Here is a 59773-nt window from a genome sequence, read left to right on the forward strand (position 1 = left end):
TTTATAAAATATTAATCTTAAAGATTAGATAGATAATAAAACTCTTATTAATAAATATCTAAATAGGATATTAGACTTAGAAGGCTAAATTAGAGTAAGAGGTATTTTAATACTTATAGTAATAATTACTAAAATAAGCTACTCTATTTTTTACTTTCTACCCTTATTATAACTTATACCTTTTTAGATTTAACGCCTTATACTTAAAATTAAAGTTAGTTTAATATAATCTATATAGTTCTTAAACTTTTAGAAAAATAACAAAGATAAAAACCTTAAAAAGTACTCTAAATATCTAATTATTAATATAAAGATATATTAAAACTTAACTATATTAATATTAGTCTATACTTTTAAACTTTAAGTTCTAATTAAAACTTAGTTTATAAATTATATTAATAATTACCTATTTAAGCTAGATAAAGCTAAATAGTACTAACTTAAAGTAGTTCTTAATATCTCTATATACTTTCTTACTATTATATATATTTTAAGTTAAGATTAAGCTATTAATATTATTTATATAATTACTTTTATAAAGATCTATAATAATTATTTAATAAAATACTTAGGAGCTATTAAAAAACTTAATAATATTAAGAATTCCTATTAAGTTTTAGCTCTTCTTAAAGTAGTATAAATAGTAATTATAAAACTAAAAAAGTATTAATTACTATAAAAGTAGTAGTAGTTTCTTTATATATCTTTACTATTCCTCTCTCTCTTATTAATATTAGATATATTAAATAATAATATATAATTTTATAGTATCTATAAANAAACTTATTTAGACCTATTAAAAGAAGCTACTAAAATAGAGTTTACTTAAATCTATATTTAAAACTACTATAAAGAAGTTTTATAGAACTTAAAAGCTAATTTAGATAATATTTATAGATCTATTTATAATCTAATTACTTTAATATTTTAAAGCTTTAAAAAATATATATATTATTATACCTTTTATATTATTATAATAACTAATTATAATAATCTTAATTATAATAATTTATTATAATAATTAATATTATAACTTTATAATACTTAGTATATTAATAAATATTTTTAGAAGTAAATAGAATCTTTATCTTAAAATAGATATAATATTATTTGTGATTTCTTAATAAAGTGTAAATATTATACTATTATTCTTTTTAGAAGTACTACTAAATCNATATAAAACTTATCCTCTAAGTAAATAATTTAAAACTTCTAGAAAAAGCTAGAAATAGATCTAAAATATTATAGTCTCTATAATATAGTTTATAATTATCTTTATATTATCTTAAGTTCTATCCCTCTTAAATAAGTATTTAACTTTAATTAATATATCTATTATTATATATACTTTAATATAAAATCTAAAATAATTTTCTATTAACTCCTTCTTACGATCTATAATAAGTATTAAGATTAGTTTTTATTCTCTTATTTAGAGCTTATTATTCTAAAGGATATTATACTTAATAAATTAGATAAAGACTAAAATATATTAATCTATTAAATATTTAAATATAGAGTTCTTAATATTAAGGATTTCTATACTATTATTTATAGACTTATTATTAAGTATACCTAAAATATTATTAATACTTTAAGTGATTATAATAATACTTAAGATTTAGTAGAATTAAAGTCTTTAGATTTAGAATTTATTAAACTATTTAACTAAATCTTAAACTTTATAGATAAGCTAAACTAAGCTTTTTAAATATTATTATTTAGTTTATAGGTATTATAATAAGGTTTATAAGCTTAAAGAAGCTCCCTATTATTATTACTAAGAAGTAGTTAGAAAATAAGAGGGTAGTTAAATAGCTAAAGGATTATAGAGGAAATAAATTATAGCGATTTCCTATTATTAGAAATTAGTAANATAATAATATAATTTATTTCTTATATAATTTTAATATTTTAATTTAAATTTTAATTTCTCTCTAACCCTCTCTTAATATATTATATTAATAATATAAACTATTATTTAAAACCTAAATTATAATCTCTACTCTACTTATATATTTAATACCTAAATAAAAAAGCTTTACTTATTACCTATACCTACTTAGTACTTACCTAGGTACCTCTCTATACCTATAGATTATATAGGTATATACCTATATAGATATCTATAGATAGTTTGAAGCCTAGTTAGAGATAAGTCCCTATTAATTCTATCTAGATAGCAAGGTAGATTCTCCTCTAAACCATTCAGCCTGTAGGAAACAGACTAATGAAACAGACTAATAACACAACCAACTTGCCCACAGATCACTAAGTTGATATCTCACAATCCATAACGTAGCCATGCACCCAAGACCCCAACCGTAGCAAATAAAACACCAAATCATTCGTAAACCCTGACAGTGCCGTACCAATATTCGCATATTTGATTCCAGACAAGAATCATAGGGAAAAGTTCCGATCACTTAAAAGAGGCAAGCTTCCTGCGCCCTCAGCTGACTTGTAGTTCCGGAGATGGCTTTCAGAAACAGGCCTCGCACCTTCTATACGTAGCCCTTCCGCCAGATGGAGGAGGAAGCGCCCAACGAAGCGCCCGATGTCCGGCAAAGTATGAGTACAAGCAAGTCTTGGATTCTCCCAGAATATTGGACGAGACATCGGTGTTGCTCGACAGGCTGATGGTCTTCATCAAGCGTGGGATTCTGCTTGGAGAGGGAGACTTGTCCTTGGTCGCGGCCTGCTCGGTGTGCATGACGTCGTTGCCGGCATAAAACGGTTGAGCGTTGTCCAACTCGCATTTCTCTAGGAAGAAGAGGGGGATCGAGGGTCTAGTGGCGGTGCTCTTTGCACCTTCGGTAGCACCAAGGAGCTCGGAGTACTCATGGTTGGGATCGGCGGCTGGCGACGGTGTATTGACGCACTTCGTGGCATGCCAAAGGCCAGAGTGAATAGATAAGTCGTCAAGGTCGGTTTCCATCTCCGTGATCCAGGTGCCATCTTCATTATTGCAGCACTGGACGCCGTTGTTCCACGAGGCAACTCTGCAGGTCTCACAGGTTGTCCAGAATTCATTGCTGGTGGCCCGTGGGTAGTTAGTCGTTGGGCACTTGACAGAAAGGGGTTTCGTACTGGAGAAAAGGTTAGATGCAGGGGAACGACTCACTTCTTCTCCATCTCAGGCTCGGCGTTAAGCTCCCCGCAGCTCTGGCCGCCACCGAAGCCGCTGTCCTGGCAAATGTCCTCGGCACTGGCGGGACTCATGATTAGTACACTAGCTCCAGGCAAATTGTTCTAGGGGACATACTCATTGCTCTGAGCATCGACGATATCCCAGTCCATGGCAGTGTCAGGTCGGTCGAAGAAGACAAAGTCATCTTCCTGCTCCGCGCCAACGCAAGAGTTGCGGCTGAGGTCGACGAGATGGAGAGAGTTGTTCGACATGACAGCGGTCGTGACTTGTGGGTCGAGAGAAGGTGGTAGATAGTGAAGTGGAATTGAGGGAATGAGAATAGAAAGTTGATCGAGAGTTGAACAGGTCGAGAAGATTGAGTAGTGGGATGGTGATTGAAAGAGAAGGAGCTGTCGACGGCACCTGCTGTTGAAAAGGTCTGCACTGTTTGGAGCGGAGAAAGCACTGTGAGGGTGGTCGCAAAGGTCGCCCCAAACACAGTGTTAGGCTCCCAACTCAGCCAAAGAGGGACCTCACAGCCGGATCCCCAGGTCCGCATGACTTGGCCGTCCATGGCCATCTTGGTCGATAACCAGAACAAGGTTTTATTTTGGGAGGGCGAATAGCGTTATGTCTGGAGGAAAGAGGCAACCTTTTGCAATCGACAAATGCGTGTCCTTCGAAAGGGTTGGTCTGGTTTCCTCGAGCAAGCTGAGCGTTGAGGATATGCCTTCCCGAAAGAATCCTGCAACCTTCATTTGCCTGCGAGCAACGTTATTCGCCCGCACATTTGGATTCAAGTATCCTCGGGATGCCAATTGGTCACCTTTGTTCCACAGGAAGCGTGCGACGTCAAGGGCAGAAGCAAGTGGTAGGCAGAGATCAAGTCTCTTTCACTCATATGTGCTGAGCGGAAACATGTGGTTTGCGATAACACATCAGTGCACTCTTTGATAGAAACAATCCATTGTGTCAACCCTGTCTTGGTATTTCGCTGGGTTGCCCACCATCCGAGGGACATACATAAGTTGCAGTTGATCATGATACCGTAAAGAACCCGAGAACACCCAGAGACTACTGCAGTCATCATCAGCATCGTCATACCATCGCAATTATTGAGATAGGTCTTCAAGTTTCTGATTCGTTCGCGCCCCATCCCAGCTCCCAGACTACCGTGTAGCAGGCCTACTTTACCCAGCGGAGCCATTGTTGAAACCAACCAGCCCCAGCCGTCAGAGCATCGTATAAAAAGAAAATCGCTAAACATACACTGTATCTCACCAAAAGCAACAAAAATGCCTAACAATGGCGTCCTCCGAAGATCATCCCGGATATTCTACCGTCAGTGCCTTCAACTAAACAACACTGCCGGCAGATTGGGCCCCCGAGACTTTCCCTTGGAGATCGCGATTCTCATCGTCCATGCCATGATTGATTTAGTCGAGGAAGCAGCGGTGCCAGTTAGATGGCCTGTAGAGTATGACATGAGAAACGTCAGAACCACCGGCCAAGCGCCGCTGAGCACTTTCAGCAATCTTGTTTTGCCTCAGTTGGGGGAGGTCAGACGGCGAATGTTGATGATCCACGGACCTCTCCTAGCCTGCAAACTTTTCAATAGGCTTGTTCAGAGACGATTTGGGCGCCTTTCATTCATTGGAAATTGGGGCCGAAACTCAGTCGCAGTGGTGCTTCCAACGGTCGACACTTTTAATCCGGGATGGTCTATATTTACCCCGGCACCTTTTCCATTGGTTAACCCATCGGTACCACTGATCCACCCAGGGGAACTACTCACAACTGTCCATCATCTCGAGATGGACGCCTCGTGCTTTTCAAGGACGCTTGCCCGCGGAACCACCAGCAACCAGCCCTTGTCTACATTTAGCAGTCTCCGAGATATTTCGTTGGTGGTGGACAGGTTCGACCTACCCCTACTACTCCAGAATGTGCAGCCAGCTCCTGACGGCACTTTTTCAATGACTGGCCCTGGCATACCGAAATTGAGCATGATTGAGGCGGATCTCGGTCACCGCTTTGTAGAGTACTGGCAGCCTTTTTCAAGCCGAGGAGTCCGTCTTTTTGTTCTCATGTCCAGGGAAAGTCACCCAACCTTTGAAGCTTTCGTCACACTGAGCGGGATTAGGCTGCGGCGTTTGTGATGGAGGCGAAACCTCTATGTTTTCGAAAGAGATCCTTTTCTGTAGTTTCTAGCGTTGCCATTTTGAGTTGAAATCTAATAGTCATGCTGCTGTGTGGATTGGAATCTGGTGTAAATAAATTCCTTGCAGAGAAAGTAGCGCCATCTAAGAAACCTCCTTCTTTTGGGAATCAATCCTGTCATCAGTTCTTCAAACTGAATTTCTTGCTGATTCTCTTTTCTCTGCCAAATTTTGAGTAAATTGGAGTTGCGACAAGTACCTGCCATTCTGCAAGACCTTCAGCCCAAAAATACTGGAGTCCTGGAGTCCTGGAGTCCTGGCCCTTCTTCTGGCAGCCGCGATCAACCCGTCGCAATTGCCTGACGTAGGTCGCTATCCAGCACCGAATGTCACCCCCAGAAAACCTTTGTCTCGACTCTTCTCGGACTCTAACGGCGGCCGCGGGGCTTAATCGAAACTTCCCACCTACCTCACCAGATCGCGTCCTCTGCCAACGCAACCGGCTTCCTTGCTCTCTTTCCATTTGCCTTACGGTTTTCCAGATTCCACCTTTCGCTTCTCGGTTTGCAGCACTTCGTGAGCTTGGGAGCAACTAAAGCAACTTCTTCGACGGACTCGGTAAGCTACCTTGACTCGGCCTTCTTCGCTCTCTACTCATTTTTGGAACGGACTGTCTGGTCGTCAGGCCAATCCAACCCTTCAACATGCAGATGCCCGGAGAAAGAAAGTCGAGATACCGCCGCGCCTACCTCGAGGAGGCTTGGGGATCATTTGACGCAATGTTCCCCAGCAAGTACCGACCAGGATCTTCCAAGAGAAGATTCGACACCATCCACCGCCGGTGGATTCACTGCTTCTACCAAATCACGAAACATGCCGAGGACAACGGCATCCCGCTGACGACACTGTGGGCCGCAGGAGGTTGGCTTTTCGAGGCCGTCACGGGGAGAGAGCCCGCAAGGCTCACCCACAGCATCTTGAGAAAAGTCAATCGCAGCCTTGGAATCGCCGACGAGTACAGCAACGCTCGCAGACAATCGGATTCATCCCGCGTCGATGCATTTGTCGACCTCCAAGACGGTTCGAGTCAAATCTCGGCCAGCGAAGTTGTTCACAGCACCAGCTTCGTCGCCGAAGAGAAGATCAAGTCGGAATCCGAGTCCGAGTCCGAATCCGGGTGCTACTCCGACTCAACCTATGACGAGAGGGCCCATCTTACTCTGAGAGTCACCAGATCCAGCTCTCGCCCCAAGACTCCTCGCCCGTACAGCGACATGTCGCGACCTGTCACGTCCGCAACGAAGGTCAAGGCCGAATCAATCGATTCGCCGACCGCGGATATCAGAAATCTCATCCCACCATCACCCGTGCAGACCCTCCAGTCCATGAGCCGATTCATGAGCCCTTCGCCAGGCGGTTCCGACATCCAAATCGACACACCCCAGCACAGCTCGTCGAAGAGACGGTTTGATCAAGTCGAAGCCTCATCAGCGAACCAGTCGCCGGATTCGAGGTTGCCACGAAGGGCAAGACGGCGAAGGCTTACTACAGCTGGATCGGACCAGGAAAGTACTTCACCGACGCAGTGGGATCGAGCAAGCATGAGCGTCGAGAACACCTACGCCAGAGAAGCATTCAACGAGGCATTCGCTCGGTGGTCTACCTTTGCGACCACAGAAAAGAAGCAGAATACCGGAGACAAGATGAGAGACCTGGGAAATTGCGAGGAGGAACTTCGCCGTTTGGAACAGAAATTGGCACTTGCTCAGACAAGGCACGACAAGACTCACCAGCAGATTGAGGCCATCGACAAGCTCATAGCAGCTGCGGCCCCTGGCCAAGACGAAGGAGACGGGATCGGCATCGAAAGATCGAGTGGCGGCGCTTGGGCATCGCTGCTTGCTACGGCAGAGCGCACACGAGAGGTCTTGGAGGGAGAAGCACAGGAGCAGGTTGAGGCACTGTCTACCGCCGTTGAGGCTATGAGAGCAGATGTGGCACGTCTGACGGACGAAGCTGAGATGCAGCGGCTGGTGGGAGTGGTGGCAAGAGGGATGGAGGACCTCTCGGGCCTGGTTGAGAAGAGATACTGAGGTGCTCTTGAGACTCGGGATCGAAGTTGAAGATGGAATTGCTAGCTTGCGACAACTTGTACTCGGGCTATTTGGGCAATGAGTGAGAGCCCTTGGAGAGTCCCACGCCTGTTGGAGAATCGTACTGAGCGGATGTTGAACGGACAAGACTTCTAGATAGCTTCAAGACACGATTGTGTGCAGTCTCGGTTCGACAAAAATCCTTCAGATCAGAGATTGATGACTTGACAAGATGCCCGAGGAGATGCGCGAATGGCACTGGGCAGAGCGGTGAAGGAACCCGATACCTAATTACGTGCCGCCCTATCTGGAGTTCATGGTCGATGCATGGCAGAGCACTACCTTCCGTCACGATTCTATCTACGCAGAGGCCCTTTCTCTATTTGCTGGCGGTATCACAGGGGCACCGAGGCAGGAGCGAGGATGAGGGGACACCTGACGCATCCCTGCTCGTTGCACTGTTCGTGCTGTTTTCCAACTTCCGTTTCCCATCATGACTGATTACCACAGCACGCCACCACTCGGTCCTTGAATCGATGCTGAGTCTTTGTGTCGGTCGCAGAGGCAGATAGCTGTGCATGCATTCGTTTCCGGGTATTGCTCGCCTAATTGGAGATTTGTGTACACTGTACGAAAGCCACGTCTCGGTGGTCTGATGCCTCGCCTTCTTCTTCGTTCGAAACTGCCACACGACCATGGTCAGCTCTCAACCTCTCATGATGGTCTTTGGCCATGGTGCCTACTCGTGCGCCGACTAGATCCTGGCCTCCCATTCCGGACTCGACTGCCAACAGTGAGGACATAGTCTCGTCCCGACCTCGACGCCGCAAAAAGTCCTTACGAGTCGCAGGATCTGGTTCCGCTCCGCGTGTCTCTCGGTCATCTTCTCGTCCATTCCAGGGACGGTGTCGAGCACGAGGTGGATAAGCTTCTCGATCCAGTAGTCTGGGTGGCCCGGGGTGGGCGTGGTGTAGGGCTGTGTCTGGCGCGAGCGCAGGGTGCAGCTGGGACACGGCGGCTCGATGGAGACGGCAGCGGGGGCGGCGGCGGCATCTTTGGCGGAGCGCGCGGGGTGATGCGGGATGGTGAGCATGGGTGATGACGAGGACATCTAGGTCGTGCGCGGCGGTAATGCAGTCTGGCGGCTCGTGGTCATGCTGACGGGAGGACCTTTTTATGGTGAAAAGTAATTACCTGTCGCATGCGACGACGACGACGACGACGACGAGGAAAAGGAGGAAAGCTTGGCGGTGCCCGATAGCGACGGTGTTGTCTCCCCCAGAAGACGGATGCCGCATCCTCGAGCTCGGAAGAGAGTGAGAGAAGGGAAGAAAGGAGGAAGGGGGAAAATGGCAGAGCCCTCGATTCACGAGGAAGAGAAAAGGAAGGGGCAGAAAAAAAAAAGAAGGACGGTCGACGGGCAGAAGCGAATGAGACATTGCTAAACATGTAGCGATACGTTTTTGCGAATGACCATCCCGTCTGCATCGGGGGGGGCCTCGGCGAGCCAGTAACGAGCATCGGCGGAGGATTGGCGTGCAGGGGGTGGAGGGGATGGGGGACCTCATCCGCTCGCCTGGTGACCGATGTGCAGGATGACGGCCGATTCGAGGTCCGGGCCGGTCCCGCGGTCAACAGCCCTCCCTGTCATACCTATTTCCGCAGATGGAAATGGGATGACTGGGAAGAGATGGCTTGACGGCGTCGGGGGGAGCTTCAATCAAGGGACAAGGGGGGGGGGGGGGGAAANGGGGGGGGGGGGGGGGGGGGGGGAACTAAGGTAGAACTGGGTGCGGGGTCAGCAGCGAGATTGACTCCGCCGCGGGATGGAATGCAACGGAGGCAACGCATCCATGGATACCTATGTACATTTATCTACATACATCAGCTGTGGTTGCCTCCTCCAAAGTGCCCCGAGGCGTTATCTCTTGCGCCTTTCCTCCTCGCGGCGTGGCTTTTTCTTCGTGGTGGGTGGGTGGGTGGTGCTGGTGGTGATGGTGTGGTGGTGATGATGGTGGCTCAACTTGCTTTTGGAGGCCCGGGGGGAGGCCGTCGGAAAGCGTCGTTTCTTTTTGCTGCTCAGCTGTGCTTGGGGTGTTTCGGTAAGTAGATGAGTGTGCTGGGCCCTTTTCTCTGTGGCGTCCAATCACGGTTGCAGCGCATTTGTTGGGCAGGGAGTGAGACTTGTTGCAGTCATTCTGTTTGCTCCCAAACAGCAGAGGAACATCGCCGGCGACGACAGGAAGACGTTGCTGGAACATGCAACCTAACTAGTCGCTGGGGCTTCCCTCCCACAAGCGCCTGTCAGCGAACCGCTCATCGGGTGCTCCGGCCCATTTAGCGCTGTGCCCACTTGATGTCTCCCCCATGCATACTGAGCAGGCATTAGGGTATCATAAACCCCGTCTGGCGGTGACTGAGCCGCTGCCGCCCCCAAAGTACCCAACCTGCGTTACGGCAGAGAGGTGCGGAAGAGCGGGACAACATCCGAGACACCAAAGGCTGGGATCGCCGATGCTTTCTCAACCCTGACACCCATCAGCCAGCCACACGGTCCAAACGTTTCAATCTCAGGCCACAGATCCCCGTATGCGGTCGGCATACTGGCGTGGGCTTTCCATTCTCATGCTAATAAAGCCGGGACATCGGCGGCCGCCGATCACTTGCGGCTTTGCGGCCGGCCCCACTCTTCCGAGAAAAGCGACCGGCCATGCGGTGGGCCACCCGGCCGCTGACGCAATAGGGTCTGTTGCTTCCCCCGCCGTCACTCTTTCTACTCTGTTGAAGAAGACGGTCTAGGACCCGTGTTGGGGGATGCCTTTCTCAAAAAGCCTCGCCCCCTAGGGGTCTCGCTCGAAAACAGGGCAGATCCCTACCTCCAAACGGACGCAGGTTCGCATGCCCCGTCCTTTCTAAGATTAAGACCTAGATTATATGTCAACTGCAAAGGTCCTGGTGGTTTCGTTGGAATCCATTGATGCACGCAAGTGTTTCTCAGTGGCCTCAAGCCAGGCGCCAACGCGAAACGCGTCCCTTTGAGTAACCCAGACAAGGTATCTTCCTCAATAATGAAATGCTAGGCCACCGGATGAAGTCGTTTTTGATCACCACGCATAGATAAGATACATCACCCTTCCAATATCCGGCTGTTGTTCTTCAACCCCGTGATGTCCAGCACTTCCGAAGCTTTGCTTTAGGCTTCTCCTCGCCGTAATCACCGTCCACCCTTTCCCGCCAGAGCGAACACCTCAATCAGATTCCATGAGCATCTCCCACGGACCATTCCGCTGGCTCTTCGCAATCAGCCAATCGCTCTCGAGACGGGTCCCCACAATGCAAACGCCGTCCAGCACCGATGCCGAAAAGGCTGAATGCACCGAAAGAATCTTAAAGACGTGGAAGATCTCCAGCTTGGACGACGTCGTCGGCAGCTCTCTGTCGCCCTCGTTGTGGAGTTTGAGCTTGCTCAAAAGGTTGGACCTGCTTTGCACACACAGTCTCAGCCATACCGACGTCCGCGGTCTGCTCAGGAACGAGATCACGCACCGAGTCGGCAATACTCCGTCAAACGGTTTCCTGCACCGCCCATTCCTTTCCGCAATGGATGTCGACAATGTTCTAAAGACTCAGGTATGTCCCTTCTCAGATCCAAATATCAACCATGGTTTCTGGAGATTCGGCCTTGCTAATAGCTTTGCGGCTTAGGGCGGTCGAGACACTGACAGCTGCAAACCTGAGCGGAGGATGTTGCCAGCTCTCACCCCTACCTTGCCACCTGCTCGCACTCCGTCCCCCAAGGTACGTTATCATCCATCCAGATGGTGGCATCAGTACAGTGTACTCTGATGGGAACAACAGCTGACTAGTTGCCACCAGTCCCAGGCAGACACGAGCCCTTCTCCCGGCATCGCCGATCACCGCCCAGTCAGGTATCCTGCGCCGGTGACCCCGAAATCTGTGTCAACCGCATCGTTCCCCAGAGGCTCTGGCAGACTTGGTCTGAGCACTCCAGCATGCTCCCCTTCGAACGAAACGACAGCTGCAGACGGCTTCAAGCGCAAGAGAGACGCCATGATGGCATGTCTTCACGAGGAGTTGGAGAGCCAGAGAAAGCGCGTTCGTCTGGAGGTTGACATTGCGTCGGCCACTGTCAAGAAGACTCGCTTCGAGCAGCAGATGGCTGAGAGACACGAGCAGGAGGCCGCCCGCACCCTTGCTAGTTTGCCGGCCGAGTCCGAGAAGCTCACGGAGCTCGAGGGCTTTCGAGCTTTTCAGAACGACATCTTCAAGATTCGCAAAAAGTATGCTGCTCTCCTCGGCAACAGCAAGGGTGCCCCGTCAACGGTCATTGCCCCTGACGCACACAGACAAGTCGTGCAGGAGTCTTGCCGCACCATCTTCGAGCTCCTCAACCACCGCGTTGAGGCCGAGGCCGTGGCCATGGAGACAGAAGCTGCAAAGGCCAAGAAGGCACAGAGAGTGGCACAGGAGGAGATGGACCACCACAGAGTCGTTGTCAACGCCAAAAAAGCCGAGCTTGAGGCGGCCGAGAAAGCGTATGCTGATCTGCTTGCCGAGAACGAGGCTTTCGATGCGTTCAAAACTTCTTTGTGACGAGCTGCTTGGGTTGATGAGTGTTTTGCATTAGGGTGAGGATGAATAGTAGAACTGAGTGCGTAGATTGTCAATTATTGAGGATGTTGATTCTAGGCAATACGAGTGTGACCTTTGCTTCCATCCAACACCTTGAACGGTTCTGGGGCCAAGCGTGAATTCCCGTCGCTGGCCGTTTCATGCATGTCACTTGATTCATTCCAGAATGAGCATTCCGAAGACGTCTTTGCCGAAAACACACAGCCACAAGTCAAGCCACGGCCACCCAGCCAACTCCATACAACAAACCAGTCTTGAGTACTTGGCGACACCAATGTGTCTTCGGCTCCCATACCTTCGAGTGCTGGTGCAACGTCCATGAGTGCCGATGACCATGTGAGTGAGATCTTGCTGATCGAGATTGCGGGGAAATGCCTCGGCCAGGTGCAGTCACTCAGCCCCCCTTCTCTTGTAGGTGTGTACCACAACTGATGTCAAAAGGACATGCGCTTGTGTCACGGTAGACGCCACGGAGACAACATCAGTCGAAACTTGGGAATCTAGTTGCCAGCGTCATTCTGCGTGTCTGGAACCGTTTGGCGTGGTCAACCCTGCTAGTCTTGTTGTCGCTTCTGCTAGAGGAGAAAGGGGAATCAGCGCGATGGCAGGAAAAACAAATTCCGCGGCGCTCTACTCAAGTGGTGCAGGATGCCCATATAATCCCTGCTCTATCTCTCACATCCTAGCAGGCGGAGTGCGCCTGGCCGCCGTGGAGGAGCTTATCGCTGGTAACGAAAGCCGGCAGGCAACAAGGTGAGGGTCGCGGCACTCGTTGCAGCATGCATGGGCAGGAAATATCCTTGCTCTCCGGTCAAGGCAGACCGGAACGACACCAAGACCAAAATCAACCGTGGAAAACACGAAAAAGAAAAAAACCGTCCGTGGTTGGTTCCGGTGCAAAGGGGGCCTTTGGGATCAATCTTCCGAGGCCTTGGCGATGTGTGAGACCCACAGGACCCCACAAAGGAATTTGACAACGCATATATGACCCGTCACTTCGTCCTCTCCACTCAGACGATTGAGACGATCAAAAGTCGGTGTTTCCGAGAGACATCGGGAAGTAGAATAGACCGAGAGAACAGCTGTTCAGGGGGCTCGAATGTATCTGTGCCCGACTAAGCCTCACGATGTTGACCTCTTTGTCTTAATTTCGAGACTGCACCCCCTCCATATTCCCATTGCGTCTTTTCGCGTCATTTGACCCTTGTCTTAGACCCCACTATCCAGACATCACGGACAGCTCGTCGATACTGCAACTAGAGTCCAAGCTATCTATTGCTCATTTGCTGACCTCAGGAGACACTGGATGCTGACATGTCCGACCTCAATTAAGACTTCTTCACGCCCGGAGCCAGGGAAGAATCTGAATTAGGCATCGATGAAGCAGTGATCAAGCTCTAGCCGCCCGTTTGCAAAATCCAACTGAAGCATTTTTATTAAACCAAGTTCAAGGCTAGTCGCGGGTTCAGTACCCAGACCTTCGGGGACAGAAAATTGCGCAGATGGGGCGCCCCATTCCAACGGTTCCCTCCACTGCGACTCACACTTTGACACTCCAGAAATACCTGTGATTTCCATCATCTTTTTCGACCCCCTCACGTCAATCTCGCTGGGGTCTGGTGGCCGGAACACGAATCGGAGTGAGCCAAGCCCGGACGTGGGTGCCGATGCAAAGATCTATGTTCCAAAAGCAGCGCGTTGCATGCTGCGTGCCGCCTTCTACTGTTCCGTCACTGTTCCAACGGTTTCCTGCAGGGAGCATATGCAGATGGGCCTTTTGGGTTGAGTGATGATACCTGCAGCCGGGGTTTCCACCCCCGCGGCCCGGGCTGGCGTCATAACATCAACGCCGATTATGGGCACACCAAGAGAGGCCCATCCTGAATTCTGAATGGTCACAAACCCCTAGAGTTCAGCGCCGTGATTCGATAAATTATGGTTTCATTTCAATTTCGTGCATGGGTACTAAGTGTCTCTACGGACTGGCGTCAAGAGTGCTGGCTGTTGTTTAGATATGTGCTAGTGAGAAGAGATAACAACACTAGATCAGAACCTACATGATCCCTACCACTGTGATTGTGCTGTGAATTCCCATGTCATTTTTCTTCCGTACTGCGAACAACTCTCTTTGTGAATGCGATTTCGCATAACTCATCAAAAGTGCCTCCGCAAGATTACGGTTCAGATTACGACTGACGTTGGAGCGTTTCGTCAGAAAACTTCAACTGGCCTCTTTGTTATGAGCACTGATCCGCACTAAGTAGGATGGGCAAGAGGAAGTATCTGCATGCTCTCTCGGCCGGCAGCAGGCCTCAACAGCCAGTATCCGCAGCAATGGTTACCACCACACCCCCGCGTAATATCTATTGGGATATGACATATCACCTGCAGCAAGTGTCACTTTTGGCCGGAATCATGTCGTGTATCCGTACCTTATCAGCGCCACTTTCGACCAGGATCGGTCGAAGTAACGGATCCTTTTTCTCGTCTCACCAGCCGGGAGACGCTTTCTTTTGGCAAGACCTTCTACCATCGTCGGCATCCGTGACCAACTACTTCAGCTAAGAGACAACATAACATAACCTTGCAGGGTGGTCAGCGTTGGAGGTACCCTCTTTGGCTCGTCTGCATCCGAGTGGAGCACCTATCACAAGCCTCCAGTGACGGTGTCAACGTGTCGTGGCCCGCGGCGCATGAAATGGAATTTGTGAGCTAGCTGATGGACAGACGGCGCATTTGTCGTTGCATTTGCCTGCCGCCTCGTAATTAAAGTGGCATCTGCAATCAGGCGATAGACTTGCACAGGCACGGTTGCATGATGTCAGGTTCTGCTCATGTTCACGTGAGGTAACTAGAATAATGCTCACAATTGCAAAGAGTAGTCTACGAGGAACTCCGTTTTGTGGGCTTTCAGCTATACGGAAACTGTTGAAACGTGCCCAGGGAGTTTAATGCGGCACTTGACCAGCTTTCGATGAGTCACCTGTCTACGAATCACTCGAGCCATTAACACACCTGTGGGAGGGTTTGGAGTTATCTCATCGATTTGAACGTTCGTTGGATCCCAAGCTTCCAGGTCCATACCTCAATGTCGTGTGTCTATTTGGATGACAAGGGAGTTTCGGCGTTCGGAGCCCGCCCCGATGGTTGTGCTAGGCAAGGGTGGTACTCGCTGGGATGTGAAATGCAGCCCCCGCCAAACGTAGACCAAAATGCCCCTGGTTTGGACAACATGCGCTGGCGCTAGAGCCACTTGAACGGCTTGGATATCTCCTCCATCAGCATCTCATCGCGGCTTGGTCTCGCTCCACACCACCATGGCCCTCTGTTACGTACGTAGGAGAAGAACAAGCTCGCGTCCAAGTGACCGCCGCGATTTGCTTGGCAACTTGAAGACCCCAAGAAACGGCAAACATACGAGGTATGTCCGAACGACGAGGATTCCCTTCTCGGCGTTTTTATCCAAACCCTGGTAATAAACACTCATGCGTCTCCGGGCGGTCGAGACATGGTATGGATTACGGCAAAGGGACCCAAATGATATCGACACCAGTCATGTGATGACCCTCTGCCGCGGGGGATCTCTTCTCGTATAAAGTGAGATTGTTGCCTGCCCTCGAACGCAGTGCTTCTTCATCTGCCATCACCAACTTCAAAAACCAAGCCTTCCGCAAGGCTCATAATCCCGCATTGGTACTTCGTTATTAGACGAATATCTCCACGGATCTGATTTCACCAGGGCTTCTGAAGATTATTTTTCAATTCATCACGTACGTCGAACTTCAGCATGGCTCGTCACATCATCGAAGTAGCCCACCTGCACAGCAACGTCCCCTGCCACAGCGATTGTGGTGAATACTGTGTTGCCAAGGTTCTCCCAACGATGGCAAATCTAGCCAAGTTCAAGGACACCCCGCAGTGGGCGATCGCGGACCCCGCTCATCGAGCCTGCGAGCTCGGGCACGGTTGCTCTGTCGTTTCGGACGACAAGTTCTGCGTCCGTACAATTTGGCATGCCAAGCTGAACCACGCGTATGGGCGTTGCGGGCCGCACACCAACAGTCCCGGTCATGCTCTGTGCCGCGACTTCTCGGAGGCCGAACGTCAGCTGTATCCATCCTGTGCCGATTGTGGTGTACTTGTCGAGTTGAAAGATTTGATTCTCGTGCACCTCCGCCTTCTGGAAGAGGAAGATGACGACTTGTTCCTTGAAAAGCACGGTCTGGAGTCTGGAGACGACTTGCATTGCATTCGTTCTTCATTGATTGGATATTCCAAGACGTTTCGAGAAGAAGCTGTTGGAACATGCCGAGGACCTGCAGGCGGGACTGTCCGCGGTACAGGCGCCGGGAGGCTTTTCTTCTGGCGATTGCCAGCGTGTCTGGAAGGGCATTCACGCGGGTCCTCTTTGGAAGAGGCTTGGAAGCAAACTTCATGGGGTGCTTCAGGCACTCAGCTGTGCTAAGTAATCTTGACCTTGGGCAAGGACAACTAAGATGAATTTTTCCGTGGTTTGAAGTGGGGTCGGGAGTTAGCAAGGCAAGTAGCAGTATATTTTGCACGATAGTTACTGAATGATCATCCTGATGGTTCCAGAGAAAGAAGGTCTGGTCAGTAGTCGCTGTGAGTGCGGTGTCTTCGCACTAATTTCGAAGTGAATACTCCATCTACGCACTAGAAATAACACAAGGTGAAATGCTAAACATTATCAATTGCGTTGTGTGCCGACCACTCCAGCTAGACTACCCTGCGTGGTGGCCTGTCGCTTCTCTGATCTTTATCACGCCCTCAAGGACGGGAAAGTGTCATGTACAGGCGTTGTAGACCCAACCCCACAAAGTACTTCTCTTTCGACATGGCTGTAAAGTGATTGAACTGCTGCTGGGAACTCTGCTACAGTCTTAGCACAATTTCGTGTTGTAAAGGTGTTCACTTCTCGAAAGAGACATTGCTTGGAATTCAAGCGGTTGATTGATTATATAACTTCAAGACGGCGTCATGGCGGCAGCGTACGCCTTATCGAAGAGGTTGCATCGACTGTCAACGGTGCGCGGGTCTACCATGGCTACCCCATTCCCAACAACTCCACCCAGATTAGCCAAGTCCATCGCTCCGGGCATACCGGTGTGCGGTGTCCAAGTTTGAACACCTGGTCCGCTGGCAGGATTCTTCGCAAAGTTAGCCCATGCTGTCTGCATGAATTTGCTCAGCGCAGCTGCCTGATCGGGCGTCGCCGGGGGTGGAGGTAAGTTTCCAAATACGAAGCTGATCTCGGAGCCGTGCACCGGGCGTGATAGTATCCCTCCGGGAGTTGGAGGGAAGGAGGTGGAGTTGAACAGGTATCTCCAGGTTGGAACGCCTGCCTGCGCGGATATACGAGCCTCATGGCTAATGCTGCAAGTCCAATCCAGGTCCGTAGCTATCTGAGTTATGGCATCCTTTTCCGTTGCGAATGGAGTACCTGCTCCAACAGGGTATGCAGAGACAACCGCCTGTTGCAATGCTGTATCGCCAGGAAAGGTTGCTGCAACGAAGGCATTCACTGGCTGTGGGGGCCTCATCATGGTGAAGATGTCAGCCTCCTTCAGGTTCGTGCCAAGCATTAGTGGTATCTTAGGGACCCGACCGGCGGATCGTGTAGCGTCGGGCGAGTTAGGAACGTTTGTGTCACCGTCGGCAACCGGCGGGAAGTTGAAAGGTCCGTTTGAGATCACGGAGGCAACAGCATCCACAGGTGCTGCCTTGACACAAGCGAGGGCTTGGCCTCCATTGCAGTTCAGAGCCTTGGCCAGATTTTTGAAAGAGTTCCCTGGCATGCTCGCACCCGTATTAATACCCGCCATCAGCCCAACAATATCTCCACCAGCCTGTGGCGCTGTGACAAGGTACGAGGTTCCGGATTCCGTTATTGCTGCTCGGAAAGGAGGGTTCATGCCGCTGGTCAGAAGGAGCAGATCAACGGAGGCCCCACCGGCAGATTCACCAAAGATGGTGACTTTCTTGGGGTCGCCTCCGAATGCTTTGATGTTTCGTTGAACCCACTGAAGGGCAAGCTTCTGGTCCATGACAGTTTTCTTAGTTAGCAAATGCAGTCGAGGAGAGAAGAGAAGAAGACTCACGGCCAACGTTACGTGCCTGAGGAGGAATTCCTTCGACGCTTCCCGGAAACCCAAAGACTGTTTTTAGAGGAAAGTTATTAGATATACCAGTTGAGGAGGAGGGGCTCTCGGAAAAGAACTAACCACTTGTCCGGTAATTGGGAGTTACGACAATCACATCCTGGTTCTGGGCGAAGCTTGAGCCGTCAAACATGGGAGTATTGGCGCTACCGAATTGGAAGCCTCCGCCGTAATACCACACCATTACAGTTCTTCCTTCGGGAGGTGGGGGAGACGACGGGGCGAAGATATTCACGAACAAGCAATCTTCGCTTTGCGGACCCATATTGCCCATTTGGGCGGCAATGGGAGCTATTTGAGAGTTAATAAAGTGCCGTGACACCTTCCAACTGGGCACCTTACCTGGAATAGCTTGGATACAAGACGGGGCAAATTTGGTCGCGTCTTTCGCATCGCTGTGGGGCGTCATAGATGCAGGAGCTGGAGGTGCGAATCGTTCAGGAGGGGCAGCATACCGAACCCCTAGGAACTTGTTGACCCCGGCCATTGTAACTCCAGAGTAAGGGCCATCGTCCAGCATTACCTGAACCGGCTGCTGAGCAGCCGCGACAGAAAGACAGGACATGACGACAAACGCGGCCCGCGCGATGTCGGCCAAGGCAGCCGACTTTGGATGAAATGCCATGATTACCGTCCTCTGGCCGATGTTGTCGATGGTATGTTGAGGGTAAATCTTCCAACAAGATGTTGATGGTCCCTCCATAATATCATATACGAGTGCAAAGTCGACATGCGTCGGCAATCCCGAGATGCTTCAAACGATCGGTCCAATAAATGCTGTTGAATGACTTCTTGTTGTCCACCTTGGTGTGCCTCAAGTTAGGGATTTCCGGTTGTTTCCCGGCCTTGCCCAGGTGGACAAAACGTATTCACGATACCATAGGCGTTGCAGCAAGACTCATTTACGCAACAAATTCCTATGTTTGACTTTATGTCGCAAAACCTTCATTGGGATTGGTGGATGGAAACAGATCCGCGGGGTAGCGCCGGCGGGATAAACATTGACCACATGGCGATACTGGTGGACAAGTCCGAACGTCAACACTCAGCAGCGCGGTGTTTCGGCGCCCCGCAGTGATCTTTTTACACCTGAAATACAGCGAAAGGATAGGAGTAGTCCGTCCCAGTCGAATTCGTCTGAAGTCTTCCGTCTATGAAATGATTGAAAAGCATCATGTAAGCCACTACAGACTGCTCACCAAGCTTAAATTTAGGCTTTTCCGATGGAGTGGATGCGATTGTTTCCTGGGTAGACACACGGACTGTGTAAACACTCGCCACAATTACCCTGTTGGTAAACATGTCTTAGGTCTTGGATGATCGTTACTACCTAGTTCACTTCCACTCAAGCAAGTTTCTTTCTTTTTGCGAAGCGAAAGCGATTAAACATGCTCTCCCCAAGCTCTTGCGTACCCATCCGTTGCGACAACCAAAAGATTCACGTCATAGTGAATGATTCACAACTGGAGCCTATTCCGAATGAGCAATCGCATTCGGTTTCCCATCCTCCGATATCCACAATGGGTTCAAGGAAGTGAAACTGTGGTTGTGAGAGACCACAGTACTGTTGACCGGATTTCATATAATATTCTCGTTTCTTGCAGCATACCGACTGGTGTTATCCAGGCTTATGCTTCAGCACCATATTCTGAACACATGCAAATTCCTGCGACGCGTGCTTGTAGAGAGCATACTGAATAGTGAAGGAGGCGCTGACATACAATTCAAACCAGCTTTCTGTTGGCCCTCTGGCCAGCTTCCAGTCGTGAAGAGCATGGTAATAACCGTGTGAAATTGGCTGAGAAAGTCGGCATCGTCAATATCTGAAGTGTTTGCAAGCATCAGTCATTTATTTAGGCTCTAATTGTATTTGACGCGGACTTTAGACTGTGAACACCGACTCTGATGGCATCTGTGTTGGTGAAGAGTGGGCACGCGGCCTGTTGTATCGAGATGAAAGCTTTGTAGACCCCGAAGCACTAAATCCGCACTCCCACAAAATTTACTAGTATCACGAAGATGCTTATCTTCTGGGTTGAGCGTGTAATTTGTACAGCACATTATATGCCGTCCTGATCCAGCTGCCGACACGTTGGTTTTTAGTCTCAGTCAGATGTTGCCCAGCTGTCATGCACCCGACCACGGTTTTCGCAGTAGAAGGTAAGCGCTTCACAATTGATGCATGACAATAGCAAAGATTCGATGTTTATATCTTCAATATTTTAGTGTCGCTTTGTGATTAAGGTATTGTGGAACATATGTGCGCCAGCCCTGAGGGATCAACCACAGGCTGTCCTTACACATGTCCCAAGCCCATTGTCTTCCATTCCATCCTAGCTTTTGTATCTCTGCTTTGGTCTTGTGACTGCCGGGAACTTTCATTAGAACTTTGTGTTGAATTCGCCGGTGAGTTTCCGATGGAGACGCCCACAAGGGCTATCAGCAATTCCTCGGCCTCGTCAATCTAATTTTCCTGCCATGATAACCGCACGTCTTGCTCAAGTGGGAGAGAATCGGCTTCCTACAACAATCAGCAGCGGACCGCTGTTACATAAGTCCGAGGCTTCATCCGAGGCGACCGAAAAATGTGTTTCCGGACGATTTTGACTTTCGGTGTTAATGTTGCGGTGTTTGTCACTGACTAATCGTCGATGTAACGGCTGTAGGGATTATGGACCAAACGTAATCCCGCTTGACATCTGCCGCGGAAAGTCTAACGTTTATCGCGCGAGTCGTGAGAAGTGCCCTCACCTTATGTTAGTGGGGTAACGACGAGGTGGTAATCAAACTTAATTCGACCAATTTACGCGTCAATCATGATCTACCCCATTCGACTCCTAAACAAAAGACATAACCGTTGGGGTTGCACTACTTCCCTCATTCCAAGTTCCTTACTTCGTGGTTGGTAATAGTCAATGAGCGTCGCTGATCTCTTGGCTGTTTATTCCGTTCGTTTCTTACGCCCTAACGCTTAGGTATATAAGACGCCTCACGATCACGCAAGTGAACCCGACCTCTTGCACTTGATCGTTTTTGGGTAGTCAAGGAGTCATGAGGCTCTCCACGTGGTTGATCACGCTTCTGCCGGTTGTGGCCGCAGCACAAGATTTGAGCCGGCCAACGGTCGATCTTTCCTACGCCCGATACCAGGGCACATATAACTCAACTTTGAATCTCAACGTCTTCCGAGGGTAATTGCTACAGAAACCAAACAGCAACGCTTGATATCTAGACAGAATCTGACATGATGTAGCATTCGATATGCGGCTCCTCCAATAGGCGCCCTTCGATGGCAACTACCTCAGGCACCAGAAAGCAGCACCCAGTCCGGCAATAATAGTGAGATCACGCCTGCTGCGTCCGATCCGCCCCGTTGTCCATGGGCACGCCGTTCTCTGCAGTATCCCAAGACCGCATCCGAGGAAGACTCTTTGAAATCGTTCAATTTCACTGGTGACGAGGACTGTCTCTTTCTGAACGTCTTTGCCCCTGCCGACGCCAGGAACCTGCCTGTCCTCGTTTGGATCCACGGAGGCGGTTACAGCCTTGACTCGGCGGCTTCGTTTGACTTTTCGACTCAGATTGCCACCAACAACAACACCTACATCGCCGTCGTGATCCAATATCGACTCGGAGCATTTGGCTTTCTATCATCGGATGAGGTTGCGGCCAACGGTACTCCTAATGCCGGCTTGCATGACATGGTGTACGCGCTTCGTTGGGTCAAGAAAAATATCTGCAAGTTCGGCGGCGACCCAAGCAAAGTGACGGTAGCTGGACAATCCGCCGGGGCTGGAGCGATCCTAAATCTGGCTACGACGCATGAGGCAGATGGTCTCTTCAGAGGTGTGATCGCAAGCAGTCCATATATGGCAACTCAGCCGTAAGTATTTTTCTACAAGTTACCGGCGTGAGGCAACCTGTCTTAAGCAAGCATTGCAGTCAATTCGATGGCGCTCGGCCCACAAAGCAATACCGAAGTCTGGCTGAGCGTGTTGGGTGTACAACTTCGAAGGACTCCACTTCTATCTTTTCCTGCCTGCAAAACGTCGACTCAGTCACTCTTCAGAATGCGAGTGACTGGGTGAGTACACAGGGTCGCTACGGGCAGTGGGCATGGGGGCCAGTTATTGATGGGAAACTCGTAAAGGACATTCCTCCGAATCAACTCGCGAAGGCCAAGGCCCACGGCGTAAATCTGCTCACCAGCAATGTTGCGGACGAGGGTCCGTATTTTACCCCGCAGAACATTACATCCCAGGCAGGCTTTGTATCGTTCTTGCAGACGACCTATCCCAAGCTGGCGACAAGCAACATCTCAGATGTTCTTGCGACATACACTCAGAAACACGAAGAATTCCTTACAGTAAATTCGAAGGACGCGAACAACACTGACCCAGGTTTTCAAACCAATGGCCTCGATTCGCCTTTCGCCACAACCGTATCCAACTATGCCACGGGTTGGCAGCAAGTAGCTAACAACTTTTACGCGGAAGCCACCTTCATGTGCCCATCGCACTGGCTTGCAGACGCATACGCATCTAAGGCTGGAGGTCAGGCATGGCGATACCAGTTTAGCGTACCGCCTGCATATCATGGTCTAGACGTGGGCTCTGGAAGTACGACTGATGTGCTTCTCGCGGATGTGAACACACCTAACACATCTATCACAGCGCCCCTTCGACGCGGCTTGCAGGTCGCATGGGGTGATTTTATTGTCCACGGAACCCCAACACTACGCGGCGTTGACTCAAATATCACCACTTGGCCGCAATGGAAGAAGGATGGACGTGGGATTGCCCAGATGTTGAACACGAACACTACAGGGGGTGTGCCGATTGAAAAGCAGTCCTCCTTTGACGGCATGGTCACTTTACAGATTACCAGCCATACACCTGGCAGCGATAATGACCCACCAATGAAGACCATATTAGACATTGTGGATGGGGACAAATGGGAGGATGGACGGGGTGAACGATGCCGCTTGCTGGCTGCCTTGGCTCATTGGCTAGCTGAATAGGAGAGAAAGAAAGCGGGTTTACCACAAGTCATCATGTAACAAATCTTCTGGATATCACATGAGCAACCCCTGAACATGTGGCATAGGAACTGATACATATGCAATTATAGGATGGATAGTTCTATGAGTACTGATTGCTTTAAGGACCCCAAAGGCGTAGGCGGTAGAGCCATGGGCTCCAATGTCTTCATGTCAGAACCCGATAGCTCTTAGAGCAATTATCAAGCCTTAGCTCTCAGCTGACTCTTTCTATAGATCAACCCTGTAATATTTGATAGTACTGGCCAGTGTGAGGAGACTGCTTTCGATGATACATTTCACACAGCCCTCTTCGCATTTGCGCAGAAGCTACGCCGCCATGATGTAAACTTCTGATACTTTAAGATACCTTGGTAACCTAAGCCATGGCTTGAAAGAAATCCAAGGGTACCTCAGCAAGAACAGCGTCCAGTAGGCCATCGCGGCCGTCAGACCAGGCAACGTAAGCATACGCATCAGTGAGCGAGACAAAAGAAGCTCGATCGCCTGGCTGTCCATTTTGACCAACAGGCTGTGGCTGTGCCGTAACCTTGATTGGTGCGGCAAAGTTGCGTCCGCCGTCAAAAGATACCGTCGAGTAAACATCGAGGACACCCGACGAGTTAGTGCGCCACATCACGCCAAGTAGGCCATTTGGGCCGAAGTCGAACGCAAGACGTCAGCGTCAGGAGTTTGGATGACAGCCGGACCAGTGAAGTTTTGACCCGCGTTATCCGTGATATAAATCTCTAGCGTGAGGTCGCGGGGGACCATGAGCGCGAAACGACCCGTTGCAGTAGGGTCGGCGGACACCCATGGCGTCGGGTCACTGGGGAGACCAATGCCAGAGACAGCCAGCATCGGGCCGGTGCCATTCGCCACAAGATTCCCTCGGCTATCAGTCAAGGGAAACGTCGTCCACGTAACGCACTCATCACGGCTCACGTACATCTCTGGGTGGCCATTTGAGCCCTCCGCAGCCGAAGCCAGAATTCCATCGTGTACTGCAATCGATCTGCCGGGAAATCCACAGATGGGAGGTAGGTCAGGAATCTGATAGTCTAGGCAAACGTCGACGGGACCGGGGATTTGGTTGAAGGCGGCCCAGGTCTCGCCACCGTTAGAGCTGACAGACACAGCTGCTGGATACTCCCAAGACGACGCACCGTTTGCGTACACCTTTCCCGTAGCCACATCAACCCGCAGCTTTGTCGCACCTTGCATATAAAGCGGCGTCACAGATGGGACGCCCCACGTCTTGCCTCCATCGACAGACTTTGATAGTTGGGGATGGGCGGCCATGTTGTCTTCTAAGCCGGAGAGAACTTGATTGTTCAGGAGGTAGAACGTTCCATTGGCGTCGGCAAAGACCTGTGGTTCGCCGCACTTTGGAGCGGTCCCTAAGGGGTAATTCGCTGTGACGTTGTTCCAGGTGATTCCGCGGTCGAGCGTGTAGGTCAGGAAGCAGCTCCCCACAGGCTCAAGTTCGGGCAGAGGATGGAAGCGTGTCGAGACGAAAACAATATTGTCGGGGTTTGTGGGGTTGATGGCGACGACCGGTTGGCCCTCGCGGGAGGCGATGCTGCTCGTCATGTTCATCTCGCGGATCGAAGACGCTTGAGATTCGAGAAGTCGCAGGGCACTACTGCCAAACGCTTTGTTGGCACCAAGGTTCCCAAAAGCAAAGGTCTGTAAAGGCGCAGATAAACCGATCAAAGCACTGGCGAACAGCTGGAAGGCTCTAACGAAACGGTCGATTCGCCACCTTTGCAGCGTGCTAGGGCTAGGCTGATGATTGCCTTTGGGCATGGTTGTGTGAGCCATGACAATGCGTAGAAGGGGTGGAAACGATGGCGATCAAAGTTCTAGTTTATAATTCAAGGCTACTTAAGGATTGCAAGCAAGTATTGTAAGGGAGTCTTCAGAATACGGTTTAAGAAAGACTAAGTTACCTAGCAGGAGAGGGTATTTGTACTAGATGAGTACATTCCAGTTTTTGTGGGTGTGAATCTGCGTGGTGCTTGATATGGGTGTGTGCCTGCTACCTGACATCTTCACCCTCGCACTTCGCATTTCGCATCTCGCACTCCGCACTTCGCATTCCGAACCCCTGCATAGCCAAGAGCGACCTTGCCGTGTCCGCCTCCCATACAGTGTAGCATACATAGGCCCGCAGAAGCGATGCAACGCTGGTCAAGGAGTTCTTAAGAAATTACGAGGATGGTTCTCTAAGCTAACTCGAAGATAGGATAGTTCCTTGAGATGTCGTTAGCGTTATCTCCCAGGCCAGGCTCAGACTTGCGGGCCGAACGTCAGCACGGGGCCAGCCAGTTAATAAATTTACTCGCTCAAGAAGACCGGACTTGGCAACTGAGTAATGATCTCAAAGGACCCAGACATAGGTATGACAGATACCGGCCGCTTACACACAGCTGTTTTCAGCTATGTCAGAGCAAGATGCTTCGCGACCAACCATTCGAATCGAATGGAAAGGTTCTCATGTTTTGTAGCTTTGACGGAGTCAGAGCCAACGCAGTGTAGATAAAGACGAGCTGTGCGCCTTATCTTTGGTGTATATAGCCTTTGAAACCTCCCTTTCAGTCGACTACCAGCGCCGTCAGTCGGAGTGCATGCTGTTGTTCTTTGCGACACCGCACCTTCCCGGAATCTCCTGGAATGGTCTTCATGGATCAAGAGTCCGTAAGCGGAGAAAATGAATTCGGATACTTAATTCACTTTTGTGCAGTTGAAGATAATCTTCTCTGAGAGACGCGCAACACAGCATCCTGTCAGTATCAACCACAACAGACCTCACAATCATGGCTTGCCGAAGGTCAGCCCGTTTGTTCCATCGAGAAGGCTTGCGCCTAAATAACACACCAGGGAAAACGTCGCCAAAGTGTCTCCCACTCGAGGTCGTCCTTCTAATTGCCCAGACCATGGTAGATGATGCAGAAATTTCTGCTCAGCCATTGACGTGGAATGCGACTTATGATTCCCGGAACGACACACGCCCAAAGCTCAACCTCAACTTCCGTCAAAGGCGTCTTGCATCGCTACGCTTCAAGATGATTCGAGACGTATCCCAAACCAGTAAGCTTTTCAGACAGACTGTGCTGAAGGCCTTTTTACCAGACTTCGAAGTCTTTCACCGTGGCAAACCACTCGCTCTCGCTGTAGTGCTCCCAGGTGTTGATACATTTGACTCTTGCCACGTGGTTATCAGCCATCGACCAGGACCAGGAGTTGCCCATTTCGTTGCGCAATTAGCCTATCTACAGCCTGCATTCCATAACATCCACCTGAGAATGCGACCTCGAGCCTTCGTCTATGCTCTTGCTGGTGGACGCGACACCACATACCGCAATACAATGGCGGCAATTCCCGCGCTCAAAGAAATCATCTTTGACGAGGACTGCAGAGGGCCGAAATTACAGCGCCGCAACCGCACCAGTAACGCATTGAATCACCACATTCCAAGCAGCGCGAAGAGACTTCAGGCCATGGAGAAATCCCTGGGAATTCGGTTTCATGCACTTTGGCAGCCGTACTCGCATAGGGTGCGCATGTTCGTCAAGTTTTGCGATACATCGGAAAAACAGTTCGAGCTGGTTTCTACCTTGCGAGGCTTACGAATTCGAATAGTGTAGAGAGGTCGGAAGGAAAACAGAACACTGGGCTTTGCGTCGCGATAGAACCATCAACCGGCTAGGGGTCAGTTGCGAAATATGTTTCTGGTGCTTGCTGGCTGGGGAATGGTGGCCATTCTTTCAGGATAAGTTCATTTCGAAGGTATCGACTCAGCTTGCGGCGAGCTGGGATGATTGAGAATCATCTTCATTGGCTTTCTAGCATTGATTACACCACACACAAAATCCAACGTTTCTTTTCTTCGAGTACGAAAAGTGTGCTTTAACTGTCGGGAAGCCTCACAACTAAGCCAACCTCCCACTCCCCTGCACAATAATGTATTGAGCGTTCCATCTGAATTCTCGAACTGCCTCGAAAGTATCATTCGGTGAATATTTGGTTCGTACTGTACTCATTGATTATTCAGCGAAGAGTAATTCAGGCTCTTTACATCTCGGAACCTCATAGACTGAAGGGGTGTGTGACTGGCTCTCGACAACTATCCCTAATATTCTCAGCAGTGCAAGTGGCAGTACTGCCCGTGCAATGTCTAGAGACATTTACGCACGAATCTGCCCTTGTCAAGTTCCCATTTCGTATCATGATTGATGATGGTGGTATTTTGGGTCAGTATCCGCCGAAAAACCATTTTCTTGCTGATGTATGTCTCAGTCAAAGCTTCTGCATAGTAGTGTTGCTTGTCATTTAACCCGTTGAAGATGACCAGCTAGCATCGCACTGAGTGGCTCGCGACGGCAAAGATCAAGCCACCGTCAACGGGTACATGCAGATTCGACGGAAATCGAACCGCAAGCGAACGAACGAAAAGAGCCAGGGATTAATGCTGCGACCATTCCATTGCAAATCTACTCTGAGTGGTTCCTCGAATTCCTGATTCCATGGAAATGGGTCAACTACCTGATGGAACGGTTGCACTGTCGATCTATGGGACAAAATCGTCTGTCCTTTGGTCTCTTGAGTAGGGACTCAACCTAATCCATGACTTGAATGCCATTTACAGGGAACTTCGTCATTAAGCCTTCTTTCATTGTAACTGAATCCTTGGTTATCTGATTGTCGTGGCTTAGGCCCGTGTCAAACACTGTCTCATCTCGGACAATGAACACCAAGACATGTGGGCATACTCCGGCAAATGTCGAACTCACCGCTGTTCTGATGATGCGTATAACGATGGAGGATCAGTAATCCTCATGTTCTCCCTGAGGAAGCTCATAAACGCCCGTCTTTCTTCATTCGATCGCCCAATCCTCAAACCATCTCATCGGCTTCATCCTCACAAGCAATTCCCGTTGCCATGCCACAACGACCGTCGTCCCAGCAGAATCAAGTCACACAATCGCGCCTGCGAACCCACCAAACACTCTCCTTCCCGTTGTCACGCGCAAACAGACCGAACCGACGCGTCAGGGTAATTGAGCTCTCTACGGATAGTGAAGACGGATCAATCCGACCGGGGCCCAGGCCTAGCCAGACTACAACGGCCAATGCTCTCGTAACTACCACTTTCCAGGGCGGACCAATCCGCTTTACATCGCCTAAGATCCAGGAGCGATCAGCACTTAGATCACCCGCGGCCAGGATTTCTGGACTTACACCTCAAACACGCGTGGCACTCGGACGCTCGGGCCGATCTTCCCTTGGCCAGCGAGATTCTATTGGGCTCGCAAACATGCTGCCCGTACCTCGAGCTGGGCCCCTTGCCCATACGGTCTTGTCGTTCGTGGCATGTTATCAGCTATCGTTGTGGTTCATTACCGTGGTCGCCTACATATGTAGGCACAGAGCCGAGGAAGGCGGAGGAGAATTGTTTTCGTTCGTGGCTGGAATCATGGGTGAGGTGGTGGAGAACCCCACCGTGTTTGCGATAGGAATGCTCTGGGCCAAGGTGTTGCTGTGATACGATAGAGGAACCGGGGGAACAAGAGAAAGTTGCATGAAACAAACGACCGTGACCTCGACATAATGGACAGAAGCCTTTTGCCAATCTTTTCGTCTTCCCGCCCATGGTTCCGGATAAGCGACTGCGGCCGCCGACATGGGCCATGCCCGGCTCGCCGTCAAACAAGAGATTTGCGGGTAGTTGACGGCACCAAGACCTACCGGGCCGAGCGATCAAATTGGAAGTTCCACATCCGGGGCGGTTGCGACAGTGGCGCAGCCCCGCCTATCTGCCGGCCGGGTCCCTCTGAAGCTTCCGAAAGGTGCGAGGTGGTCAAAATGGCGAAGTATCACGTCCATGTGGCCATTTGAACGATACTGCGATGAACTGATCGGTCCACTAAACTCTCTGAATATGGACTAATGATCTTGTGAACGACCTGATCCATTGTTTTGACATTATGGGAACGGATGATCGGCGTGCTCACCTACCCCACGTTCGGAGCCCAATCCTTGCGACTGTATGATCGACAGGAAGCTTCAACACCCGAAAATGACGGAACGTGGAAATCTTGGCCGTGTTAGCCACCGGACTCGCCAGTGTCCGTATCACAAGTTTTTGCCATGTTATTTGGTGCAAATATAATAAAACTCTCCCAAACATGGTCTGGAACGTCGTGAGAAAGATTCGCATTCTCAAAGATCAAGCTTCACTAGACAAATTCTCGTCTCCAACTCTACATATTGAGTTTCCGTCTGCATCTTCTTCCACTCACCTGCCACGGTGCGAGTGGAAGTCAGTGAGACTTTCGGGTAGATTATTTTGCTGGCGTCTATCGCAATTGCCCGAGACATTTTTCCTTCCCTCTACCTTTTCTTCGACGTTTTGGAAGCGCCGCAATGTCATTCTGGCTTGATTCTCATCAATATTCAAAGATTGCACAAGAAGAGACACAGGGTCAACACGATGAACGACATTGGTACAAGCGAAATTGGAATCGTGCAAAGGTTCACGTCATTTACACTCTACTCCTTGTCTTCGTCGCCGTAGTCAGCAATAACGCCTCCCGGCTCAACAGCGACAGTGCGTTATACGGCGAAGAGCCCCTACGGGAAGAGATGCGTCGTGGGTCAATGAGATAATACTGAAAGCAGTAGCAAGATGTGGACATGTTGCAACTGACAACACGGCAGTGAAGACCGCCCCTCAAACATTCCTCCTTGATCTGACTTATGCGATGCCTCCATCGCCAAAGGTCGACAAGGCTTGGTCATCCCTCCTCCCCGAACGAGGCGGCTTCTTTACACACCCGAAGATTGCACCGAAAGAGAGCTGTCTGGCTGTATTTCATCAAATCCACTGCCTTGACATGCTTCGTCGGGCGCTCTACGAAACGCGTCCAGATATAATGGGCCAAGACAGAAACAAGTCGGACACAGCATCGTCGAGCCATGGGAGACGGGACAAGGCGACAGAAATCAATGGGGCGCATGACATGTATCACCTGGGGCACTGTTTTGATCTTTTGCGCCAGGCCATCATGTGCAAGCCGGTAGGTTTCTGTCATAGCCGTCGTCATAGACGACCCGTTTGTCTGAATGGGAAAATTCCAGCTAACACCTTTGGTAGGATTTGACGATTGAAATTGCGAACACCACACTCAATGGTGTCACCGGCTTTGGCACAGAGCATCAATGCATAAATTGGAAAGAGTTGATGAATTGGATGAAGGTGTTTGAGTGAGCAGCAATCTCAAGCACGGACAAATGGGTAGTCAAATGTCATTGCTGAATTGAGACTTGCGTTGAATATTGCTGCGAACCAAGGCACGGTAAACAAATGTTGATCGCACCATATTGGCAGGCACCGGTATGAATCGCACGGGGTGCAACGGTGGCAATATCATAATTCCGACAGCCTTTCGCAGAGCACCTTTCGAAAGAATACGCCTGATGATTTTCCAAAGAAGAGTGCGAGACTTGGGCCTGTACCTCAGTGTAGAGTTCAGAAGGAAACTGAGCAGGGGGACAACGTCGTGTCTAAGTGGCTTCGCTAACGACGGAGGAGACGAGGCATTTGAATCTGATCGGCCTCAAATTCTTCAAATAGTGAGATGAACGGGGTGCCCATCCGTGAGTGGCTGACACTGGTACATAGCAATGGAATAGTGTTTTGTTTATTGGCCAAACATCAGGAAATTGGTGCTACTGGGAGTTGATTCAACAAACCCCAAACCTTTTACTGGTTCAATCGCCTGAGCTTGGCTGCGGCAACTTTCTCAGTCAAGATCCATTGGTTAGACATTCTTCAAAGCAATCCACTAGTAACTCAGCAAAAGCTGAAAGCATGTTCCTCATCCCTTTACATCTTGTTGGTTTTTTTTCTTCGCAGCCAATCTCTTTGAGTCGGGCTGTGTTGAACCCCGCCTCCCTTCTCAACTCAAAGTCACTCATTGTTGGAGTTCAGAAGACCTTTTAATACCAACGAGTGAAGCCTCGACTGTGTTATTCCTTTGCATTTTATTGAGTGTCCTTCTCCGTCCTCGTAGTATCAATCTTTGGGCTCCAGCAACTCCAATGCCCTCACTGAAGCTTGAAAGTTTCCTCACTCCATCCGTACGTCCGATTCAACCGCCGTGCAAGGATAAGAAGTCTGTATCCCTCAATTTGCGACTGATGCGGGCGATGAATGGTCAAAGGTCTCTTGACTTTGAACTGCATGGGGGGCCGGAAGGTGTACACGGACCCGTACCGAGGGTAGACAGAGAAGCCAAGCTCTGCCATGGCAGTCTCGAACGATGTCCAAGTCGTCGATCTCCGTGCTTGGGATTTTGAGAACAGGTTGGTAAAGAAGTCAGCAGTCGACGCGCTGACTTGAATGGTCTCCGATGATGCGCTAGGCTGTGAATGCTCTGCGGGCACGGAATGTTGGGGGTTCAGCTCGTAAGTAGATGCTTGGGACGGACGCGTCTTCAGCTTTTCCCTCCAACGACTAATCATGGCCTCTTTGGGTTCAACGACGGTCGAATCAATAGAAGCTGCTGGCAGTGTGTTCTTCGCCTTGTCGATCTTCATTAGCTCATATCGACATTCGAGGTCAGCGAAGCACTCGTTGATGAGATCCTGGTAGAGAAAACCGATCTTTGTACCGGTGTTAGCCACTACGAACTCCTCAAGGGCTGCGAGAGCTCCCTCGGCCATCCCAGGTTCCAGGAGATTGTCAATGGGCACGGCGTAGTCACGCAGGTCGATTTCGGGTTTCAAAGATGACAGCTCTGCCTCCAACTCTCGCCATTTTCTGACGAACGTTCGTCCCTTCTTACTTGAACAGGATGGGAGGGTAACAGCAGATGTCAGGTCCTGAACGAGCCCAACGATGACGGCCAGGTCGAAGAGCGCGTCGGCTTGGCGTTCGTCCAGTCTTTCACGCTCTGGTGGATGGGCCGTGTACAGATCGCCTAGCTTTTTCATCCAACCCGTAACATTGGAGGGTGCAGTGCTAGGCTGGCAGAGACGAAGAAGATAGCTGAACAAGGGATCGCTTCTTGTTAGGTCTTCGGGCTTGCCCTTCATGGCGAGACGGGCGTTGCCTGCGTTGTCGTAGGCATTGGAGACGCGCTTGAATCGTCTGGGGCCAGCGCCGGTGGCGACATGACGCCGGAACAGAGCCTGCGTGCGTTCATACTCCAACTGACACACGTTTGCAAGATCCTGCAGGATGAGGGTGCGGTACATCTTGTCGCGGTCCGACATTTCGAGGGCTTCGATCAAGCGGGTGATGTAGGCCCAAATTGCCGCGGCTTGAACCTCGCCATGAACGGCTTCGAAAACGGCGCCGCTGATATGTTTGTCGGTGTGGACAGGAAGACTGCGGCCCTTTTCGTCGGGGACAAGACCTGTGCGGCTGAAGAAAGCCATGTTGGTGGAATAAGCGAGAACGACGGGCTCTGCCGACAACATCTCTACCCGTTCTAGGAGTGTCGCGCTCCGGTCGCGGGCGTCTGCGGCGATATCTGGTATTGCGACTTTGGTGGGTACATCTTGAACAGACAATTTGGAGAGGCTGCTGAGTGTTGCGTCGTTGCTGTTTTTCTTTGGTCGCTGGTTCTGGTTCCGGGTTCGGGAGCCAATCTCTAGAACGTCTTCAACCACGATATTTAGGCACTGCAGCATGTACAATTGCCTCTGCAAAATGAGTTCGCCGACTGACTGAGGGACGCAGACACCTGCTCGGAAGGCCGGTTCCAGGTCCGACAAACATTGATCGATATCGCGTAAAAGACGGAACGAGCGCCCGTATTGGGAAGTTTTGCTATCCATGAACGTAGTGAAGCAGTTCTCGAAAGAAGCGACGTGGCGCAGTCGTTTGGTTCTCATCATCATGAGAATATGGTCGTGATCGCCGTCGCTACCGTCCAAGCCTCGGAAGTATTGCTCCTCCAGTGAGAGAGTGGCACGGTGTTTGAGAAGGTCCAAGAGGAGGTCTGAGTCGGGTTCGGTAAGGTCGCGAATATTCCACTCTGGAATAAATTTGTACACGTTGCCAAGGCTCGTATCCAACGGGTGTCGCAAGATGTCACCGTTTGCTGCGCCGGCTTTCAAGCATCGTGTTCGCTGCGATTTGTCGAAAGAACGCCATGCTGTCTCGAGCTTGGCGGCGTGGGTTCTGTATTTGCGCGCCAGGTCGGCATGGAGTTCCTCGACGAAGCCAGGGTCAACAGCCTCCATTGTGCACTCGTCCACGAGCGGGAGTTCGTTGTCGATGGATTAGCGTCTCGTCGGTAGGTAGAACTCGGGAGATGTTGCTTGGTGAACACCTATGGTAGGGAGGAGAGATGAAAGTGTTGAGGAAGGCACCGACGGGCCCGCCGCCGCAGAGCCCCCCGCACGGTACCTACCGTACCTAGGTACCTACCTAGAACGTCACTGGATGCACACCGGAATTAACCCCACATTTCACATTGCAGCCACTCCCTGCAGCCAACGCAGATGTGAACAGTAAGTACGTTAGGAACCTTCCACGCTCGGCTGCTTGGGATACCTACCTCCGATTTTCATACATGGATAGAACCGACTCTGCAGGTCTCCAATCACTTATTTCACACCCGACAGAATATGTACACTTCTAGAGACACGGAACTCTGCGAAATGCGGAATCTTGCGGCTGGTAACAGCCTAAATTTCACAAAAGAATTCTTCACAAAATGCCATGCCTTCCTTTTTGGTACCCTCAGGTAGGCAGTAACACAAAATCTCCTCTACGGCAAGAAGGTGCCTTCCTCTTAGCAAGCCAGCACCTTTTTCGCCGGTCTTGAGACCAAGGTGCTCCTTCCCAGCTACTGCAACTTCTCCCACGCCGGTGTCATTTCTACCTACCTTATGTACCTCAGACAACTCCCATCGTCCATGAATTACCAAAACCTCTCTTCATTCTCACCGGGCAGTCTACGAAGTCTAGCCGAAGCTCGACCCAACAAGCTAGGATCCTCTGTCGAGCATGGCTAATCACGAGCCTCAGCCGCCGCGCGACACCATTTTTGTCGCTGCCGACCTCAAATGCGTGCTTCGCAAGCAGTCCCTCAGACTCTGGACGACATCGCCCAACAGCATCACGCTTGTTGTGACGCACCATGCCTCCGGTCACGTCGAGACAGTGCGCACGCTGGAGGACGCCGGTTATCATGCCATCGATTGGAATGTCTACAGGCAGATGCCCTCGCTTTTGGAAGCCCAAGCCGGCACTTGTGTGGTACTCTCTCCTTCAATTATACCCGATCCTTCTTTCCTTGACTTTGTTCGGGGCCGGCTGATCAACGCCATCATCGTCGAGAACTCAGAGCTCTCCTACCCGAAGTTTGACTGTCATCACGGTCAATCCGAGTACGGTCAATTCGGATTGATAGCCACCCTTGAGCATTACCTTGAGCGCCGCTGCCGACTGGCAAGGGTCCTCATAACACGTCTTCTGCCCCCATCAGCAGTCGACGACTTCCGCAGACAATACGATGCCGAACCCTACTACGACTGCATTCGCCTTCCGATGAATACCTCGAAGACGGTGTATAGCGCAGTGGGGAGCCAAAACGGTTTTCTGATGCGACAAGGCCTTTCCACCGCTCTCAATCACTTTCACGCGGCAATCGATGCTGCAGCCAAACCTTCCGCCGCAAGAGAAACTCAAAAGAGGCAGCTTGCTGTCGTTCTGACCGCAAGTCATTCTCAGGCCATCGTCTTGGCTGCTGAATACGGGTGTCATTATTTTGACTCGGCAGACCCTCCAGAAGAACGACGCTGCAGACTCCATGCATGGCGCACTTCCCAAAAGCAGACCATATTCGCTTCTTCACAACACATGACGGCACTTGACCTTCAAGACGTGTCGCTCATCATCAACTACGACAATCCCGAGTGCGCGATACCCTTGACACTGCAGGTTGAGCCTGACGGCCCAGCACGTATCATGAGTATCTACCTGTCAGACAGTGTGGGTAGAATGGCAATATCTCACCCGGCATTGTTCAATTTCTTTCGAGGCAGTTGCCGAAGCAAGGATTTGACCAAGTATCTGATTGGTATCGAAGTTCCAACGTGTCTCGAGCAATACGGACCTGCACTTTGCGACCTTTGCATGCAAAAGCACTGTCAAACTTTGAACATGACTGTCCGAAACCATTGGCCTCCCGAAAACATGGAAAACGGAGGGTCTTCAATCGCAGAATACCAAAAACTACAAGTAAGTACCAGTGCACCGTCCCTGGCACCTCAATCTTGTCGAAAGCGAGCAAGACCTGAATCTGGTATCGACGGCAACCACACACATTCAACTTTGAATAGTGTAACGCGGGAAGACGCCTTGGGTGTTTTTTACCACGCTTGTTTCCTATTCAATCCAGAGAAAACCCGACCAAGATGTCTGTACTGCTATACATCTTCGCGAACCGACCCCAACATTCCTCTCAGCAGCGCCGAGCACCCAAAGGCGGAATGCCCGCTTGCAAGAGGATCAGAGTCGGTCGAACGCCTACGTGATCTTCTCAAAGACAGGTTCTGCTTTCCGCCACGAGTGGGTTGTTATACCTGCTGGGCTCCGACAGGGCTGCCTTTCTGCTCACGCAATCTCAGCAACGGAGGGCGCATAGAACGTCTACAGGAGGGCCAAAAGCATGGATGCCAGGCTGGACGTCTTGTCACTTCTCTGGTAGCATATTTTATGCTCCATGAACCTGGGCTTTTTGACGATGCGGTACGGAGGCTGGGCGGTCCGCGTCATTGTCTACCCCGCGTTGAGAGTGGTGATGATGTTCCGGGGGTGTTTGAGGCATTTCTGTGGGGGAATGATTTTGGTTCGGCGGTTGATTCTCTTGTCGACTGGCTCGTAAAAGAGAGGACAATATGGAGCGAAAGTGAAGGACAAATTACCACGACGAATGTATTCGCGACACTAGCTGTGGCGCATAGCACCCTACAGAGAGCGCGTGAGATGTACATGTAGTTATTTAGACTGGCTTCCTTCGACAATAATTACTACTGTCTGCACCCACTTCAGGAACTGTTCTTTGGCCACGGTGAATCGGCTTCTTGGCCAGCACTCGCTCTTGACAGTGACTACTAGTTTCGATGGCACTGCACCTGTTATGCCAGTCAGATCTGAAAGACCCAGGAAAGCCTTCGTCTGGCTTTCAACGAGCATGGGCCAGGGAAATGGCTGCGACGAAACCCAAAGCAAGCTGCCCCAATGAAAGACACCAAGAATGAGGCCACAGTCGAGCGCAACGGCGTGAAGTCACGCAGGCAAGCCGTCATACGAGGAGGGTAGGTGCAATCTGGTGAGTGCACCAGAAGTCACTCATGTGATGAGAAAGAAATGATGGCGTTGGCAAGACGTGTCTGGGACGGACTTGCTCCTTCCTACAATACATTCTCCCGCCTCCAGGGGCACCTTCCTAGTGTCCTCGAACGTGACACCTCGAACGTGACAAGCGACCGTACCTCCCTCTAAACCTTGCCCACCCTCAAATGTTCTTCCCTTCCAACTTCTCCTCCTCCAGTCAGCTTCTGGTCACCATCTGCCACTCGAAACCGACCGTCTTTCCATCCTCGGACGCGCTCTTCTATTCGTTCGCATTCTCTCCGAAGCTCCCAATACTACAGCGAGCCTCCTACTTCACCTTCCAACGATCTTGCCTGGCCTGTCTAACCCTCCCAAACGTCTACCAAGATCGTCTGAATCACGCCTAGATCATGGCTCCCGCTCTGGATTACGCGCCGATTCCCGTAGGCAACACGGCCGTCAATGTATGCTCCACGCCCAAAGCTATCAAGTCCGAGATCAGTCAGTCTCCTCTATGATTCTCCATCCCCAACGACCCTCACTGACACCACACACCAGATGCTGAGCCCAACATCCCACTTATCCGCACAAGCATTGCATCTCCCGAAGACTCCAAGAGCAAAGTCCCCGCCGTCGACTCCGATGAACTGAAAGGTACTGCTCAGCCTGCGTACGAACCGGAGGAATACACTTGGGTCTCGATTGAGATAAGCTGCGACAATGGGCTTTCATTTGTCAAGGTCAAAGACATGGAGGACAGCCTTCGTCGAACCTTCCCAGACGCACGCATCAGATGCCACAAGAGCGTGTCTAAGATAATCCAAGATGAGACCAAGAAAAGACGTCTTACTTAGGCGGCGGCTTCGAATCGATCGGGCATGGTGCGGAGCGTTGCAATCCGAAAGACGGGTTAGCCGAGACATGTGTTCCAAGAGGGAGAAATGCTGGCGGAACTTTTGGGGGTGAGGGCATCTTGACGAGCCCATTTGCTCATTAACTTCAATGGCAGAAGACAAACATTTTGGGCGTATACTTGAATCTTCCGGCAGTGACGTTGAGGTGTCCCGGACAATCCATCAGCTCAAGCGTAGCACATTCAAACTGCAGGCAGCAAATTCAACGTAGATACATTCCGATTCCAACAGATTCACTAAAAAGGTTGCAGCCTCGCCCAGCTGCTGACTTTGAGTCGAAGTTGGCAATCGAGGTGTCGATAGTTAGGACTTGGCCACGACCGATTTTCGTCTGATTTGCACTTGGTGTTTAGATATAAAGCAGCTAATGTTGCAGGAATGATTCAGCTGGCGCAATTAATGTCATGCGATCAAGCTGCTAAGCTCAAGGAGCCCGTCGTCCGTGTTTTATTGTAAGACAAGGCTTTCGCGAACTCGGCCGTCTGCGTAGGAGACCTCGGCGTATGCGCCTCATGAGGAAAAGTAAGCACGTGATTTGTAACATACGACCATACCCACTGGAGAACTCGGGATCCCGTCCGCTCTCCCATAGATAAGCCAATGAGGGCTGGCGTAGTAGTCGGGTCGGTGACGACCGGCGAATGCCCGGTGTTGTATGTTCTTTTACCGATCTNGAGGGCTGGAGTAGTAGTCGGGTCGGTGACGACCGGCGAATGCCCGGTGTTGTATGTCTTCTGCCTTTTTGTCTCAACAATCGCGTGCAGCACGCCTTAACTCCTAAAGCGTTCGGTGAGCGGTCGCCAGCTCGAGTTTCAAACATCGTGTGATTTTCGTTAATGCTTTATTTAACACGCACGTGGGGTTTAAATCTAGGTATAAGTATCATAATGAATTTAGATCATTCGTAGGAGCGGTCCTGAACGATGATGTAATCAAGCGTTCAGCCGATCGATGTCTAATATGCCCGGAGTATATCCGAAGTTCCCGTCTGCCTGGCGCCATTTACGTCAATTGCATCTCCTTAGTTTGCAGCTTTACCACATTAGGGGCATTCCGCGAGCTTCTCCCCAGATGTAAGGCTCAATGGCCAGCAAGCACTCAGGTACGAGAGGGATCGAAATGCGAACCGTAGTTCTTGGCGGGGGGCGCTGGAAGCCACCGCCACCAAAGGTTGGTGAGTTGTCTCATCAAGTGCCAGCTCAGGATATCCGGGGCGCGAGTCGTTCGATGAAGCGATTGCGGGACGGGCCAACGCTAAATCCTAGCGTTTTAGCATCCATAGAGCCCGCTGAGGAGCTTGCCCGCTGTCACGTCGACCTTGGTGCGATGTTGGGGCTGTCTGACGTCAACGATCAGTTCAAGATAAGCGCTTTACTGCAACGACAATTTGCGAGCTACCAAGTCATGAAGGATTTTCCGAGACCCAATTGGAATCTTGAAATCGAGGTTGACAATTCTCGGTGACCCAAGGTAAGTAGATTGTCATACAAGCCTTTTACGGGTGCGCTCATGGGTCAAGTAAACCCAACGCCCAACTCCGGCCTTCTTCTACACCTCTTCATCCGTTCAACAATGTCGAAGCTGGCATTTTTCATTTTCGAGATGCCTAGTACAGTTTCGGCGGTTTTGCATGAATGCCAAAGTTCAGTGGACCGCATTCCTCGGTGTCTTGCTCCCTCTGCCAATAAAATAAGCATTTTAAACATTCCCATATCGTTTCAAGAGTAACCTCCATACCGCTAGGTGCGTAGGCTAAGCGAAGTCATTCCAGCGAACTTCGTTTTGAATTACTTTCCAATCCCCCCCAACACGAACTTCCGGATATGCCTACCTCGCAACCCACGAGCCTGTCCATTTCGTGCATTGGGCCTAGGAGAGCATTCTTCTGTCATTGCCTTCGGGCGGGTTCTTGCCGACATAAGCTCTGCGCCCTGAATGTGCTTACCGAAATAACCTCCGCGCCATCCTTTGAAGGATTCAAAAAGACCCCATCGGTATTTCAAGTGCTGATGCTGTTTGTCTGCTAGGGCTTATGATGTCGTGGTGGGCCCTTCATGAACATCAACGGCAACGCCGTCTGCGTGCTAAAGCCAGTAGCGCAGACTCGTGCCACGCTTTCCCGAATTCAGTCCTTTGTGCGATGAAACCCCGAATGCCCATCTCGCGCAGGATGCCAGGCTCTCTGTGTCGGTTTTGTTCCCCAAGCGTGTATAGGTGTGGAGTCAATCCAAGCAGAGCGCCGAATTCGTGGAGTGGGACACTTCTCGGCCGATTGACAGTCTGTATATAAGGTCCGAAGGAAATCCTCTCTCAGTCTGGATAATTAACAATAACCTCAACAATTACCACCGTCTTAGTTCTTTGACTTTTTGTTGATAAACATTTCTCATATTGAAGCCCAGACACTGGCTTGCGACACCCATCATGCGTTCACTTATCTGGGCCCTGAGCCTTTCTGGCACCGCTGCCGCAGCAGCTGTCAGTACCACAGTTGCCAACGACCACCACGCCACAACGACGGCGCCGCAGCCGCATTCCACAGAGGATACGCCTTGTGCCATTGCAAAATCACGGGCTGAAGCATTCATGTCGGCGGAGCCCGAGGCGACAAGGGCTTTTGTGCTTCCGTCCATAGCCTACAACTGTCTCAAGTCGGTTCCAGTGGACAAGGAAAACGATATGGGCCTCCTCAACTATCTGGAACCCTACATTAATTTCCAAAGTACACTGGAACCCCTCGCGGCCCCTCCTGACTTCTATCTCATCCCGGGTGTGGATGTCTTGTCTGGATTCGGCCAGATCCGAGCGAAGCTCTCCAACGATGAATATGACAGTCAAGTGGATTTTGCGCTCGAGCTGTCTTACTTGGTACGTTCACATCACTTGCCTCTGCTGGATGTGTGAGAGGTGCTAATATCCAAGTAGTTCATCCAAGCCTCAGATGGTCATTTCATATACAAACCCGCTATCCTAGACGTTTTCCAGTTCGGCAGCCTTTCATCCGTGGTGTCTGTGGCCGACAACGCCACTGCTCTTCCTAGAGTCTACCTTCGGAGTGACTTTGAGCAATTTGTCGCTAATGACACTGATGTGTACGACATCGAAAGCATCGATGATGTCCCAATTGTGGAATTCCTCGAGGCGCAGGCATGGCGCGCGCTTAGTCAAGATCCCGATGCCCAGTACAACTCGTTGTTCGTCAACCCCGCGCAGTTCGCAATGGGATCAGGGGATGGATTCGTCCCCAGGTTTCCTGGCCAGTCCCCCGACGTCCAGGTGATCAAATTCACCAACGGCACGACCTTCAACGATACTCTTGTTGCCTCGATCTCGGTGGAGGTTGTCGACTATATCGGCTCTGCTGGGGTGATCCACGAATACTTTGAGCTGCCTGTCACAGCGACCCCAACCTCGTCATCCTCGTTGAGCTCTACAGCGTCGTCTACGTCATCAGCGACGCCGACAAGCACCCAGCTGAGAGGCTACCCTGTACCCATTGTCAAGCACGCTCACGACTGGATCTCTGGATACTTCATGAATGGCAGTGAATACGAAGACATTGCCGTGCTTTCCATCCCCGCCTTTTCTCCGTGGACAATCCCCGAGACAAAGATCAACGGTACTTTTGAGACTCTTGAGGCCGAGTCAGTGGTGTCGGAGTTCTTGCAAAAGGCCAAGGACGCTGGCAAGACAAAGTTGATCATCGACATGCAAGCGAACCCCGGTGGTCTCATCTTTGCCGGATATCAGCTCTACAACCAACTGTTTCCCAAAGCCGATATTTGGGACGGAAACCGTCTTCGCGCCAACGCCGCCCTGGATGCCCTCGGTATCACAGCTGAGAAGGTTGCCCCAGAGATTCTTTTCGACGCAGTCACCTCTGTCTACAACGAGAATCATGAGGCATACGATTCTTGGGCTGACCTTTATGGACCGCAATTCATCGGAGAACAAAATGTGACCCACCTCCTGAGATACAATCTCAGCCAAGAATTCGACTTCAGCACGGAGGAGCAAGTATTTGATCCCGAAAATATTGTCGTCATCACAGATGGCCAATGCGCTTCGACCTGCACAATCTTCACTGGCCTGCTGGTTCGCGAGCAGGGAGTCCGGTCCATCACCCTTGGCGGCCGCCCCATGGAGTCGGCAATGCAGGTTATTGGTGGTGTAGAGGGCGCTCAAGTGCTCAACTTCGTCAACCTGCAGCAGTTCGTTGCGCAGGTCGGCCTCAACGCTTCTCAGAGTAATTTTACAGAGTACCTCGAGGCTGCCTTCGATATGCTTCCCAGTATCGAAGAGCCACCATTATTGCCCGCTCTCGCAGAGGCTGGATCCTTCAACTACCGTAACGCGTACGCACGCGACGACTTCAACGGTTATCCGGAACAGTTCAAGTACGAGGCATCAAACTGCCGTCTATTTTACACGGCGGACATGATTGTCGATCCGGTTGCGATCTGGAATACTACGGCGCAGGCTGCATGGGGAGACGGTCAATGTGTGAACGGGTCGACTGCCAACGCCAACAACACTATCAGTGGTGATGTCGTTGGATTTGACAAGAAGGTTCTGAGTACTGTCAAAGCCTACGAGGGACCTGGCAGTCTATCTTTCAAGGGTGACTACGAGGGACCCCAACCGTACATCCAGAAGTCTAGCAAGCGGTCTATTATGGATCACCTGACGCCCGCTGAGGACTTTGTCTATGAGGTGAAGCCTAAGATGGCCTCGGATTGAGACAATCAAGAGTGGCTTTGCAGAAGTTTGACGTGGTTGTAGTTATATAGACAGCGTGTAAAAAAAGAATAGCGTATGTGCAATATAAATAAATGCTTAATTAGCAACGCCGTGAAACAAATGATTAACATGTCATTATAATACATCACTGGCACTGCTGTGGTTAAGCTGAGGGGCTGCACCTGGCGGGATGAGTAACTAACGCAATCAACCACAAAAGTGACTGGCCGAAGGCGAACATTTGCTTCCATTACATGGCCACTATGATTACAATGTCAGATCATGTAATTCACCGTTCATCAATAATATAGCTTCAAACTTATTGCTGCCGTTTGTTCACGGTTGAAGACAGATATTTATGTATCCAAACCATTGGCTCTGTACGGTCAACTTTGGCATAGTGCGACTCAGAGAGTCAGAGAGGCCTGGTCTCTTCTCACGCGCATAGTCGCAGTGCAAGGACGTCACTAAAATTCACTTTGGGCAGATCTATGTCGGGAAGTAAATTCGAGACACACCAAAATACGTCAGATTTGAAAGTTGGAACACTCCGAGGCACACAATGTAAGTCAACGGGCGGCACAGTTACGTTGGACTTGCCGCCATGCAATACGATATAATTTAGTTTTCGTCTCGGCGGAGGTTGAAACTTTGTTCTTCAAATTGAAGTAATGTTCAAAGGAGTTCACTCGGCCAGTCAATTACCGCATTTGGTGATTGCGGGCCGAAGGCTCCAGACTGCGGTCTCCAGCTCACCACTCTATCAACACAAAACCCGACCAAAGATTCAATCGAGTTTGCTATGAAAATTCAGTAATCCTTGCCAGGTACTTCTGGGCAAAGGCTTCTGGCATGGTTCTGCTAGCAGAGGGTCCATGGCAACCCTCCGAATCCCGGGGTTTTCTTACCCAATCCGTACATTTCGCTGAGCAGCGGCCCACATTGAACGGCTGACTACCGGATCTTTCGGATGAAGCAGGTCTATGCTCAGGCTCTAGTGAAGACGATGTTCTATAAGCCTCAATTACGATTGAGTATTTATACCCTCTGCCCATTCCGAAAATGATTATGAGGATCATCGGCCACCAACTTCGATACTAATCATTTCCCAACCTAAACGCGCGCCAAGTCAATATGAAGATTCATTCCGTAGCCTTCCTGCTATCTAGCGTGGCTACTTTCGCTCAGAGCCAGAATGTGAAGTACTGCAACTATAGTACTAGCGATTCAGCACTTCAATGCAGCAATGTGAGCTTATATCCCAAACATCATTGAGTAAGGGCTGCTAACCACTTCACCTCGGAATAGTTTGTGTACTGCGTAGGTGTTTCTTCCGACTTCTCTAATTACATGGTCTTACCACTCGAAAGTGCATTCCACTTCTTAATGTACAGGAAGATTCATCACTTAAGCAGGGCTTCCCTGTGCGCCGCTCCTGCGGAGGAGAGGGTATTCAGTGTTCTGTCAAAAACGATGCGGGAAACAACCTGTACGGCGTAAGTACATCCCTTGCCAGTGCATGAGATTCGGGTTAGACTGTGCTAATGGTTTATGAAGCGTGCTTCTTGTGTAGGATCCAGTAAGCATTTATTTTAGGATTCAACTAACTTCAAGGTGACAGTGTTGAACATGCATCGGCTTCTGTGGATAGGATCGTCAGGATCGCGTCTGCAATTGCCTTCGAGGTTGTGATTAACGTAACGGGTAGCTGGATGCAGCTCTGGGAGAGCCTAGGACTAGGCTAAATATGAAAAACCGTCCACAGGCCTTACGCCCAGTCATCAAGCCTAACAACAGCCTCAGCATCTGACGCTTCAAATGTCAAGGAAAGTTCCTATTTCAGTTCTCGCGACGGTTATAATGCTTAACTCCGACATGCAGCTCACGTCCATAGCTGGCAATTCAATCTACTTTACTTAGGTTGGAATCTGTGGTAGTATTGGCATATGCCCTTGAACACTGCGTTGATTTGAGGGAAGAAAATGATTAAAATATACGTCGTCTAAACGTCCCCTTTGAAAGCGATTTGTCCTAAACACCTACTTTCCTTGAAAAGTATCCTGACGTCGAGAAGAGGCGATCTGAGTTTGGGCTTCTCGCGTCATGTTTCCCTGGGTTATGGTGCTGCATGTTGATGTGATAGTCTCCAACAAAGGGTTTGTTCAACTTGCTAGGCTATGCTTCGTTGCTACACACTGAGGAATGTGTCTGGAGATTTCAGACTTTCGCACCTACCTATTAGAAGGCCACGGAAAGCATGACCCAGTTCCTCTATTAGAATAACAAGCTGTTAAGTGCAAGATCATGTATGATCAGCCATAATTGTGTTTCAACAGCATGAGGAAGCGACCCCTGACCCCTCATTCCCAAACTCTACAGCCCCTCACGTGCACCCACTTCCATTGCCGCAATCTTAAAAAATGACCCACATAAGCATGACATAATCCCTTATCGGTGTTATCAGCGCGTTCGCGCGTCCGCGTTTCATCGCATCAAACATCCTAACGACAACTCACGCTCACTGAATTCAATCCACCAACCCACTCAACCACTCACACGCTTCACATCCCCTCCTCAAGCATACCAGATCACAGCAAGTATGGCCAAGACGCCCACAAAGACCGCCGAACCTAGCCGTTTGACGCAGAGCCGGGTGGCCAACATGACGGCTGGCCGAGCCAAGAAGCAGGCCAAGAAGGAGAAGCTCAAGGCGGCGCTGCAGGCGCGTGCGGCTCACGCACGCGCCGCGAGGAAGGCGATTCGTGAGAGTGCGCTCTACCTATACTCACCACTTACTCCTTCCCTCTTCCTCGCTTCCTCGCTTCCTCGCTTCCTCGCTTCCTCGCCGGTGACTTGCTTGCTAACTGTGTGACAGAAGCCACTTGATTTCGATAAGCATTCTAGGTTGACCCTCCAGGCAATGGGGCTTTGTGTCGGGTGGGGAATGCCGGTCCGTGTGTGACGCGTGAAGGTCGATGGGAGGAGAGATAAGACAAGGGATACGGGACGTGCCCATCCAAGATGCGTTTTTTCGGATGATTTTAGACACCTCAAGTCAATAACGAGTGAAATATCCACGGATCAACATCAAACGCGTGATTGGGGACCGTAACGGTCCGCCATGGGACCAGTGGCCACCCGACTACCTGCAAATACAGCCGTTGTCTTCTTTCGCCCTCTCCTCGGCCCCATCACGCATCAGGACACCCCCAGTTAGTTTCCTTTTTGGAGGCGCCAATCCCACCAAACGGGTATCCTGAGGCGCAGAGACCTGCTTCTTTTGGAAGATGTTAGTGGTTTCATTGGTAGCTGATTATCGGAGATTAATATCGTTCGTGTCTCACCATGCTCACTGCGCGTCCGCACAAAGGATTTCAACGCACAAGCATCTACATTTGTGCGTCGTGAGTGTGCTTTTATGATTTCGATCGGTAAAAATGATTTTCCACAACTCCCACCCGCCACGCTGAGCCGACGGCATGATTGACTGACCGTTGTTCCTAGGCGTACCCTGATACAGCGCATCCGAAATACCCGAAATTAATCAAAAGTCGGAGTAACAGAAAGCTTCCTTGCTATCCCATATTGCAGTCGACGCGGTACCGTTCAAAGTTGTGTCAGACTCCTTCAATACATGCATGGCCTCAGAGCGTTTTCTTCGCACCTTAAAAAATACCAGAGTAATAAAATATTGGGCCAGGCGTTGTAACAAACACATACTTTCTCGAATTGGGGGGAAGAAGAGACAAACATTTATTGATAACTCAAGATTGGATATTGTAGAATTCCGGTTGTACCCCTTGCTAGTCAAAGCTGACTAGGCAGGATACGATTCCATGGACCTGGGCTTAAAGCTGGCGGGATGATTGAGCCTCCGCGATCTTTACCCAAAATTCCAGAGACTTCTGCAATTCGCGCTCGACACTGCTCTGCTGGTCAAATAGCTGTCCAAGGTCATTGACGACCTACATGGACTTCACATTACCATTTGCAGACCACAGGTGCCAAAGTCTCTGAGACGAGGGATGCCAAAAGGCGATGGACCTTTGGTGTAGGTGTTTGTAATACTAATGGGGTGTTGCAAATGATTGTGAGGGTTCTCTACCCGCCCCATTGGTTTAGTTTGGAGTGCAAGTCTCTGTTCGGCATGTTCTTTCAACAATCACTGATAGAAAGTGTCAATGGTGTGATGACAACTGCCCGCGGCCGTTCCAAACCCGTTCATTACTTCTTCCCTGACAGCTAGTGTCGTGTAATGCTTAGAAGAGCCCGGCAACTTTTGAATCCGCGTGCAACAAAGGACAACTGATATGATACGCATCGTCCAAGACTTTTCGCGGCCAATGTAAGCAAACGCTCATATACTGTCATTTCTAGCCGTTGTAAAAACTTGATGTAGGACATTTCGCAAACACATCAGGATCTCCATGTCTAAACGTCTCGTCGAAAATGACGTGTTCTCCGGAGCGATCGTCGACTCCGAGTCCGCAAACTCCGTGGGACCCGTGGATGATTACAGGCCCTTCTCAAAGGCTCGGCGGAGGCTCGAACACGATATTAGTTGCACTAATTGCGACATCAGTCACGGATGTCCGTTTACTGCAACAACACTATCAGCCCCGTAGAAAACGCTCACGCGTGGTTGCAAATAGCACGAGTCCAATGATGAAGGTGTCACGTTGATTGGTGACGTACATCACAAAACACACGCACCTGGCTTACTAGGCTATGACCCATTTGTAGTGATCCAAGAGTCATGAATAAGTGCTTTCAAATCTTCGTTTTCGCATTTCCTGCTGCCATCGGGATAGGATTTTAATAGGAGACCCGACTGTCCGATGAAAACTCCACTCTTACCGAACGCTCCACGGATTCCGCGCATGCGTTGGGGTGGTCAACTCCGGCAACGTCAAGATCTCGGAGTTTCGGGGACGTATTGCCCGGTCCCCGCGGAAGCTGGAAGGCGATCTCGGTGATGTTGTACAGTTCATGACTTTTTGTTTGGCGGGGGAATGCTGGTTTGGACAATTTGCGTCGACAAGTGAGACATATATGTGAAGTATATAAACACGCTGCCTGAGTTGCGACATGAGCGTTCATTCCAATCGATTTCTCATCCCATTCAATCAGGTTAAAAGCTCTTTAATTACACTTAGAGAAACTCAAAATGAACCCCAAGACTGTTTTTGCCATCATTTTCGCCTCCACGGCGCTCGCACTGCCCAGCCGGAACCAGAACGATGTCCAGCCCCGAGAGGCACTCCCTCAGAGAGGTGGTGGCGGGGCGCCGTCTCCAAACTGTTGCGGAATCATTCCACGCCCTGCCGGCTGCCAATGTTAAATTGTGAGTGACAATATTCAACACCATAGATCCCGAACGGCGGATGGCTCTGCTTGAATCCTACCCCTAATGCTCATCTTGCTTCTTGATTAGGAGCATTGTGGCATATTGTTGCTGGAATACGTCAGAGATTGCGGTACCTGTCGGTGTCTAGCTGTTTCGTTACTGGGTGCTTTCCAGGTAACGAATGTTGGAGCGACGATTGCAAGGATTTGGGAGGGGGTTTCGCAAAGGATGATAGGGAGGCCACGAGAGACGTCCAAAATGACTGTCGATATTCCTCCCGTAATCACTCTTGTCTCTGGTGATAGAATAGCCCTAAAGCCATTACACAAATCCCATTTTCTTCTGTTACTCAGTCAGACCGACATTGACGCAGTACACGCCCCCCAACGAATTATCACTACATGAGCTTGACTATAAATCACTAATTGACCTATGAATAATATTGCGACTGTTTGGCCTTGCGACTTTGGTCTTCTATCATTTGGACCTGAAGTGGACATGCGTGCGATCGACAACTTGGACAGGCAGCTGAAACTGCCGCAGATGATGCCTAGGGACAACCTCGCGCATTGAGAAGTTTTTGGAATGCGTTTTAATCGATCCAAGAAAGCGCAATTGCTTGCGCTTGCCCGTCAGACTTCAGTATATGTACAAGAACCGAGAAAGAATTTGCGTTGTTGTATGTTGATCAACCCGGCGCTGGATGATTTCACACCATCGACACATGCTGCGCAAGAAAACTGTTACTGATTATGGCGAGGTTTCAATCCATTTCACACGAAAATGCTGCCACCCTGACTATGACGCCTAAATCAACGTCGTCGGTACGTCGGGGGATTTGGCTTTGACGCTAAAGGTTCAGCCCCGAACGCCAAACCAAATCGGCCAAACTAGTGTGTGTGCAGACTGCGTGAACATATACAAAAGAACGGGGTTTCTCAGACTTGTCAACACACATTTTCTGGGTACAGCAAGACTCTAAGGCACCTAGGGTCTGCCAAGCTCCGTAAATGCCCCACCTTGCTGCCTATCATGAACTTGTAACACCATGGGACTTCAGCGAAAATATGAGCGGCGAGTATGTATTTAATCTGTCTTCAGCCTCCAACAGACAACACAACTCATAGCGTAGTTAATTATTTTCTTCCACAGCACAGCGCTTACTGCACTACCATGTCGCACGAACTCGTTCCACGATCCAACACCCTTGAATCCGACCAAGGAAGCAATCCTTTGGAAAACAAGGCCAAGGAAGATGAGCTAGTGAGTTATCAATAAAGTCTCTATCTCTCCTAAACTCTGACTTTGAGAAAGGACTGGATCATACGCAAGCCCGGCTTTGGTCTTCCCCTTGGTCACATGCCCGACGCCGAAAACCGGTTCCCGTTGCTGTATATGGATGACCGGTGGGGCGGAGGATGGCGCGCCGCCACGCTGCTCATCCGCGAGTGCTGCATGATGAAGTTTATCAACGCGCTATCCGACAAGCCGGAGTGGTGGCGCAAGGTACAAGACGACGAGGTTGCCGGAAAGTGGAAGAAAGAGGCCTTGCGTATGGACTGGACGCTGTATCTGAAGCACGCCGATTTCACTCCCGCGATGGCCGACGCCGTAAGTCACGCTACCGATCATTTGTGCGGACGCATTGTTGACAAAGTTCAAGTGCATCAGCGAATTGAAAAAGAAGGCAGTTTTATACGAACAGACCGGCTTGATGCCCGTACTTGACTACTCCATCGCCGTCATCAAATCCGACGCCATCATGACATTCGATATGGCTGCGTCTCTTCGGAAAGGCGTCAAACCGCTGGAAGAAGTTCCTGCAGAAGACAAAGACTGGCACCCCAACAGCAACGAACAAGTTTTGGATCTTGTGCATCCTTCTCTTTGGCCATTGATGTACGGCCGCTCTAGGGTCCTCCGAGATCGCGTCATCGGCCTGGATGACGCTCTCGAGCATTGCGGCACGGGAACGATTCTACCGAAGCGGAAGCAAAAGGAGACGGAGATGCTCATCAAAGCAGGCAGTTTCTGCGAGGAGAGCATCACCATTCTTTCGAACTTGTTCCAGTGGCTTCCCTGTGATGTCAAAATCGATTCAACGACTGGAAAAGCCAAGATTGCAAGCTACATCAACAACCTGCACCCAAAGGAACACAGCGATCTGTACGCCGTCATTGAAAGATTCATCGAAAAGTCCCTGCCGGCGTGGGACATCATCTACAACTGGGAGAAAGAATTCTCGGTGCAGCGTCTTCGTACAGACGAGGCCGGGTTTGGGGATTGTCCATGCCCTGAACTATGCCAGTTGGACGACATGAATTGTTCATGTGAGCCATGGAAACGTCCCGTGGGCGAGGGCGAAGAGCCTAGAGATCCAGATGACGAAGAGCAGTACGACGACGAGTACAAAGACTCTGAGCGGAAGAAGCTGGATGACGCTTGGTTCTTTGCGACCCATGCCCTCAAACTCCCCGACGCCGACCCTCTGGCGGAAAAGCACGTCCGCATTGACAGCTCCCACGTCAAGACGCATGGCTTCTTCAACAACAAGTCCCAGGTCCAAGTTATCGTCAAGCTCGCAAACATCCACCTCACCCCCGACAAGCCCTCGTACGCGGGTGGGTCATGGCATACAGAGGGCCAGCTCAACGAGCATATTGTCAGCACCGCATTGTTCTACTACGACTCTGACAACATCACCGAGTGCACCCTCGACTTCCGCACGTCCGCCAATGGCGATGAGCTCGACGAGGGTGCACTTTCGTATGAACAATATGACCACCGTAGCATCGAGCGCACATTTGCCGTCCAGCAGAACCAAAGCATTTTCCAGGACATTGGTTCGGTGGTGACGAAGACGGGACGGGCACTGTTTTTCCCGAATTTGTTGCAGCATCACGTTTCGCCATTTAGGTTGGCAGATCCGACGAAGGAGGGGCATCGGAAAATCTTGGCGTTGTTTCTGGTGGACCCCGCGATCGAGATTGTGAGTACCTCAAACGTGCCACCACAGCAGAAACATTGGTGGCTCGGGACGACGGGTTTGGACGGCGGGAAGGGAGTCTTACCAGCTGAGCTTGGCGAGTTAGTTGCCGATGAGGTGGAGTGGCCAATGGGGCTGGCGGAGGCAAAGGAGGCGAGGTTGAAGGTGATGAAGGAGAGGACTTGGCTCAAGGAGGGAGAGGAGGAGAGATTGAAGGATGTGACGTGGAACTTTTGCGAGCACTGAAGACCACTCTAGGCTGGTGCTTTGGACAGTTGCTGGATTTGAAAAGCAACGAGGAGATTGAAACGCTTGCGACGTTGGCGGATGAGCAATTCATTCGAACTGAGAATGATGCTTGCGAATAATCGAGTCTTATATGCACTAGATATGATCTCTCTAGTTTCAATACTTTTACTATAGAAAAACACTTTCAGATCGTTGAGATGCTGCTGTGGGTAGAGCACTTGACTGGTGTCGCATTTTCGTTGGAACTTTTGTACCCTTGTTGGTCGTGATGCTGCAGCATTCAGGTTGGCGAGCCAAGCAAATTGCTGCCTTTGGTCATGGGGCCGGAACCCCGTCCAATGGCAGAATCCAAGCGGAAGTACTTTGGTTCAAATTCACCTATCTTTTACAGATTCTCAAGAATTGCAGTGAACAATTCAAGATAAGATCACGCCATTGGCGGTTGTCACACATCTCGCACGCTAGGCACCCGTGGCAGATCCCTGCACCGACGGGCCTTCAATCCCACAGCCTTCTGGACCTGCGTCAACCAGCCCTCGTGATACGTCAATTTCTCTCTTCCGCACCCAGAAAAGGGTCTCACTGCGTCTATCCCGGTATCTGCTGACATGGACTTGGTTGACGTCGCAGCCTTGTGGGGCAGCTGAACAAAAGATTTTACGACTGCCTACATTTAGCAGGCTGACGAGACCAACGAGCGGTTTTTCGGTGGTTGCCAGATTACGTATCCCCCATCACACATGAAGACTACAAGTAGTCATCATTGTCGCTGCTGCTGACAGTTATCAACGGAAATGGTTGAAGCATCACCGCTTACATGCCAAAATGGACTCGCTGACATGGGCCAGATTCACAACCCCATTCCAGCATATCCGCACATCCATTTTCCTAATCCTGACATGGATTATAACGAGCGCATTAGCCCAGGACGACAATTATACCTCGCCATGCCTCTCTGACAACTTCAAAGACCCAACAATTCAGCACCCAGGCGGCCTTTTCTCAAGCGACGTCTGGCTCCGCCGTGGCCAATGCATTCGCAACACTGATACCTATGCCGTCTGTCGGAGCAATCTCATCGCGGTCCTTGATGACCTGTCTGCCCTTCAACAGACCGAGTATGGCGCCTCGGCGGGCGTGTTGACACTCCTTCCCACTGCTGGCGCTCTCTTCGGGAGCCCTACGGCAGAATTGTGGGCGCTGCTGAGAATGTCTCCGATAGCTGGCTTTCTGGCACAGTGTCTGACCTTTGGCGCAACCATGGTGCCTTCTGAGACAGAGGATTATCTCAAGGTCTCTAAAGCCCAGGGATGCACGGCGATGCGTGTCCCGCGGGCGACGGAAAAGGGAGATGAAGACGAAGGAGCGACTTACGAACAGACTGCGAATGAGGTCCAGCAGCGTATCCGATATGCGATGGATCAGGAGCAACACGGATCGCTGGGGTACGCAGGACTCTCCGCGAAATGGTTCTTCATCGTTGGATGCCTTGTCCTGGCAGTATTCGTAGGGGCTTCGCAGGCTTCCTTGGCCGTCATTGAGCAAGGTGCAGTGTATGCCAACTGGTGCACTCTCACTTCGTGGGCTCACATTTGGTACCTCGTCGGTATGTCAACTTGGACACCGTTGCCGAGCACTGCTAACGCATTGGAATAGTAACATTCGTTGCCATCGTGGATGGATATATCAATATTCCCTTCCACGAGCACTGGAAGGTATACATCACTCGGCAAAATGTGACGCTCAACGGAAGCGACACAGCGGCCCCCGAGGAGGGAAACTTTCTTCTCGATGGCTTCAAAGACAAAATGATGAAGGAGAGTATCAAGACTGCTGAACCAAAGTGGAACGCGGTAGACGGGCACAACTACGGCTCGTCTCGACCAAGTCGGCAGATGTTAGTTGTTATCTCCGTCTCTCAAGACGACAAGCGCCCACCGTACTGGTTGTCCGGTCTCCGACTCTTCTTCCGCGCAGGTGGCCTCACTTGCTACGTATTCGCCACGTCGGTATTCGCCGCGGTGACTTTATTGGCTATGCCAATGGCACAGATGGTTCTCATGGTGATCGTGGGATCGGGATTCTTCAGTCGCGCAGTTGTGCAGAAGATGGTGAAGACGATGTACCAGGAGAAGCCCGTGATGCATCTGATCGCCGCGGATGAGCAGACAGCTGATCGCATGTTGACTGACATCATGCAAATGAAGGGAGACACGGCAAGATCTTCGTCTTCGTACGTTTTTGAGGTCGACGGAAAGCTGTGGATCCAGCAGGTTTGCGTTGGTTTGGGACGTCTATGGAAAAGAAGGTTGTTTGGGTTACTGGCAGAAATGCCCACGGTGCAGGTTACTGGTGCAACTGTGTGAGAGCCGATCGTGTACTTCATCCTATGAGTACAAGGCCTAACTAGCGCTCGCTTTTGACGTTGCATTGAATGGCGACTTCATTTGGCAGTTTGCTATTTTATTACAAATGAACCCTTTGCAGTGTTTGAACTTCTGACTGCTGTGAGTTATCCCTTGAGAAATTAAAACTCGCATTTGGCCGGCTCTTCTTGCTGAGTGATCTCCATGTGCCTGTCTGTCAGGAAGCTTGGCTATCATTTTCATTCCATTATTGATATCATCAACAATAACCCTGTTGACTTGATGGCCCAAAAGATGCGGTCAAAGCCTCTCACCATGTTTTTCACTAGACATTGTGTCTGTTCTTATTGAATGCGGGACAAGGACGAAGTTGGATTAGGTAGGCTCGAATCTCTTCGCAGTACTCAATCAGGCATCGATGATGACCCCGCCTTATCGCCCCTGTCCAACCTGTCGCGCCGCACGCGTGGAGGGTAATTGACCCTTTTGCTTCCCTGTGGATCAATTGACTGTTCCAGCTTCTGGCGAGCGGACTCCAGTCTCGCCAGCAGACGCGCCTCCTCAGTCCCGTTCCCCGTGACATCAGCCCCTGCGGTGAGAGACGATTCCATCAAACCTCTGTAACACTCACTGAGCGTCAAAGAGGCCTCTTTGATTGTCTCACGTATTCTCTTGCGTCTCTGCCAATGTTTTCGCCATGTCAAGATACCTCCCGAGTCGAGGCCGTCTCCCATGGGAAAGTCGTGCCTTGTGCCATCGGTCTGTCCTAAAGTATACTCTAGTTCTGCTTGTTCGGAATGAACTTGCATAACAAGACTCTCATAAAGGTGCTGCAAGCTTGCTTGGTCGTTGGCCGTGCGCCGTTGGGCAGAAAGATTCCTGAAATTGAGGGTAATAGTTTCCAGCTGGCCCAGTCGTTCTCGAACGTAAGGGAACCACCCTTCAACACCTCCGGAATCAAAACTCAGAGCAGACTTTGCATGGAACATCCACAGTTAACACAGGTTCGTATGTATCTTTTACCATTTTCTTTCTCCATGGGGAGGCTTACCGGTGCGCGGGCATCATGCTCAAAATCATCGTCGTTGCCGGTCATCTCTCTTGGCACGGGAGCTTTCCTCGCCCGCGTGCCGGGCTCGGTATCGATGTCGTGGAAGCGGAAATCCAAATCTTCCGTCGCGTCGGCCATTTCATCATCTTCAGGGACCTCCATGCAGGCACGCTCCTCGTGGCGTGGCGACGGCAGTTCTGGCCGTTGGCGCTTCGCCACGGAGGCCGGATTTAGCGCGGAATTGAACGGAAACATGTTGAAAAACGACGGGTAGGACCCAATCAGAAGGTCATGAGTCGCTTGCAAGGTAACCGGAACGTTTGAGGGACAGCCGCTTCATTTGACTAACCATGATGGAATAGGGTTTCCCCCCTTTTATCGTTCATTTTGGTTGAATTGATTTATGCAGCATATTTGGCCGATTCCACGCAATGATTGGTCTGTCAGTGCAAGGAATGAGACACACTCTGCCTATCTCGCCAACAAGCCAATCATTCGGAGCCTTTTGCTGCCCAAGACCCGTATTTTCCGCACGCGTTAGGATTACTGCAGGCTCGGCGAGCTCAACCGAGCCAGTCACGTTTGGCATGGGGAAGCGGGTTGGCAGGAAGGCTGCCAGCTCAAGCAGTGATTGATGGCTGACAACGCTACGTCGATTCGTATCACCTGATACTCCCCACCTCATCGCTGAGCCCAAAAAGCTCCAGACGACTCCTTGCCGACGCCAATCTGTTCGCAGCCTATCGCACTACAGCTGACAGTGTCCATGCTGACTGAACCAAAGTCCAAGGGCGGCAGAGTGGGTATCAACAGCACTAGCACTGTACGTGTACTTAAAGATGTTGCGGGGGGTTCCCAGTTCACCACATGTAGGAAACGGGCCGGGCCGCTTCCACCAGGCCAGCCGCTGCAGTGGGTGCTCCAGGCTCACTGAACGAGGGTGGCGACCGATCAGGCCCAAGTACAGTCCGTTGCATTAATAGCGTCCACCCCCCCTTTTTTTCCCCGCTTATACAAAAACATAAAAAAAAGTTAATTTTATACTATAACGTGCATTTTACTATATTATATATAAAATATATTAAACCTATTACTAGTACCTTAATTACTATTAATTATTATAGTTATAGTAGTATTTAAATATATAACTATATAATAGAGATATAAGGTATATATCTAATACCTCTATAGTAGTTAATTTACTTATAGAGGTATTACTAACTTAGTTAGTTACTTTATCCCTATACTAATTAACTAATAAATCTTATAGGAGATTAAGATAATATTACTAAAGAATAAAAAAAGAGACCTATAATATAACTTTATATATCTACTTAATATAGGTTTTATATAACTTTAAGTAATATAAAAGTATATTAGGAAACTTAATATAAGTTCTTTAGAGTAAATAGCTTTAGTAATTAACTAGAGTAATAAATCCCCTAATAGTTTAATTTATTTATAATATTAAGTAAAAGTCTACTACTATATAGATAATACTTAGTTATTTATAATCTACTATTAGTTAATATATATCTATAGTTTATTATATTAGATATACTGAGAAAGACATTAAGCGATAATAATAATATAATAATACTTAGAATATTAAATCTATAGCTATTAGTAATTATAATAATACTACTATTTAAAGACTAAAAGACTTATAAGCTAGTAAGTATTATTAGCTATACTAAACGAATAATTTAATAATATAGATCATAACGTAATATTACTAGCGAGGTATAGAGATATAAGAGGTACTACTAGAGTTAATAAAAGATAGAAATATAGTATTATATAGAGCTTCTTAAACTACTATAGTACTATAGTAACCTATCCCTTAAAGAGATATAAGATTTCCTATTTAAAGCTTTTAAGATCTAAATTAGTTATTCTATAATTAGTTAATAGTTAAATATATCTAGCTAGATAAATAAGAAGTTTATAATTATTATTACTTAATAAAATAATAAACTATAATATAAATATTTATACTATATATAATAATATTACCCTAACTAGCTAGTATTTATTAATAAATTTAGTATTAATAAGGATACTAAGATATAGAGGATTAGATAAGTACTAAAAAGGCTTATTATATTTTAAACTATAGAGATTAATTAGTTTTAAAACTCTTATATATAAATCTTATTAGCTCTTATATTAAGTAGTATTCTATACTTAACTATATATTATAGTATAACTAATAGTAATAAGTTCTTTTATTAGCTATAAGAATACTTTATCCTAAAATATAAACGTTTTCTAGAGCTAAACTCTATTATTATTATAAATAACCTCTCCTATTATTATATACTTAAAGTTAAGGATTTATATTAGGTATTAAGTATTAATCTTAAGTTTCTACTTCTATATTTATTAAACTTTAACCTTATTAAGGAGTATTTTAGTAATTTAAAGTAATATATTAGGAAAATATATTTAAAGTAGAATAATAATAAGAATAATACTTAGGATTTTATAGAATATCTATATAACTATACTATAAAGATTAAGTATTATCTACCTTAAATTAAGGACTATTTCTACTATTTATTTATTAACTTTAATAGGATAGAGTATATATTTAATAATATTAAACTATAAAAGGGAGGATAAGCTATAAATATTAAATATTAATAAGTAATCTAAATCTTTATTATATAATTATAATAGATCTTAATTATATTATTATATAGTAGGAAATTATTAGATCTATAATTATAGCTAGTAAGATTACAAAAAGTTCAGCTATAAGCGTATAAGAACATAGAAAATATATTATTATCTATTATTTTTATTAGTAGCTATATATATATATCAATTTTACCTATATAGTAGCTGAAATATATTATTAATACTTATAGCGATAATTTATAATAATAATATATCACTATAGTTAGAGACTTTAATTATAGTTAGAGACTTTAACTATATTAAACTAAGAAGTATTAAGATAGATTATCTTATTTATAGATCTAAAATCACAGTAATTCTATAGCTTTTATATATATATAGTAGTAGTGTTAAATCTATAGCTATAAGTAGACTTTTCTATAGTTAAATATATTATATAAGAAAATCATATATATAGTTAAACTTCATATTACTCTTACTATATTACTCTTCTTCTTTATCCTCCTCTAAGTAATATATCTCTATTAATAATATATTACTTAAGATTTTAATCTAATTATCTTCACTACCTTACTTAACTTTATTTTATTTAATCTATAACTATATAGGTAGTATCTATAATACTAATAGTAGTAATAATAAAATAAAACTAAAAAGTTCTAAAATACCTATAAAGTTAGCTATATTTAATAGTAAATAGCTCTATATATATTTACTATATTAACTAACTTTAATTAGTATACTATAGATCTCTTACTTAATAGATTAATATAGTACTAAGGTATTAATATATTAGGATAACCTTAACTTACTTAAAACTAATATTATAGAGTTTTTAAGTAGTACTACTATTATCCCTTCTAGTAATCTAGTATATATTCTTATATAAACATCTCCTTCTAATTCTTAATAGTTTAAATAAAGTTTAAAGTAAGATATTATATTAGAGATAGTATTAAACTACCCTCTATAATAAGCGCTATTATTTATAAAAGATTTAATTAAGTTCTTAATATCTTTAGTAAGATTTTAAATAAAACTATATTTAATAAACTAAATATCTAATAACTTATAAACTACCTATAAGCTACTATTTACTAATTATAGTTTCTATAACTTCTTTTTAAACTCTTTATTAATATTATATTACTTACTATAAATAGATATAAACTACTTAATAAAACTAGCTACTTAATCTAAAGCTTTTTAGGGTAAATCTAATACTACTAATAAGAATAAATAAATTAAGAATATAATACTTAGTTAATAAGTACTTAGAAGGTTTAATAGCAGAAGAGTTAGTAATAAATACTATAAGATATTTATATATAGCTAATATACTACTAGTACTAATATTAGTAGTAATAGCTATATATATAGGTTAGAATATTAAAAATAATAATCTAGTGCCTTTATATTACTATATATATTAATAATAGTATTACTATTAGTATTAGTTAAGTTAGATCTTAACCTTAATAATAGAAATATAATATTTTTAGCCTTCTCTTCTATTATTACTATTATCTCCTAATTATTATTAACTTTAATAATATTTTTATTTCTCTTACCTTAGTATTTCTAATCCTCTATAAACTAGTTATAAAGAATCTTACTAAGTAGTTCTTTAAGTAGTTCTATATTAATAATACTAATCTATCTAGTTATAAGAGCTTTTATTTATTTTTTTATATAGTAAGATTTAATCTTATAGTACTTCTAACTTAATATATAATACTAATTAAACTTCTTATTACTTAAACTATTCTTATATTTCTAATACTTTAAGTAAATATATATATAGAGAAGTTATCTATATATACCCTCCTTCTAATACTTAATATTTATAGGATTATTAAACTTATAATTAATTACCTCTTATATACTAGCTAAAATACTTATTTAGCTACTTTTTTAAAGTATTTATATACTAATTACTATATTACTAGAGATTAATATAGTACTATATTACTAGAGATTAATATAGTACTATATTACTACTTAATAGTAAGGTAGACTTTACCTCTCTCTTTAGCTTATTTAAAAGAGGGAATAATATTAACTTATAGAATACTTAGCTAAATAACCTCTCTAATAGATAGATAAATCTAAGTAAAGATTAATATTATTTTAGATATACTAATAAACTTCCTCTAAGTAATAATAATAGTAATATTAGCTTTTTTTAGAATATATAAGTAAGTTATTTCTACTTTAAGTTAGGTACTATTATCTACCTCTTAATCTCTATTATTTATATTTAATATATTAATAATACTAAATCTATTATATATAATANNTCTTAATAGTTAAATTAAGAATAAATAAACTATTACTTTTAAGTACTAAACTATAAATAACTTAGATTTATAATAAAATTAGTTCCTTATTACTTATATTATCCTCCTCTTTAAATATATTATAAAATAATATAAATATATTATTAGTACTATAGTGAGGGGCTATAAGTATATTATCTATAAATTAAGTAGTTTAATAAGAGATTAAGTTAATTAAAGTTAAGTCTAATTAAAATAATAGTATTAATAAAAGTAGAGTACTTTAGAGCTAGATTATATATAGTAGATCCTTTTTTTATTTCCTCTATATTATTATTACTTTTTAGTAAGAGAACACTTTTAGAGCTCTTTATAATAATAGAGGTACTATAAATATATACCTTCTTTATAATATAAACTTAGAAGTTACTAAATTATTAGTTTTAAGTCTAACCTTAATAATAATTATTAGCATAGGTATAAGCGTATTTAGGGGCGTGGTATATATGCCTATATAGTATAAGGTTATAGATAGGCTTATGTTATAATAAAAGGTGATAATCTTAAGTATTTATAGGTATTTAAT

The 59773-nt window shown here is 48.0% G+C and overlaps 16 protein-coding genes across 16 annotated transcripts; 10 read left to right on the forward strand and 6 right to left on the reverse strand.

The window, feature by feature from the left end:
- Positions 1-2482: 2482 nt before the first annotated feature.
- GCG54_00015661 (uncharacterized protein) lies at positions 2483-3402 on the reverse strand (the record flags this gene model as incomplete). The annotated part of the gene is made up of 3 exons (XM_045415437.1): positions 2483-3035; positions 3125-3208; positions 3266-3402. 3 exons carry the CDS (start codon positions 3400-3402, stop codon positions 2483-2485), a joined length of 774 nt encoding a protein of 257 aa, XP_045256181.1.
- A 2591-nt stretch (positions 3403-5993) lies between these two features.
- Positions 5994-7382, forward strand: GCG54_00015662 (uncharacterized protein; the record flags this gene model as incomplete). Its single annotated transcript, XM_045415438.1, has 1 exon — positions 5994-7382. The coding sequence occupies one exon, from the start codon at positions 5994-5996 to the stop codon at positions 7380-7382; it is 1389 nt and encodes a 462-aa protein (XP_045256182.1).
- Positions 7383-8136: 754 nt separating this feature from the next.
- GCG54_00015663 (uncharacterized protein) lies at positions 8137-8493 on the reverse strand (the record flags this gene model as incomplete). The annotated part of the gene is made up of 1 exon (XM_045415439.1): positions 8137-8493. One exon carries the CDS (start codon positions 8491-8493, stop codon positions 8137-8139), a length of 357 nt encoding a protein of 118 aa, XP_045256183.1.
- Positions 8494-10715: 2222 nt separating this feature from the next.
- On the forward strand, positions 10716-11996 carry GCG54_00015664 (uncharacterized protein; the record flags this gene model as incomplete). Its single annotated transcript, XM_045415440.1, has 3 exons — positions 10716-11012; positions 11088-11180; positions 11241-11996. The coding sequence occupies 3 exons, from the start codon at positions 10716-10718 to the stop codon at positions 11994-11996; spliced, it is 1146 nt and encodes a 381-aa protein (XP_045256184.1).
- A 3826-nt stretch (positions 11997-15822) lies between these two features.
- GCG54_00015665 (uncharacterized protein) lies at positions 15823-16504 on the forward strand (the record flags this gene model as incomplete). The annotated part of the gene is made up of 2 exons (XM_045415441.1): positions 15823-16262; positions 16315-16504. 2 exons carry the CDS (start codon positions 15823-15825, stop codon positions 16502-16504), a joined length of 630 nt encoding a protein of 209 aa, XP_045256185.1.
- Positions 16505-17020: 516 nt separating this feature from the next.
- On the reverse strand, positions 17021-18839 carry GCG54_00015666 (Cholinesterase; the record flags this gene model as incomplete). The annotated part of the gene is made up of 4 exons (XM_045415442.1): positions 17021-18091; positions 18162-18211; positions 18278-18505; positions 18557-18839. 4 exons carry the CDS (start codon positions 18837-18839, stop codon positions 17021-17023), a joined length of 1632 nt encoding a protein of 543 aa, XP_045256186.1.
- A 2426-nt stretch (positions 18840-21265) lies between these two features.
- On the forward strand, positions 21266-23234 carry GCG54_00015667 (Lipase 1; the record flags this gene model as incomplete). The annotated part of the gene is made up of 3 exons (XM_045415443.1): positions 21266-21405; positions 21468-22097; positions 22157-23234. The coding sequence occupies 3 exons, from the start codon at positions 21266-21268 to the stop codon at positions 23232-23234; spliced, it is 1848 nt and encodes a 615-aa protein (XP_045256187.1).
- A 654-nt stretch (positions 23235-23888) lies between these two features.
- GCG54_00015668 (uncharacterized protein) lies at positions 23889-25061 on the reverse strand (the record flags this gene model as incomplete). Its single annotated transcript, XM_045415444.1, has 1 exon — positions 23889-25061. One exon carries the CDS (start codon positions 25059-25061, stop codon positions 23889-23891), a length of 1173 nt encoding a protein of 390 aa, XP_045256188.1.
- A 1130-nt stretch (positions 25062-26191) lies between these two features.
- GCG54_00015669 (uncharacterized protein) lies at positions 26192-26902 on the forward strand (the record flags this gene model as incomplete). Its single annotated transcript, XM_045415445.1, has 1 exon — positions 26192-26902. One exon carries the CDS (start codon positions 26192-26194, stop codon positions 26900-26902), a length of 711 nt encoding a protein of 236 aa, XP_045256189.1.
- A 2779-nt stretch (positions 26903-29681) lies between these two features.
- On the forward strand, positions 29682-30525 carry GCG54_00015670 (Oxidase ustYa; the record flags this gene model as incomplete). The annotated part of the gene is made up of 3 exons (XM_045415446.1): positions 29682-29907; positions 29976-30334; positions 30412-30525. The coding sequence occupies 3 exons, from the start codon at positions 29682-29684 to the stop codon at positions 30523-30525; spliced, it is 699 nt and encodes a 232-aa protein (XP_045256190.1).
- Positions 30526-31364: 839 nt separating this feature from the next.
- On the reverse strand, positions 31365-33509 carry GCG54_00015671 (uncharacterized protein; the record flags this gene model as incomplete). The annotated part of the gene is made up of 1 exon (XM_045415447.1): positions 31365-33509. The coding sequence occupies one exon, from the start codon at positions 33507-33509 to the stop codon at positions 31365-31367; it is 2145 nt and encodes a 714-aa protein (XP_045256191.1).
- A 3513-nt stretch (positions 33510-37022) lies between these two features.
- Positions 37023-37466, forward strand: GCG54_00015672 (uncharacterized protein; the record flags this gene model as incomplete). The annotated part of the gene is made up of 2 exons (XM_045415448.1): positions 37023-37113; positions 37171-37466. 2 exons carry the CDS (start codon positions 37023-37025, stop codon positions 37464-37466), a joined length of 387 nt encoding a protein of 128 aa, XP_045256192.1.
- Positions 37467-39950: 2484 nt separating this feature from the next.
- Positions 39951-42266, forward strand: GCG54_00015673 (Peptidase S41 family protein ustP; the record flags this gene model as incomplete). The annotated part of the gene is made up of 2 exons (XM_045415449.1): positions 39951-40394; positions 40452-42266. The coding sequence occupies 2 exons, from the start codon at positions 39951-39953 to the stop codon at positions 42264-42266; spliced, it is 2259 nt and encodes a 752-aa protein (XP_045256193.1).
- Positions 42267-48786: 6520 nt separating this feature from the next.
- GCG54_00015674 (uncharacterized protein) lies at positions 48787-50845 on the forward strand (the record flags this gene model as incomplete). The annotated part of the gene is made up of 3 exons (XM_045415450.1): positions 48787-48876; positions 48928-49224; positions 49277-50845. The coding sequence occupies 3 exons, from the start codon at positions 48787-48789 to the stop codon at positions 50843-50845; spliced, it is 1956 nt and encodes a 651-aa protein (XP_045256194.1).
- Positions 50846-51673: 828 nt separating this feature from the next.
- On the forward strand, positions 51674-53214 carry GCG54_00015675 (uncharacterized protein; the record flags this gene model as incomplete). The annotated part of the gene is made up of 2 exons (XM_045415451.1): positions 51674-52454; positions 52505-53214. 2 exons carry the CDS (start codon positions 51674-51676, stop codon positions 53212-53214), a joined length of 1491 nt encoding a protein of 496 aa, XP_045256195.1.
- Positions 53215-53618: 404 nt separating this feature from the next.
- GCG54_00015676 (uncharacterized protein) lies at positions 53619-54520 on the reverse strand (the record flags this gene model as incomplete). Its single annotated transcript, XM_045415452.1, has 2 exons — positions 53619-54188; positions 54266-54520. 2 exons carry the CDS (start codon positions 54518-54520, stop codon positions 53619-53621), a joined length of 825 nt encoding a protein of 274 aa, XP_045256196.1.
- Positions 54521-59773: the final 5253 nt, after the last annotated feature.

The sequence above is a fragment of the Colletotrichum gloeosporioides genome (assembly GCF_011800055.1).
Source record: "Colletotrichum gloeosporioides strain Lc1 chromosome Unknown consensus_118, whole genome shotgun sequence".
NCBI lineage: Eukaryota > Fungi > Ascomycota > Sordariomycetes > Glomerellales > Glomerellaceae > Colletotrichum > Colletotrichum gloeosporioides.